The following is a 72,089-nucleotide window of genomic DNA, read 5'->3' on the forward strand; positions in this document are numbered from 1 at the left end:
GCCCTGATTGGGGGGCGGGGCTTCACTGACTAGGGGTCCTATAAAGGTAGCAGCCAGTCAGGCAGCGGCAGACAGCTGCAGCGGCACAGGAGCTAGCAAACAGAGCTGTGAACAGGGGAGTTTGAGTGGGAGTTCTGTTGGAGGAGAAGGTATTTGTGTGTGTTTGGTTTTGTATTGGTAGTATCTGTATGTGTAGAGGCTTGGAGGGGCTTTGTGCTGGGAGAGAAGCTGAGACCTGATTAGGGGGCGGGGCTTCACTGATTAGGGGTCCTAGAAAGGGAGCAGCCAGTCAGGCAGCGGCACAGGAGCTAGCAAACAGAGCTGTGAACAGGGGAGTTTGAGTGGGAGATCTGTTGGAGGAGAAGGTATTTGTGTGTGTGTGTTTTTGTATTGGTAGTATCTGTATGTGTAGAGGCTTTGAGGGGCTTTGTGCTGGGACAGAAGCTGAGCCCTGATTAGGGGGCGGGGCTTCACTGACTAGGGTTCCTATAAAGGTAGCAGCCAGTCAGGCAGCGGCACAGACAGCTGCAGCGGCACAGGAGCTAGCAAACAGAGCTGTAAACAGGGGAGTTTGAGTGGGAGTTCTGTTGGAGGAGAAGGTATTTGTGTATGTGTGTTTTTGTATTGTCAGTATCTGTATGTGCAGGGGCTTTGTCCTGGGAGAGAAGCTGAGCCCTGATTAGGGGGCGGGGTTTCACTGACTAGGGGTCCTATAAAGGTACCAGCCAGTCAGGCAGCGGCACAGGAGCTAGCAAACAGAGCTGTAAACAGGGGAGTTTGAGGGGAGTTCTGTTGGAGGAGAAGGTATTTGTGTGTGTTTTTGTATTGGTATTATGTGTATGTGTAGAGGCTTGGAGGGGCTTTGTGATGGGAGAGAAGCTGGGCCCTGATTAGGGGTCGGGGCTTCACTGATTAGGGGTCCTATAAAGGTAGCAGCCAGTCAGGCAGCGGCAGACAGCTGCAGCGGCACAGGAGCTAGCAAACAGAGCTGTGAACAGGGGAGTTTGAGTGGGAGTTCTGTTGGAGGAGAAGGTATTTGTGTGTGTTTGGTTTTGTATTGTCAGTATCTGTATGTGTAGGGGCTTTGTGCTGGGAGAGAAGCTGAGCCCTGATTAGGGGGCGGGGCTTCACTGACTAGCGGTCCTATAAAGGTAGCAGCCAATCAGGCAGCAGCACAGGAGCTAGCAAACAGAGCTGTAAACAGGGGAGTTTGAGTGGGAGTTCTGTTGGAGGAGAAGGTATTTGTGTGTGTTTGGTTTTGTATTGGTAGTATCTGTATGTGTGTTGGTTTGGCGGGGCTTTGTGCTTGGAGAGAAGCTGAGCCCTGATTAGGGAGCGGGGCTTCACTGACTAGGGGTCCTATAAAGGTAGCAGCCAGTCAGGCAGCGGCACAGGAGCTAGCAAACAGAGCTGTAAGCAGGGTAGTTTGAGTGGGAGTTCTGTTGGAGGAGAAGGTATTTGTGTGTGTTTTTGTATTGGTATTATGTGTATGTGTAGAGGCTTGGAGGGGCTTTGTGCTGGGAGAGAAGCTGGGCCCTGATTAGGGGGCGGGGCTTCACTGACTATGGGTCCTATAAAGGTAGAAGCCAGTCAGGCAGCGGCACAGACAGCTGCAGCAGCACAGGAGCTAGCAAACAGAGCTGTAAACAGGGGAGTTTGAGTGGGAGTTCTGTTGGAGGAGATGGTATTTGTGTGTGTTTGGTTTTGTATTGGTAGTATCTGTATGTGTAGGGGCTTTGTGCTGGGAGAGAAGCTGAGCCCTGATTAGGGGGCGGGGCTTCACTAACTAGGGGTCCGAAAAGGTAGCAGCGAGTCAGGCAGTGGAACAGACAGCTGCAGTGGCACAGGAGCTAGCAAACAGAGCTGTAAACAGGGGAGTTTGAGTGGGAGTTCTGTTGGAGGAGAAGGTATTTGTGTGTGTTTGGTTTTGTATTGGTAGTATCTGTATGTGCAGAGGCTTGGAGGGGCTTTGTGCTGCGAGAGAAGCTGAGCCCTGATTAGGGGGCGGGGTTTCACTGACTAGGGGTCCTATAAAGGTACCAGCCAGTCAGGCAGCGGCACAGGAGCTAGCAAACAGAGCTGTAAACCAGGGAGTTTGAGTGGGAGTTCTGTTGGAGGAGAAGGTATTTGTGTGTGTTTGGTTTTGTATTGGTTGTATCTGTATGTGTAGGGGCTTTGTGCTGGGAGAGAAGCTGAGCCCTGATTAGGGGGCGGGGCTTCACTGACTAGGGGTCCTATAAAGGTAGCAGCCAGTCAGACAGCGGCTCAGGAGCTAGCAGACACAGCTGTAAGCAGGGGAGTTTGAGTGGGAGTTCTGTTGGAGGAGAAGGTATTTGTGTGTGTTTGGTTTTGTATTGGTAGTATCTGTATGTGTAGAGGCTTGGAGGGGCTTTGTGCTGGGAGAGAAGCTGAGCCCTGATTAGGGGGCGGGGCTTCCCTGACTAGGGGTCCTATAAAGGTAGCAGCCAGTGAGGCAGCGGCACAGGAGCTAGCAAACAGACCTGTGAACAGGGGAGTTAGAGTCGGAGTTCTGTTGGAGGAGAAGGTATTTGTGTGTGATTTTGTATTGGTAGTATCTGTATGTGTAGAGGCTTGGAGGGGCTTTGTGCTGGGAGAGAAGCTGAGCCCCGATTAGGGGGCGGGGCTTCACTGACTAGGGGTCCTGTAAAGGTAGCAGCCAGTCAGGCAGCGGCACAGGAGCTAGCAAACAGAGTTGTAAACAGGGGAGTTTGAGTGGGAGTTCTGTTGGAGGAGAAGGTATTTGTGTGTGTTTCCTTTTGTATTGGTAGTATCTGTATGTGTAGAGGCTTGGAGGGGCTTTGTGCTGGGAGAGAAGCTGAGCCCTGATTAGGGGGCGGGGCTTCACTGACTAGGGGTCCTATAAAGGTAGCAGCCAGTCAGGCAGCGGCACAGGAGCTAGCAAACAGATGTGTGAACAGAGGAGTTTGAGTGGGAGTTCTGTTGGAGGAGAAGGTATTTGTCTGTGAGTTTGTATTGGTAGTATCTGTATGTGTAGAGGCGTGGAGGGGCTAGGTGCTGCGAGAGAAGCTGAGCCCTGATTAGGGGGCGGGGCTTCACTGACTAGGGGTCCTATAAAGGTAGCAGCCAGTCAGGCAGCGGCAGAGGAGCTAGCAAACAGAGCTGTAAACAGGGGAGTTTGAGTGGGAGTTCTGTTGGAGAAGAAGGTATTTGTGTGTTTTTTTGTATTGGTAGTATCTGTATGTGTAGAGGCTTGGAGGGGCTTTGTGCTGGGAGAGAAGCTGAGCCCTGATTAGGGGGCGGGGCTTCACTGACTAGGGGGTCCTATAAAGGTAGCAGCCAGTCAGGCAGCGGAACAGACAGCTGCAGTGGCACAGGAGCTAGCAAACAGACCTGTAAACAGGGGAGTTTGGGTGGGAGTTCTGTTGCAGGAGAAGGTATTTGTGTGTGTTTGGTTTTGTATTGGTAGTATCTGTATGTGTAGAGGCTTTGAGGGGCTTTGTGCTGGGAGAGAAGCTGAGCCCTGATTAGGGGGCGGGGCTTCACTGACTTGGGGTCCTGTAAAGGTAGCAGCCAGTCAGGCAGCGGCACAGGAGCTAGGAAACAGAGCTGTAAACAGGGGAGTTTGAGTGGGAGTTTGGTTGGAGGAGATGGTATTTGTGTGTGTTTGGTTTTGTATTGGTAGTATCTGTATGTGTATTGGTTTGCCGGGGCTTTGTGCTTGGAGACAAGCTGAGCCCTGATTAGGGGGCGGGGCTTCACTGACGAGGGTTCCTATAAAGGTAGCAGCCGGGCAGGCAGAGGAACAGACAGCTGCAGTGGCACAGGAGCTAGCAAACAGAGCTGTAAACAGGGGAGTTTGAGTGGGAGTTCTGTTGGAGGAGAAGGTATTTGTGTGTGTTTGGTTTTGTATTGTCAGTATCTGTATGTGCAGGGGCTTTGTGCTGGGAGAGAGGCTGAGCCCTGATTAGGGGGCGGGGCTTCCCTGACTAGGGGTCCTATAAAGGTAGCAGCCAGTCAGGCAGCGGCAGAAGGCTGCAGCGGCACAGGAGCTAGCAAACAGAGCTGTAAGCAGGGGAGTTTGAGTGGGAGTTCTGTTGGAGGAGAAGGTATTTGTGTGTGTTTCGTTTTGTATTGGTAGTATCTGTATGTGTAGAGGCTTGGAGGGGCTTTGTGCTGGGAGAGAAGCTGAGCCCTGATTAGGGGGGGGGCTTCACTGACTAGGGGTCCTATAAAGGTAGCAGCCGGTCAGGCAGCGGCACAGGAGCTAGCAAACAGACGTGTGAACAGGGGAGTTTGAGTGGGAGTTCTGTTGGAGGAGAAGGTATTTTTCTGTGATTTTGTATTGGTAGTATCTGTATGTGTAGAGGCGTGGACGGGCTAGGTGCTGCGAGAGAAGCTGAGCCCTGATTAGGGGGCGGGGCTTCACTGACTAGGGGTCCTATAAAGGTAGCAGCCAGTCAGGCAGCGGAACAGACAGCTGCAGTGGCACAGGAGCTAGCAAACAGAGCTGTAAACAGGGGAGTTTGTGTGGGAGTTCTGTTGGAGGAGAAGGTATTTGTGTGTGTTTGATTTTGCATTGGTAGTATCTGTATGTTTGAGGCTTGTAGGGGCTTTGTGCTGGGAGAGAAGCTGAGCCCTGATTAGGGGGCGGGGCTTCACTGACTAGGGGTCCTATAAAGGTAGCAGCCAGTCAGGCAGCAGCACAGACAGCTGCAGCAGCACAGGAGCTAGCAAACAGAGCTGTAAACAGGGGAGTTAGAGTGGGAGTTTTGATGGAGGAGAAGGTGTTTGTGTGTGTTCGGTTTTGTATTGGTAGTATCTGTATGTGTAGAGGCTTGGAGGGCTTTGTGCTGGGAGAGAAGCTGAGCCCTGATTAGGGGGCGGGCCTTCACTGACTAGGGGTCCTATAAAGGTAGCGGCACAGGAGCTAGCAAACAGAGCTGTAAACAGGGGAGTTTGAGTGGGAGTTCTGTTGGACGAGAAGGTATTTGTGTGTGTTTGGTTTTGTATTGGTAGTATCTACCAATACAAAACCAAACACACACAAATACCCTCTCCTCCAACAGAACTCCCACTCAAACTCCCCTGTTTACAGCTCTGTTTGCTAGCTCCTGTGCCGCTGCAGCTGCCTGACTGGCTGCTCCCTTTCTAGGACCCCTAGTCAGTGAAGCCCCGCCCTCTAATCAGGGCTCAGCTTCTCTCCCAGCACAAAGCCCTTCCAAGCCTCTACACATACAGATACTACCAATACAAAACCAAACACACACAAATACCTTCTCCTCCAACAGAACCCCCACTCAAACTCCCCTGTTTACAGCTCTCTTTGCTAGATCCTGTGCCGCTGCAGCTGTCTGTGCCGCTGCCTGACTGGCTGCTCCCTTTATATGACCCCTAGTCAGTGAAGCCCCGCCCCCTAATCAGGGCTCAGCTTCTCTCCCAGCACAAAGCCCATAGGCATACAGATACTGCCAATACAAAACCAAACACACACAAATACCTTCTACTCCAACAGAACTCCCACTCAAACTCCCCTGTTTACAGCTCTGTTTGATAGCTCCTGTGCCGATGCAGCTGTCTGTGCCGCTGTCTGACTGGCTGATACCTTTTTAGGACCCCTAGTCAGTGAAGCCCCGCCCCCTAATCAGGGCTCAGCTTCTCTCCCAGCACAAAGCCCCTACACATGCAGATACTACCAATACAAAACCAAACACACACAAATACCTTCTACTCCAACAGAACTCCCACTCAAACTCCCCTGTTTACAGCTCTGTTTGCTAGCTCCTGTGCCGCTGCCTGACTGGCTGCTACCTTTATAGGACCCCTAGTCAGGGAAGCCCCGCCCCCTAATCAGGGCTCATCTTCTCTCCCAGCACAAAGCCCCAAAACATACAGATACTACCAATACAAAACCAAACACACACACAAATACCTTCTCCACCAACAGAACTCCCACTCAAACTCCCCTGTTTACATATCTGTGTGCTAGCTCCTGTGCCGCTGCAGCTGTCTGTGCCGCTGCCTGACTGGCTGCGACCTTTATAGGACCCCTAGTCAGTCAAGCCCCGCCCCCTAATCAGGGCTCAGCTTCTCTCCCAGCACAAAGCCCCTACACATACAGATACTACCAATACAAAACCAAACACACAAATACCTTCTCCTCCAACAGAACTCCCACTCAAACTCCCCTGTTTACAGCTCTGTTTGCTAGCTCCTGTGCCGCTGCCTGACTGGCTGCTACCTTTATAGGACCCCTAGTCAGGGAAGCCCCGCCCCCTAATCAGGGCTCAGCTTCTCTCCCAGCACAAAGCCCCTACACATACAGATACTAACAATACAAAACCAAACACACACAAATACCTTCTCCTCCAAAAGAACTCCCACTCAAACTCCCCTGTTTACAGCTCTGTTTGCTAGCTCCTGTGCTGCTGCAGCTGTCTGTGCCGCTACCTGACTGGCTGCTACCTTCATAGGACCCCTAGTCAGTGAAGCCCCGCCCCCCAATCAGGGCTCAGCTTCTGTCTCAGCACAAAGCCCCTCCAAGCCTCTACACATACAGATACTAACAATACAAAACCAAACACACACAAATACCTTCTCCTCCAACAGAACTCCCACTCAAAATCCCCTGTTTACAGCTCTGTTTGCTAGCTCCTGTGCCGATGCAGCTGTCTGTGCCGCTGCGTGACTGGCTGATACCTTTTTAGGACCCCTTGTCAGTGAAGCCCCGCCCCCTAATCAGGGTTCAGCTTCTTTCCCAGCACAAAGCCCCTCCAAGCCTCTACACATACAGATACCACCAATACAAAACCAAACACACACACAAATACCTTCTCCTCCAACAGAACTCCCACTCCAACTTTCCTCTTTACAGCTCTGTTTGCTAGCTCCTGTGCCGCTGCAGCTGTCTGTGCCGCTGCCTGACTGGCTGCTACCTTTATAGGACCCCTAGTCAGTCAAGCCCCGCCCCCTAATCAGGGCTCAGTTTCTCTCCCAGCACAAAGCCCCTACACATACAGATACTAACAATACAAAACCAAACACACACAAATACCTTCTCCTCCAACAGAACTCCCACTCGAACTCCCCTGTTTACAGCTCTGTTTGTAGCTCCTGTGCCGCTGCCTGACTGGCTGCTACCTTTATAGGACCCCTAGTCAGGGAAGCCCCGCCCCCCAATCAGGGCTCAGCTTCTGTCTCAGCACAAAGCCCCTACACACACAGATACTACCAATACAAAACCAAACACACACAAATACCTTCTACTCCAACAGTACTCCCACTCAAACTCCCCTGTTTACAGCTCTGTTTGATAGCTCCTGTGCCGCTGCCTGACTGGCTGCAACCTTTATAGAACCCCTAGTCAGGGAAGCCCCGCCCCCTAATCAGGGCTCAGCTTCTCTCCCAGCACAAAGCCCCTACACATACAGATACCACCAATACAAAACCAAACACACACAAATACCTTCTCCTCCAACAGAACTCCCACTCAAACTCCCCTGTTTACAGCTCTGTTTGATAGCTCCTGTGCCGATGCAGCTGTCTGTGCCGCTGTCTGACTGGCTGATACCTTTTTAGGACCCCTAGTCAGTGAAGCCCCGCCCCCTAATCAGGGCTCAGCTTCTCTCCCAGCACAAAGCCCCTACACATGCAGATACTACCAATACAAAACCAAACACACACAAATACCTTCTACTCCAACAGAACTCCCACTCAAACTGCCCTGTTTACTGCTCTGTTTGATAGCTCCTGTGCCGCTGCCTGACTGGCTGCAACCTTATTGGACCTCTTGTCAGGGAAGCCCCGCCCACTAATCAGGGCTCAGCTTCTCACCCAGCACAAAGCCCCGACACATACAAATAATACCAATCCAAAACCAAACACACACAAATACCTTCTCCTCCAACAGAACTCCCACTCAAACTCCCCTGTTTACAGCTCTGTTTGCTAGCTCCTGTGCCGCTGCCTGACTGGCTGCTACCTTTATAGGACCCCTAGCCAGGGAAGCCCCGCCCCCTAATCAGGGCTCAGCTTCTCTCCCAGGACAAAGCCCCTACACATACAGATACCACCAATACAAAACCAAACACACACAAATACCTTCTCCTCCAAAAGAACTCCCACTCAAACTCCCCTGTTTACAGCTCTGTTTGCTAGCTCCTGTGCCGCTGCACCTGTCTGTGCCGCTGCCTGACTGGCTGCTACCTTTATAGGACCCCTAGTCATTGAAGCCCCGCCCCCTAATCAGGGCTCAGCTACTCTCCCAGCACAAAGCCCCTACACATACAGATACTAACAATACAAAACCAAACACACACAAATACCTTCTCCTCCCACTCAAACTCCCCGTTTACAGCTGTGTTTGCTAGCTCCTGTGCCGCTGCAGCTGTCTGTGCCGCTGTCTGACTGGCTGCTACCTTTATAGGACCCCTAGTCAGTGAAGCCCCGCCCCCTAATCAGGGTTCAGCTTCTATCCCAGCACAAAGCCCCTACACACACAGATACTACCAATACAAAACCAAACACACACAAATACCTTCTACTCCAACAGAACTCCCACTCAAACTCCCCTGTTTACAGCTCTGTTTGATAGCTCCTGTGCCGCTGCCTGACTGGCTGCTACCTTTATAGGACCCCTAGTCAGGGAAGCCCCGCCCCCTAATCAGGGCTCAGCTTCTTTCCCAGCACAAATCCCCTCCAAGCCTCTACACATACAGATACTACCAATACAAAACCAAACACACACACAAATACCTTCTCCTCCAACAGAACTCCCACTCAAACCCGCCTGTTTACAGCTCTGTTTGATAGCTCCTGTGCCGCTGCAGCTGTCTTTGCCGCTGCCTGACTGGCTGATACCTTTATAGGACCCCTAGTCAGTGAAGCCCCGCCCCTAATCACGGCTCAGCTTCTCTCCCAGCACAAAGCCCCTACACATACAGATACTACCAATACAAAAACACACACAAATACCTTCTCCTCCAAAAGAACTCCCACTCAAACTCCCCTGTTTACAGCTCTGTTTGCTAGCTCCTGTGCCGCTGCCTGACTGGCTGCTACCTTTATAGGACCCCTAGTCAGGGAAGCCCCGCCCCCAAATCAGGGCTCAGCTTCTCTCCCAGCACAAAGCCCCTACACATACAGATACTAACAATACAAAACCAAACACACACAAATACCTTCTCCTCCAAAAGAACTCCCACTCAAACTCCCCTGTTTACAGCTCTGTTTGATAGCTCCTGTGCCACTGCCTGACTGTCTGCAACCTTTATAGGACCCCTAGTGAGGGAAGCCCCGCCCCCTAATCAGGGCTCAGCTTCTCTCCCAGCACAAAGCCCCTACACATACAGATACCACCAATACAAAACCAAACACACACAAATACCTTCTCCTCCAACAGAACTCCCACTCAAACTCCCCTGTTTACAGCTCTGTTTGCTAGCTCCTCTGCCGCTGCAGCTGTCTGTGTCGCTGCCTGATTGCCTGCTACGTTTATAGGACCCCTAGTCAGGGAAGCCCCGCCCCCTAATCAGGGCTCAGCTTCTCACCCAGCACAAAGCCCCGACACATACAAATAATACCAATACAAAACCAAACACACACAAATACCTTCTCCTCCAACAGAACTCCCACTCAAACCCCCCTGTTTACAGCTCTGTTTGCTAGCTCCTGTGCCGCTGCAGCTGTCTGTGCCGCTGCCTGACTGGCTGATACCTTTATAGGACCCCTAGTCAGTGAAGCCCCGCCCCCTAATCAGGGCTCAGCTTCTCTCCCAGCACAAAGCCCCTACACATACAGATACCACCAATACAAAACCAAACACACACAAATACCCTCTACTCGAACAGAACTCCCACTCAAACTCCCCTGTTTACCGCTCTGTTTGATAGCTCCTGTGCCGCTGCCTGACTGGCTGCAACCTTATAGGACCCCTAGTCAGGGAAGCCCCGCCCACTAATCAGGGCTCAGCTTCTTTCCCAGCACAAAGCCCCTACACATACAGATACCACCAATACAAAACCAAACACACACAAATACCTTCTCCTTCAACAGAACTCCCACTCAAACTCCCCTGTTTACAGCTCTGTTTGCTAGCTCCTGTGCCGCTGCAGCTGTCTGTGCCGCTGCCTGATTGGCTGCTACCTTTATAGGACCCCTAGTCAGGGAAGTCCCGCCCCCTAATCACGGCTCAGCTTCTCTCCCAGCACAAAGCCCCAACACATACAGATACCACCAATACAAAACCAAACACACACACAAATACCTCTCCTCCAACAGAACTCCCACTCAAACTCCCCTGTTTACAGCTCTGTGTGCTAGCTCCTGTGCCGCTGCCTGACTGGCTGCTACCTTTATAGGACCCCTAGTCAGGGAAGCCCCGCCCCCTAATCAGGGCTCAGCTTCTCTCCCAGCACAAAGCCTCTACACATACAAATACTACCAATACAAATCCAAACACACACAAATACCTTCTCCTCCAACAGAACTCCCACTCAAACTCCCCTGTTTACAGCTCTGTTTGCTAGCTCCTGTGCCGCTGCAGCTGTCTGTGCCGCTGCCTGACTGGCTGCTACCTTTATAGGACCGCTAGTCAGTCAAGCCCCGCCCCCTAATCAGGGGTCAGCTTCTCTCCCAGCACAAAGCCCCTACACACAGATACTACCAATACAAAACCAAACACACACAAATACCTTCTCCTCCAACAGAACTCCCACTCAAACTCCCCTGTTTACAGCTCTGTTTGCTAGCTCCTGTGCCGCTGCAGCTGTCTGTGCCGATGCCTGACTGGCTGCTACCTTTATAGGACCCCTAGTCAGTGAAGCCCCGCCCCCTAATCAGGGCTCAGCTACTCTCCCAGCACAAAGCCCCTACACATACAGATACTAACAATACAAAACCAAACACACACAAATACCTTCTCCTCCCACTCAAACTCCCCGTTTACAGCTCTGTTTGATAGCTCCTGTGCCGCTGCCTGACTGGCTGCAACCTTATAAGACCCCTAGTCAGGGAAGCCCCGCCCACTAATCAGGGCTCAGCTTCTTTCCCAGCACAAAGCCCCTGCAAGCCTCTATACATACAGATACCACCAATACAAAACCAAACACACACACAAATTCCTTTTCCTCCAACAGAACTCCCACTCAAACTCCCCTGTTTACAGCTCTGTTTGCTAGCTCCTGTGCCGCTGCAGCTGTCTGTGCCGCTGCCTGACTGGCTGCTACCTTTATAGGACCCCTAGTCAGTCAAGCCCCGCCCCCTAATCAGGGCTCTGTTTCTTTCCCAGCACAAAGCCCCTACACATACAGATACTACCAATACAAAACCAAATATACACAAATACCTTCTCCTCCAACAGAACTCCCACTCAAACTCCACTGTTTACAGCTCTGCTTGCTAGCCCCTGTGCCGCTGCAGCTGTCTGTGCCGCTGCCTGATTGGCTGCTACGTTTATAGGACCCCTAGTCAGGGAAGCCCCGCCCCCTAATCAGGGCTCAGCTTCTCACCCAGCACAAAGCCCCGACACATACAAATACCAATACAAAACCAAACACACACAAATACCTTCTCCTCCAACAGAACTCCCACTCAAACTCCCCTGTTTACATCTCTGTGTGCTAGCTCCTGTGCCGCTGCCTGACTGGCTGCTACCTTTATAGGACCCCTAGTCAGTCAAGCCCCGCCCCCTAATCAGGGGTCAGCTTCTCTCCCAGCACAAAGCCCCTACACATACAGATACTACCAATACAAAACCAAACACACACAAATACCTTCTCCTCCAACAGAACTCCCACTCAAACCCCCTGTTTACGGCTCTGTTTGCTAGCTCCTGTGCCGCTGCAGCTGTCTGTGCCGCTGCCTGACTGGCTGCTACATTTATAGGACCCCTTGTCAGTGAAGCCCCGCCCCCTAATCAGGGCTCAGCTTCTCTCCCAGCACAAAGCCCCTACACATACAGATACTAAGAATACAAAACCAAACACACACAAATACCTTCTCCTCCCACTCAAACTCCCCTGTTTACAGGTCTGTTTGCTAGCTCCTGTGCCGCTGCAGCTGTCTGTGCCGCTGCCTGACTGGCTGCTACCTTTATAGGACCCCTAGTCAGTGAAGCCCCGCCCCCTAATCAGGGTTCAGCTTCTGTCCCAGCACAAAGCCCCTACACACACAGATACTACCAATACAAAACCAAACACACACAAATACCTTCTACTCCAACAGAACTCCCACTCAAACTCCCCTGTTTACAGCTCTGTTTGATAGCTCCTGTGCCGCTGCCTGACTGGCTGCAACCTTATAGGACCCCTAGTCAGGGAAGCCCCGCCCACTAATCAGGGCTCAGCTTCTTTCCCAGCACAAAGCCCCTCCAAGCCTCTACACATACAGATATTACCAATACAAAACCAAACACACACAAATACCTTCTCCTCCAACAGAACTCCCACTCAAACTCCACTGTTTACAGCTCTGCTTGCTAGCCCCTGTGCCGCTGCAGTTGTCTGTGCCGCTGCCTGACTGGCTGCTACCGTTATAGGACCCCTAGTCAGGGAAGCCCCGCCCCCTAATCAGGGCTCAGCTTCTGTCCGAGCACAAAGCCCCTACACACACAGATACTACCAATACAAAACCAAACACACACACAAACACCTTCTCCTCCAACAGTACTCCCACTCAAACTCCCCTGTTTACAGCTCTGTTTGCTAGCTCCTGTGCCGCTGCCTGACTGGCTGCTACCTTTATAGGACCCCTAGTCAGGGAAGCCCCGCCCCCTAATCAGGGCTCAGCTTCTCTCCCAGCACAAAGCCCCTACACATACAGATACTAACAATACAAAACCAAACACACACAAATACCTTCTCCTCCAAAAGAACTCCCACTCAAACTCCCCTGTTTACATCTCTGTTTGCTAGCTCCTGTGCCGCTGCAGCTGTCTGTGCCGCTGCCTGATTGGCTGCTACGTTTATAGGACCCCTAGTCAGGGAAGCCCCGCCCCCTAATCAGGGCTCAGCTTCTCACCCAGCACAAAGCCCCGACACATACAAATACCAATACAAAACCAAACACACACAAATACCTTCTCCTCCAACAGAACTCCCACTCAAACTCCCCTGTTTACATCTCTGTGTGCTAGCTCCTGTGCCGCTGCCTGACTGGCTGCTACCTTTATAGGACCCCTAGTCAGTCAAGCCCCGCCCCCTAATCAGGGGTCAGCTTCTCTCCCAGCACAAAGCCCCTACACATACAGATACTACCAATACAAAACCAAACACACACAAATACCTTCTCCTCCAACAGAACTCCCACTCAAACCCCCTGTTTACGGCTCTGTTTGCTAGCTCCTGTGCCGCTGCAGCTGTCTGTGCCGCTGCCTGACTGGCTGCTACCTTTATAGGACCCCTAGTCAGTGAAGCCCCGCCCCCTAATCAGGGTTCAGCTTCTGTCCCAGCACAAAGCCCCTACACACACAGATACTACCAATACAAAACCAAACACACACAAATACCTTCTACTCCAACAGAACTCCCACTCAAACTCCCCTGTTTACAGCTCTGTTTGATAGCTCCTGTGCCGCTGCCTGACTGGCTGCAACCTTATAGGACCCCTAGTCAGGGAAGCCCCGCCCACTAATCAGGGCTCAGCTTCTTTCCCAGCACAAAGCCCCTCCAAGCCTCTACACATACAGATACTACCAATACAAAACCAAACACACACAAATACCTTCTCCTCCAACAGTACTCCCACTCAAACTCCCCTGTTTACAGCTCTGTTTGATAGCTCCTGTGCCGCTGCCCGACTGGCTGCAACCTTTATAGGACCCCTAGTCAGGGAAGCCCCGCCCCCTAATCAGGGCTCATCTTCTCTCCCAGCACAAAGCCCCTACACATACAGATACTACCAATACAAAACCAAACACACACAAATACCTTCTCCTCCCACTCAAACTCCCCTGTTTACAGCTCTGTTTGCTAGCTCCTGTGCCGCTGCAGCTGTCTGTGCCGCTGCCTGACTGGCTGCTACCTTTATAGGAACCCTAGTCAGTGAAGCCCCGCCCCCTAATCAGGGTTCAGCTTCTGTCCCAGCACAAAGCCCCTACACACACAGATACTACCAATACAAAACCAAACACACACAAATACCTTCTACTCCAACAGAACTCCCACTGAAACTCCCCTGTTTACAGCTCTGTTTGATAGCTCCTGTGCCGCTGCCTGACTAGCTGCAACCTTATAGGACCCCTACTCAGGGAAGCCCCGCCCACTAATCAGGGCTCAGCTTCTTTCCCAGCACAAAGCCCCTCCAAGCCTCTACACATACAGATACCACCAATACAAAACCAAACACACACACAAATACCTTTTCCTCCAACAGAACTCCCACTCAAACTCCCCTGTTTACAGCTCTGTTTGCTAGCTCCTGTGCCGCTGCCTGACTGGCTGCTACCTTTATAGGACCCCTAGTCAGAGAAGCCCCGCCCCCAAATCAGGGCTCAGCTTCTCTCCCAGCACAAAGCCCCTACACATACAGATACTAACAATACAAAACCAAACACACACAAATACCTTCTCCTCCAACAGAACTCCCACTCAAACTCCCCTGTTTACAGCTCTGTTTGCTAGCTCCTGTGCCGCTGCAGCTGTCTGTGCGGCTGCCTGACTGGCTGCTACCTTTATAGGACCCCTAGTCAGGGAAGCCCCGCCCACTAATCAGGGCTCAGCTTCTCTCCCAGCACAAAGCCCCTCCAAGCCTCTACACATACAGGTACTACCAATACAAAACCAAACACACACAAATACCTTCTCCTCCAACAGAACTCCCACTCAAACTCCCCTGTTTACAGCTCTGTTTGCTAGCTCCTGTGCCGCTGCCTGACTGGCTGCTACCTTTATAGGACCCCTAGTCAGGGAAGCCCCGCCCCCTAATCAGGGCTCAGCTTCTCTCCCAGCACAAAGCCCCTACACATACAGATACTAACAATACAAAACCAAACACACACAAATACCTTCTCCTCCAACAGAACTCCCACTCAAACTCCCCTGTTTACAGCTCTGTTTGGTAGCTCCTGTGCCGCTGCAGCTGTCTGTGCGGCTGCCTGACTGGCTGCTACCTTTATAGGACCCCTAGTCAGGGAAGCCCCGCCCACTAATCAGGGCTCAGCTTCTCTCCCTGCGCAAAGCCCCTCCAAGCCTCTACACATACAGGTACTACCAATACAAAACCAAACACACACAAATACCTTCTCCTCCAACAGAACTCCCACTCAAACTCCCCTGTTTACAGCTCTGTTTGCTAGCTCCTGTGCCGCTGCCTGACTGGCTGCTACCTTTATAGGACCCCTAGTCAGGGAAGCCCCGCCCCCTAATCAGGGCTCAGCTTCTCTCCCAGCACAAAGATCCTACCCATACAGATACTAACAATACAAAACCAAACACACACAAATACCTCCTCCTCCAACAGAACTCCCACTCAAACTCCCCTGTTTACAGCTCTGTTTGCTAGCTCCTGTGCCGCTGCAGCTGTCTGTGCGGCTGCCTGACTGGCTGCTACCTTTATAGGACCCCTAGTCAGGGAAGCCCCGCCCACTAATCAGGGCTCAGCTTCTCTCCCAGCACAAAGCCCCTCCAAGCCTCTACACATACAGGTACTACCAATACAAAACCAAACACACACAAATACCTTCTCCTCCAACAGAACTCCCACTCAAACTCCCCTGTTTACAGCTCTGTTTGCTAGCTCCTGTGCCGCTGCCTGACTGGCTGCTACCTTTATAGGACCCCTAGCCAGGGAAGCCCCGCCCCCTAATCAGGGCTCACCTTCTCTCCCAGCACAAAGACCCTCCAAGCCTCTACCATACAGATACCACCAATACAAAACCAAACACACACAAATACCTTCTCCTCCAACAGAACTCCCACTCAAACTCCCCTGTTTACAGCTCTGTTTGCTAGCTCCTGTGCCGCTGCAGCTGTCTGTGCCGCTGCCTGACTGGCTGATACCTTTCTAGGACCCCTAGTAAGTGAAGCCCCGCCCCCTAATCACGGCTCAGCTTCTCTCCCAGCACAAAGCCCCTTCACATACAGATACTACCAATACAAAACCAAACACACACGAATACCTTCTCCTCCAACAGAACTCCCACTCAAACCCGCCTGTTTACAGCTCTGTTTGCTAGCTCCTGTGCCGCTGCAGCTGTCTGTGCCGCTGCCTGACTGGCTGCGACCTTTATAGGACCCCTAGTCAGTCAAGCCCCGCCCCCTAATCAGGGCTCAGCTTCTGTCCCAGCACAAAGCCCCTACACACACAGATACTACCAATACAAAACCAAAGACACACAAATACCTTCTACTCCAACAGTACTCCCACTCAAACTCCCCTGTTTACAGCTCTGTTTGATAGCTCCTGTGCCGCTGCAGCTGTCTTTGCCGCTGCCTGACTGGCTGATACCTTTATAGGACCCCTAGTCAGTGAAGCCCCGCCCCTAATCACGGCTCAGCTTCTCTCCCAGCACAAAGCCCCTACACATACAGATACTACCAATACAAAAACACACACAAATACCTTCTCCTCCAAAAGAACTCCCACTCAAACTCCCCTGTTTACAGCTCTGTTTGCTAGCTCCTGTGCCGCTGCCTGACTGGCTGCTACCTTTATAGGACCCCTAGTCAGGGAAGCCCCGCCCCCAAATCAGGGCTCAGCTTCTCTCCCAGCACAAAGCCCCTACACATACAGATACTAACAATACAAAACCAAACACACACAAATACCTTCTCCTCCAAAAGAACTCCCACTCAAACTCCCCTGTTTACAGCTCTGTTTGATAGCTCCTGTGCCACTGCCTGACTGTCTGCAACCTTTATAGGACCCCTAGTGAGGGAAGCCCCGCCCCCTAATCAGGGCTCAGCTTCTCTCCCAGCACAAAGCCCCTACACATACAGATACCACCAATACAAAACCAAACACACACAAATACCTTCTCCTCCAACAGAACTCCCACTCAAACTCCCCTGTTTACAGCTCTGTTTGCTAGCTCCTGTGCCGCTGCAGCTGTCTGTGCCGCTGCCTGACTGGCTGATACCTTTATAGGACCCCTAGTCAGTGAAGCCCCGCCCCCTAATCAGGGCTCAGCTTCTCTCCCAGCACAAAGCCCCTACACATACAGATACCACCAATACAAAACCAAACACACACAAATACCCTCTACTCGAACAGAACTCCCACTCAAACTCCCCTGTTTACAGCTCTGTTTGATAGCTCCTGTGCCGCTGCCTGACTGGCTGCAACCTTATAGGACCCCTAGTCAGGGAAGCCCCGCCCACTAATCAGGGCTCAGCTTCTTTCCCAGCACAAAGCCCCTACACATACAGATACCACCAATACAAAACCAAACACACACAAATACCTTCTCCTTCAACAGAACTCCCACTCAAACTCCCCTGTTTACAGCTCTGTTTGCTAGCTCCTGTGCCGCTGCAGCTGTCTGTGCCGCTGCCTGATTGGCTGCTACCTTTATAGGACCCCTAGTCAGGGAAGTCCCGCCCCCTAATCACGGCTCAGCTTCTCTCCCAGCACAAAGCCCCAACACATACAGATACCACCAATACAAAACCAAACACACACACAAATACCTCTCCTCCAACAGAACTCCCACTCAAACTCCCCTGTTTACAGCTCTGTTTGCTAGCTCCTGTGCCGCTGCCTGACTGGCTGCTACCTTTATAGGACCCCTAGTCAGGGAAGCCCCGCCCCCTAATCAGGGCTCAGCTTCTCTCCCAGCACAAAGCCTCTACACATACAAATACTACCAATACAAATCCAAACACACAAATACCTTCTCCTCCAACAGAACTCCCACTCAAACTCCCCTGTTTACATCTCTGTGTGCTAGCTCCTGTGCCGCTGCCTGACTGGCTGCTACCTTTATAGGACCCCTAGTCAGGGAAGCCCCGCCCCCTAATCAGGGCTCAGCTTCTCTCCCAGCACAAAGCCTCTACACATACAAATACTACCAATACAAATCCAAACACACACAAATACCTTCTCCTCCAACAGAACTCTCACTCCAACTCCCCTGTTTACAGCTCTGTTTGCTAGCTCCTGTGCCTCTGCAGCTGTCTGTGCCGCTGCCTGAGTGGCTGCTACCTTTATAGGACCCCTAGTCAGTCAAGCCCCGCCCCCTAATCAGGCCTCAGCTTCTCTCCCAGCACAAAGCCCCTACACATACAGATACTATCAATACAAAACCAAACACACACAAATACCTTCTTCTCCAACAGAACTCCCACTCAAACTCCCCTGTTTACAGCTCTGTTTGCTAGCTCCTGTGCCGCTGCCTGACTGGCTGCTACCTTTATAGGACCCCTAGTCAGGGAAGCCCCGCCCCCTAATCAGGGCTCAGCTTCTCTCCCAGCACAAAGCCCCTACACATACAGATACTAACAATACAAAACCAAACACACACAAATACCTTCTCCTCCAACAGAACTCCCACTCAAACTCCCCTGTTTACAACTCTGTGTGCTAGCTCCTGTGCCGCTGCCTGACTGGCTGCTACCTTTATAGGACCCCTAGTCAGGGAAGCCCCGCCCCCTAATCAGGGCTCAGCTTCTGTCCCAGCACAAAGCCCCTACACATACAGATACTAACAATACAAAACCAAACACACACAAATACCTTCTCCTCCAACAGAACTCTCACTCCAACTCCCCTGTTTAGAGCTCTGTTTGCTAGCTCCTGTGCCGCTGCAGCTGTCTGTGCCGCTGCCTGACTGGCTGCTACCTTTCTAGGACCCCTAGTAAGTGAAGCCCCGTCCCCTAATCACGGCTCAGCTTCTGTCTCAGCACAAAGCCCCTACACACACAGATACTACCAATACAAAACCAAACACACACAAATACCTTCTACTCCGACAGTACTCCCACTCAAACCCCCCTGTTTACAGCTCTGTTTGCTAGCTCCTGTGCCGCTGCAGCTGTCTGTGCCGCTGCCTGACTGGCTGCTACCTTTATAGGACCCCTAGTCAGTCAAGCCCCGCCCCCTAATCAGGGGTCAGCTTCTCTCCCAGCACAAAGCCCCTACACATACAGATACTAACAATACAGAACCAAACACACACAAATACCTTCTCCTCCCACTCAAACTCCCCGTTTACAGCTCTGTTTGCTAGCTCCTGTGCTGCTGCAGCTGTCTGTGCCGCTGTCTGACTGGCTGCTACCTTTATAGGACCCCTAGTCTGTGAAGCCCCGCCCCCTAATCAGGGCTCAGCTTCTGTCTCAGCACAAAGCCCCTACACACACACATACTACCAATACAAAACCAAACACACACAAAAACCTTCTACTCCAACAGTACTCCCACTCAAACTCCCCTGTTTACAGCTCTGTTTGCTAGCTCCTGTGCCGCTGCCTGACTGGCTGCTACCTTTATAGGACCCCTAGTCAGGGAAGCCCCGCCCCCTAATCAGGGCTCAGCTTCTCTCCCAGCACAAAGCCCCTACACATACAGATACTAACAATACAAAACCAAACACACACAAATACCTTCTCCTCCAACAGAACTCCCACTCAAACTCCCCTGTTTACAGCTCTGTTTGCTAGCTCCTGTGCCGCTGCAGCTGTCTGTGCGGCTGCCTGACTGGCTGCTACCTTTATAGGACCCCTAGTCAGGGAAGCCCCGCCCACTAATCAGGGCTCAGCTTCTCTCCCAGCACAAAGCCCCTCCAAGCCTCTACACATACAGATACTACCAATACAAAACCAAACACACACAAATACCTTCTCCTCCAACAGAACTCCCACTCAAACTCCCCTGTTTACAGCTCTGTTTGCTAGCTCCTGTGCCGCTGCAGCTGTCTGTGCCGCTGCCTGACTGGCTGCGACCTTTATAGGACCCCTAGTCAGTGAAGCCCCGCCCCCTAATCAGGGCTCAGCTTCTGTCCCAGCACAAAGCCCCTACACACACAGATACTACCAATACAAAACCAAACACACACAAATACCTTCTCCTCCAACAGAACTCCCACTCAAACTCCCCTGTTTACAGCTCTGTTTGATAGCTCCTGTGCCGCTGCCTGACTGGCTGCAACCTTTATAGGACCCCTAGTGAGGGAAGCCCCGCCCCCTAATCAGGGCTCAGCTTCTCTCCCAGCACAAAGCCCCTACACATACAGATACCACCAATACAAAACCAAACACACACAAATACCTTCTCCTCCAACAGAACTCCCACTCAAACTCCCCTGTTTACAGCTCTGTTTGCTAGCTCCTGTGCCGCTGCAGCTGTCTGTGTCGCTGCCTGATTGCCTGCTACGTTTATAGGACCCCTAGTCAGGGAAGCCCCGCCCCCTAATCAGGGCTCAGCTTCTCACCCAGCACAAAGCCCCGACACATACAAATAATACCAATACAAAACCAAACACACACAAATACCTTCTCCTCCAACAGAACTCCCACTCAAACCCCCCTGTTTACAGCTCTGTTTGCTAGCTCCTGTGCCGCTGCAGCTGTCTGTGCCGCTGCCTGACTGGCTGATACCTTTATAGGACCCCTAGTCAGTGAAGCCCCGCCCCCTAATCAGGGCTCAGCTTCTCTCCCAGCACAAAGCCCCTACACATACAGATACCACCAATACAAAACCAAACACACACAAATACCCTCTACTCGAACAGAACTCCCACTCAAACTCCCCTGTTTACAGCTCTGTTTGATAGCTCCTGTGCCGCTGCCTGACTGGCTGCAACCTTATAGGACCCCTAGTCAGGGAAGCCCCGCCCACTAATCAGGGCTCAGCTTCTTTCCCAGCACAAAGCCCCTACACATACAGATACCACCAATACAAAACCAAACACACACAAATACCTTCTCCTTCAACAGAACTCCCACTCAAACTCCCCTGTTTACAGCTCTGTTTGCTAGCTCCTGTGCCGCTGCAGCTGTCTGTGCCGCTGCCTGATTGGCTGCTACCTTTATAGGACCCCTAGTCAGGGAAGTCCCGCCCCCTAATCACGGCTCAGCTTCTCTCCCAGCACAAAGCCCCAACACATACAGATACCACCAATACAAAACCAAACACACACACAAATACCTCTCCTCCAACAGAACTCCCACTCAAACTCCTCTGTTTACAGCTCTGTTTGCTAGCTCCTGTGCCGCTGCCTGACTGGCTGCTACCTTTATAGGACCCCTAGTCAGGGAAGCCCCGCCCCCTAATCAGGGCTCAGCTTCTCTCCCAGCACAAAGCCCCTACACATACAGATACCACCAATACAAAACCAAACACACACAAATACCTTCTCCTTCAACAGAACTCCCACTCAAACTCCCCTGTTTACAGCTCTGTTTGCTAGCTCCTGTGCCTCTGCAGCTGTCTGTGCCGCTGCCTGAGTGGCTGCTACCTTTATAGGACCCCTAGTCAGTCAAGCCCCGCCCCCTAATCAGGCCTCAGCTTCTCTCCCAGCACAAAGCCCCTACACATACAGATACTATCAATACAAAACCAAACACACACAAATACCTTCTTCTCCAACAGAACTCCCACTCAAACTCCCCTGTTTACAGCTCTGTTTGCTAGCTCCTGTGCCGCTGCCTGACTGGCTGCTACCTTTATAGGACCCCTAGTCAGGGAAGCCCCGCCCCCTAATCAGGGCTCAGCTTCTCTCCCAGCACAAAGCCCCTACACATACAGATACTATCAATACAAAACCAAACACACACAAATACCTTCTTCTCCAACAGAACTCCCACTCGAACTCCCCTGTTTACAGCTCTGTTTGTAGCTCCTGTGCCGCTGCCTGACTGGCTGCTACCTTTATAGGACCCCTCGTCAGGGAAGCCCCGCCCCCTAATCAGGGCTCAGCTTCTTTCCCAGCACAAAGCCCCTCCAAGCCTCTACACATACAGATACTACCAATACAAAACCAAGCACACACACAAATACCTTCTCCTCCAACAGAACTCCCACTCAAACTCCCCTGTTTACAGCTCTGTTTGATAGCTCCTGTGCAGCTGCCTGACTGGTTGCAACCTTTATAGGATCCCTAGCCAGGGAAGCCCCGCCCCCTAATCAGGGCTCAGCTTCTCTCCCAGGACAAAGCCCCTACACATACAGATACTAACAATACAAAACCAAACACACACAAATACCTTCTCCTCCCACTCAAACTCCCCGTTTACAGCTCTGTTTGCTAGCTCCTGTGCCGCTGCAGCTCTCTGTGCCGCTGCCTGACTGACTGCTACCTTTATAGGACCCCTAGTCAGTGAAGCCCCGCCCCCTAATCAGGGCTCAGCTTCTGTCCCAGCACAAAGCCCCTACACACACAGATACTACCAATACAAATCCAAACACACACAAATACCTTCTACTCCAACAGAACTCCCACTCAAACTCCCCTGTTTACAGCTCTGTTTGATAGCTCCTGTGCAGCTGCCTGACTGGTTGCAACCTTTATAGGATCCCTAGCCAGGGAAGCCCCGCCCCCTAATCAGGGCTCAGCTTCTCTCCCAGGACAAAGCCCCTACACATACAGATACCACCAATACAAAACCAAACACACACAAATACCTTCTCCTCCAACAGAACTCCCACTCAAACTCCCCTGTTTACAGCTCTGTTTGCTAGCTCCTGTGCCGCTGCAGCTGTCTGTGCCGCTGCCTGACTGGCTGATACCTTTATAGGACCCCTAGTCAGGGAAGCCCCGCCCCCTAATCAGGGCTCAGCTTCTCTCCCAGCACAAAGCCCATACACATACAGATACTAACAATACAAAACCAAACACACACAAATACCTTCTCCTCCAACAGAACTCCCACTCTAACTCCCCTGTTTACAGCTCTGTTTGCTAGCTCCTGTGCCGCTGCAGCTGTCTGTGCCGCTGCCTGACTGGCTGATACCTTTCTAGGACCCCTAGTAAGTGAAGCCCCGCCCCCTAATCACGGCTCAGCTTCTCTCCCAGCACAAATCCCCTTCACATGCAGATACTACCAATACAAAACCAAACACACACGAATACCTTCTCCTCCAACAGAACTCCCACTCGAACTCCCCTGTTTACAGCTCTGTTTGTAGCTCCTGTGCCGCTGCCTGACTGGCTGCTACCTTTATAGGACCCCTAGTCAGGGAAGCCCCGCCCCCTAATCAGGGCTCAGCTTCTTTCCCAGCACAAAGCCCCTCCAAGCGTCTACATATACAGATACTACCAATACAAAACCAAACACACACAAATACCTTCTCCTCCAACAGAACTCCCACTCAAACCCGCCTGTTTACAGCTCTGTTTGCTAGCTCCTGTGCCGCTGCAGCTGTCTGTGCCGCTGCCTGACTGGTTGCGACCTTTATAGGAACCCTACACAGTCAAGCCCCGCCCCCTAATCAGGGCTCAGCTTCTCTCCCAGCGCAAAGCCCCTACACATACAGATACTAACAATACAAAACCAAACACACACAAATACCTTCTCCTCCAACAGAACTCCCACTCAAACTCCCCTGTTTACAGCTCTGTTTGCTAGCTCCTGTGCCGCTGCCTGACTGGCTGCTACCTTTATAGGACCCCTAGTCAGGGAAGCCCCGCCCCCTAATCAGGGCTCAGCTTCTCTCCCAGCACAAAGCCCCTACACATACAGATACTAACAATACAAAACCAAACACACACAAATACCTTCTCCTCCAACAGAACTCCCACTCAAACTCCCCTGTTTACAGCTCTGTTTGCTAGCTCCTGTGCCGCTGCAGCTGTCTGTGCGGCTGCCTGACTGGCTGCTACCTTTATAGGACCCCTAGTCAGGGAAGCCCCGCCCACTAATCAGGGCTCAGCTTCTCTCCCAGCACAAAGCCCCTCCAAGCCTCTACACATACAGATACTACCAATACAAAACCAAACACACACAAATACCTTCTCCTCCAACAGAACTCCCACTCAAACTCCCCTGTTTACAGCTCTGTTTGCTAGCTCCTGTGCCGCTGCAGCTGTCTGTGCCGCTGCCTGACTGGCTGCGACCTTTATAGGACCCCTAGTCAGTGAAGCCCCGCCCCCTAATCAGGGCTCAGCTTCTGTCCCAGCACAAAGCCCCTACACACACAGATACTACCAATACAAAACCAAACACACACAAATACCTTCTCCTCCAACAGAACTCCCACTCAAACTCCCCTGTTTACAGCTCTGTTTGATAGCTCCTGTGCCGCTGCCTGACTGGCTGCAACCTTTATAGGACCCCTAGTCAGGGAAGCCCCGCCCCCTAATCAGGGCTCAGCTTCTCTCCCAGCACAAAGCCCCTACACATACAGATACTAACAATACAAAACCAAACACACACAAATACCTTCTCCTCCAACAGAACTCCCACTCAAATCCCCCTGTTTACAGCTCTGTTTGCTAGCTCCTGTGCCGCTGCAGCTGTCTGTGCCGCTGCCTGACTGGCTGCTACCTTTATAGGACCCCTAGTCAGTGAAGCCCCGCCCCCTAATCAGGGCTCAGCTTCTGTCCTAGCACAAAGCCCCTACACACACAGATACTACCAATACAAAACCAAACACACACAAATACCTTCTACTCCAACAGAACTCCCACTCAAACTCCCCTGTTTACAGCTCTGTTTGATAGCTCCTGTGCCGCTGCCTGACTGGCTGCAATCTTATAGGACCCCTAGTCAGGGAAGCCCCGCCCACTAATCAGGGCTCAGCTTCTTTCCCAGCACAAAGCCCCTCCAAGCCTCTACACATACAGATACCACCAATACAAAACCAAACACACACACAAATACCTTTTCCTCCAACAGAACTCCCACTCAAACTCCCCTGTTTACAGCTCTGTTTGCTAGCTCCTGTGCCGCTGCCTGACTGGCTGCTACCTTTATAGGACCCTAGTCAGTCAAGCCCCGCCCCCTAATCAGGGCTCAGTTTCTCTCCCAGCACAAAGCCCCTACACATACAGATACTACCAATACAAAACCAAACACACACAAATACCTTCTCCTCCAACAGAACTCCCACTCAAACTCCACTGTTTACAGCTCTGTTTGCTAGCTCCTGTGCCGCTGCAGCTGTCTGTGCCGCTGCCTGACTGGCTGATACCTTTATAGGACCCCTAGCCAGTGAAGCCCCGCCCCCTAATCACGGTTCAGCTTCTGTCCTAGCACAAAGCCCCTACACACACAGATACTACCAATACAAAACCAAACAAACACAAATACCTTCTACTCCAACAGAACTCCCACTCAAACTCCCCTGTTTACAGCTCTGTTTGCTAGCTCCTGTGCCGCTGCAGCTGTCTGTGCGGCTGCCTGACTGGCTGCTACCTTTATAGGACCCCTAGTCAGGGAAGGCCCGCCCCCTAATCAGGGCTCATCTTCTCTCCCAGCACAAAGCCCCAAAACATACAGATACTACCAATACAAAACCAAACACACACACAAATACCTTCTCCACCAACAGAACTCCCACTCAAACTCCCCTGTTTACATCTCTGTGTGCTAGCTCCTGTGCCGCTGCCTCACTGGCTGCTACCTTTATAGGACCCCTAGTCAGGGAAGTCCCGCCCCCTAATCAGGGCTCAGCTTCTCTCCCAGCACAAAGCCCCTACACATACAGATACTAACAATACAAAACCAAACATACACAAATACCTTCTCCTCCCACTCAAACTCCCCTGTTTACAGCTCTGTTTGCTAGCTCCTGTGCCGCTGCAGCTGTCTGTGCGGCTGCCTGACTGGCTGCTACCTTTATAGGATCCCTAGTCAGGGAAGCCCCGCCCACTAATCAGGGCTCAGCTTCTCTCCCAGCACAAAGCCCCTCCAAGCCCCTACACACACAGATACTACCAATACAAAACCAAGCACACACACAAATACCTTCTCCTCCAACAGAACTCCCACTCAAACCCGCCTGTTTACAGCTCTGTTTGCTACCTCCTGTGCCGCTGCAGCTGTCTGTGCCGCTGCCTGACTGCCTGCGACCTTTATAGGACTCCTAGTCAGTCAAGCCCCGCCCCCTAATCAGGGCTCAGCTTCTGTCCCAGCACAAAGCCCCTACACACACAGATACTACCAATACAAAACCAAACACACACAAATACCTTCTCCTCCAACAGAACTCCCACTCAAACTCCCCTGTTTACAGCTCTGTTTGTAGCTCCTGTGCCGCTGCCTGACTGGCTGCTACCTTTATAGGACCCCTCGTCAGGGAAGCCCCGCCCCCTAATCAGGGCTCAGCTTCTTTCCCAGCACAAAGCCCCTCCAAGCCTCTACACATACAGATACTACCAATACAAAACCAAGCACACACACAAATACCTTCTCCTCCAACAGAACTCCCACTCAAACTCCCCTGTTTACAGCTCTGTTTGATAGCTCCTGTGCAGCTGCCTGACTGGTTGCAACCTTTATAGGATCCCTAGCCAGGGAAGCCCCGCCCCCTAATCAGGGCTCAGCTTCTCTCCCAGGACAAAGCCCCTACACATACAGATACTAACAATACAAAACCAAACACACACAAATACCTTCTCCTCCCACTCAAACTCCCCGTTTACAGCTCTGTTTGCTAGCTCCTGTGCCGCTGCAGCTCTCTGTGCCGCTGCCTGACTGACTGCTACCTTTATAGGACCCCTAGTCAGTGAAGCCCCGCCCCCTAATCAGGGCTCAGCTTCTGTCCCAGCACAAAGCCCCTACACACACAGATACTACCAATACAAATCCAAACACACACAAATACCTTCTACTCCAACAGAACTCCCACTCAAACTCCCCTGTTTACAGCTCTGTTTGATAGCTCCTGTGCAGCTGCCTGACTGGTTGCAACCTTTATAGGATCCCTAGCCAGGGAAGCCCCGCCCCCTAATCAGGGCTCAGCTTCTCTCCCAGGACAAAGCCCCTACACATACAGATACCACCAATACAAAACCAAACACACACAAATACCTTCTCCTCCAACAGAACTCCCACTCAAACTCCCCTGTTTACAGCTCTGTTTGCTAGCTCCTGTGCCGCTGCAGCTGTCTGTGCCGCTGCCTGACTGGCTGATACCTTTATAGGACCCCTAGTCAGGGAAGCCCCGCCCCCTAATCAGGGCTCAGCTTCTCTCCCAGCACAAAGCCCATACACATACAGATACTAACAATACAAAACCAAACACACACAAATACCTTCTCCTCCAACAGAACTCCCACTCTAACTCCCCTGTTTACAGCTCTGTTTGCTAGCTCCTGTGCCGCTGCAGCTGTCTGTGCCGCTGCCTGACTGGCTGATACCTTTCTAGGACCCCTAGTAAGTGAAGCCCCGCCCCCTAATCACGGCTCAGCTTCTCTCCCAGCACAAATCCCCTTCACATGCAGATACTACCAATACAAAACCAAACACACACGAATACCTTCTCCTCCAACAGAACTCCCACTCGAACTCCCCTGTTTACAGCTCTGTTTGTAGCTCCTGTGCCGCTGCCTGACTGGCTGCTACCTTTATAGGACCCCTAGTCAGGGAAGCCCCGCCCCCTAATCAGGGCTCAGCTTCTTTCCCAGCACAAAGCCCCTCCAAGCGTCTACATATACAGATACTACCAATACAAAACCAAACACACACAAATACCTTCTCCTCCAACAGAACTCCCACTCAAACCCGCCTGTTTACAGCTCTGTTTGCTAGCTCCTGTGCCGCTGCAGCTGTCTGTGCCGCTGCCTGACTGGTTGCGACCTTTATAGGAACCCTACACAGTCAAGCCCCGCCCCCTAATCAGGGCTCAGCTTCTCTCCCAGCGCAAAGCCCCTACACATACAGATACTAACAATACAAAACCAAACACACACAAATACCTTCTCCTCCAACAGAACTCCCACTCAAACTCCCCTGTTTACAGCTCTGTTTGCTAGCTCCTCTGCCGCTGCCTGACTGGCTGCTACCTTTATAGGACCCCTAGTCAGGGAAGCCCCGCCTCCTAATCAGGGCTCAGCTTCTCTCCCAGCACAAAGCCCCTACACATACAGAAACTAACAATACAAAACCAAACACACACACAAATACCTTCTCCTCCAACAGAACTCCCACTCAAACTCCCCGTTTACAGCTCTGTTTGCTAGCTCCTGTGCCGCTGCAGCTGTCTGTGCCGCTGTCTGACTGGCTGCTACCTTTATAGGACCCCTAGTCAGTGAAGCCCCGCCCCCTAATCAGGGTTCAGCTTCTATCCCAGCACAAAGCCCCGACACACACAGATACTACCAATACAAAACCAAACACACACAAATACCTTCTACTCCAACAGAACTCCCACTCAAACTCCCCTGTTCACAGATCTGTTTGATAGCTCCTGTGCCGCTGCCTGACTGGCTGCTACCTTTATAGGACCCCTAGTCAGTGAAGCCCCGCCCCCAATCAGCGCTCAGCTTCTCTCCCAGCACAAAGACCCTCCAAGCCTCTACCATACAGATACCACCAATACAAAACCAAACACACACAAATACCTTCTCCTCCAACAGAACTCCCACTCAAACTCCCCTGTTTACCGCTCTGTTTGCTAGCTCCTGTGCCGCTGCCTGACTGGCTGCTACCTTTATAGGACCCCTAGCCAGGGAGGCCCCGCCCCCTAATCAGGGCTCAGCTTCTCTCCCAGGACAAAGCCCCTACACATACAGATACCACCAATACAAAACCAAACACACACAAATACCTTCTCCTCCAACAGAACTCCCACTCGAACTCCCCTGTTTACAGCTCTGTTTGTAGCTCCTGTGCCGGTGCCTGCCTGGCTGCTACCTTTATAGGACCCCTAGTCAGGGAAGCCCCGCCCCCTAATCAGGGCTCAGCTTCTGTCCCAGCACAAAGCCCCTACACACACAGATACTACCAATACAAGACCAAACACACACACAAATACCTTCTACTCCAACAGAACTCCCACTCAAACTCCCCTGTTTACAGCTCTGTTTTCTAGCTCCTGTGCCGCTGCCTGACTGGCTGCTACCTTTATAGGACCCCTAGTCAGGAAAGCCCCACCCCTAATCAGGGCTCAGCTTCTCTCCCAGCACAAAGCCCCTACACATACAGATACTAACAATACAAAACCAAACACACACAAATACCTTCTCCTCCAAAAGAACTCCCACTCAAACTCCCCTGTTTACAGCTCTGTTTGCTAGCTCCTGTGCTGCTGCAGCTGTCTGTGCCACTACCTGACTGGCTGCTACCTTTATAGGACCCCTAGTCAGTGAAGCCCCGCCCCCTAATCAGGGCTCAGCTTCTGTCTCAGCACAAAGCCCCTACACACACACATACTACCAATACAAAACCAAACACACACAAAAACCTTCTACTCCAACAGTACTCCCACTCAAACTCCCCTGTTTACAGCTCTGTTTGATAGCTCCTGTGCCGCTGCCTGACTGGCTGCAACCTTTATAGGACCCCTAGTCAGGAAAGCCCCACCCCTAATCAGGGCTCAGCTTCTCTCCCAGCACAAAGCCCCTACACATACAGATACTAACAATACAAAACCAAACACACACAAATACCTTCTCCTCCAAAAGAACTCCCACTCAAACTCCCCTGTTTACAGCTCTGTTTGCTAGCTCCTGTGCTGCTGCAGCTGTCTGTGCCACTACCTGACTGGCTGCTACCTTTATAGGACCCCTAGTCAGTGAAGCCCCGCCCCCTAATCAGGGCTCAGCTTCTGTCTCAGCACAAAGCCCCTACACACACACATACTACCAATACAAAACCAAACACACACAAAAACCTTCTACTCCAACAGTACTCCCACTCAAACTCCCCTGTTTACAGCTCTGTTTGATAGCTCCTGTGCCGCTGCCTGACTGGCTGCAAGCTTTATAGGACCCGTAGTCAGGGAAGCCCCGCCCACTAATCAGGGCTCAGCTTCTCTCCCAGCACAAAGCCCCTCCAAGCGTCTACATATACAGATACTACCAATACAAAACCAAACACACACAAATACCTTCTCCTCCAACAGAACTCCCACTCAAACCCGCCTGTTTACAGCTCTGTTTGCTAGCTCCTGTGCCGCTGCAGCTGTCTGTGCCGCTGCCTGACTGGTTGCGACCTTTATAGGAACCCTACACAGTCAAGCCCCGCCCCCTAATCAGGGCTCAGCTTCTCTCCCAGCGCAAAGCCCCTACACATACAGATACTAACAATACAAAACCAAACACACACAAATACCTTCTCCTCCAACAGAACTCCCACTCAAACTCCCCTGTTTACAGCTCTGTTTGCTAGCTCCTCTGCCGCTGCCTGACTGGCTGCTACCTTTATAGGACCCCTAGTCAGGGAAGCCCCGCCTCCTAATCAGGGCTCAGCTTCTCTCCCAGCACAAAGCCCCTACACATACAGAAACTAACAATACAAAACCAAACACACACACAAATACCTTCTCCTCCAACAGAACTCCCACTCAAACTCCCCGTTTACAGCTCTGTTTGCTAGCTCCTGTGCCGCTGCAGCTGTCTGTGCCGCTGTCTGACTGGCTGCTACCTTTATAGGACCCCTAGTCAGTGAAGCCCCGCCCCCTAATCAGGGTTCAGCTTCTATCCCAGCACAAAGCCCCGACACACACAGATACTACCAATACAAAACCAAACACACACAAATACCTTCTACTCCAACAGAACTCCCACTCAAACTCCCCTGTTCACAGATCTGTTTGATAGCTCCTGTGCCGCTGCCTGACTGGCTGCTACCTTTATAGGACCCCTAGTCAGTGAAGCCCCGCCCCCAATCAGCGCTCAGCTTCTCTCCCAGCACAAAGACCCTCCAAGCCTCTACCATACAGATACCACCAATACAAAACCAAACACACACAAATACCTTCTCCTCCAACAGAACTCCCACTCAAACTCCCCTGTTTACCGCTCTGTTTGCTAGCTCCTGTGCCGCTGCCTGACTGGCTGCTACCTTTACAGGACCCCTAGCCAGGGAGGCCCCGCCCCCTAATCAGGGCTCAGCTTCTCTCCCAGGACAAAGCCCCTACACATACAGATACCACCAATACAAAACCAAACACACACAAATACCTTCTCCTCCAACAGAACTCCCACTCAAACTCCCCTGTTTACAGCTCTGTTTGCTAGCTCCTGTGCCGCTGCAGCTGTCTGTGCCGCTGCCTGACTGGCTGATACCTTTCTAGGACCCCTAGTAAGTGAAGCCCCGCCCCCTAATCACGGCTCAGCTTCTCTCCCAGCACAAAGCCCCTTCACATACAGATACTACCAATACAAAACCAAACACACACGAATACCTTCTCCTCCAACAGAACTCCCACTCGAACTCCCCTGTTTACAGCTCTGTTTGTAGCTCCTGTGCCGGTGCCTGCCTGGCTGCTACCTTTATAGGACCCCTAGTCAGGGAAGCCCCGCCCCCTAATCAGGGCTCAGCTTCTGTCCCAGCACAAAGCCCCTACACACACAGATACTACCAATACAAGACCAAACACACACACAAATACCTTCTACTCCAACAGAACTCCCACTCAAACTCCCCTGTTTACAGCTCTGTTTTCTAGCTCCTGTGCCGCTGCCTGACTGGCTGCTACCTTTATAGGACCCCTAGTCAGGAAAGCCCCACCCCTAATCAGGGCTCAGCTTCTCTCCCAGCACAAAGCCCCTACACATACAGATACTAACAATACAAAACCAAACACACACAAATACCTTCTCCTCCAAAAGAACTCCCACTCAAACTCCCCTGTTTACAGCTCTGTTTGCTAGCTCCTGTGCTGCTGCAGCTGTCTGTGCCACTACCTGACTGGCTGCTACCTTTATAGGACCCCTAGTCAGTGAAGCCCCGCCCCCTAATCAGGGCTCAGCTTCTGTCTCAGCACAAAGCCCCTACACACACACATACTACCAATACAAAACCAAACACACACAAAAACCTTCTACTCCAACAGTACTCCCACTCAAACTCCCCTGTTTACAGCTCTGTTTGATAGCTCCTGTGCCGCTGCCTGACTGGCTGCAACCTTTATAGGACCCCTAGTCAGGAAAGCCCCACCCCTAATCAGGGCTCAGCTTCTCTCCCAGCACAAAGCCCCTACACATACAGATACTAACAATACAAAACCAAACACACACAAATACCTTCTCCTCCAAAAGAACTCCCACTCAAACTCCCCTGTTTACAGCTCTGTTTGCTAGCTCCTGTGCTGCTGCAGCTGTCTGTGCCACTACCTGACTGGCTGCTACCTTTATAGGACCCCTAGTCAGTGAAGCCCCGCCCCCTAATCAGGGCTCAGCTTCTGTCTCAGCACAAAGCCCCTACACACACACATACTACCAATACAAAACCAAACACACACAAAAACCTTCTACTCCAACAGTACTCCCACTCAAACTCCCCTGTTTACAGCTCTGTTTGATAGCTCCTGTGCCGCTGCCTGACTGGCTGCAACCTTTATAGGACCCCTAGTCAGGGAAGCCCCGCCCCCTAATCAGGGCTCAGCTTCTGTCCCAGCACAAAGCCCCTACACACACAGATACTACCAATACAAAACCAAACACACACAAATACCTTCTACTCCAACAGTACTCCCACTCAAACTCCCCTGTTTACAGCTCTGTTTGATAGCTGCTGTGCCGCTGCAGCTGTCTGTGCCGCTGCCTGACTGGCTGATACCTTTATAGGACCCCTAGTCAGTGAAGCCCCGCCCCCAAATCAGGGCTCAGCTTCTCTCCCAGCACAAAGCCCCTACACATACAGATACTAACAATACAAAACCAAACACACACAAATACCTTCTCCTCCAAAAGAACTCCCACTCAAACTCCCCTGTTTACTGCTCTGTTTGCTAGCCCCTGTGCCGCTGCAGCTGTCTGTGCCGCTGCCTGACTGGCTGCTACCTTTATAGGACCCCTAGTCAGGGAAGCCCCGCCCCCTAATCAGGGCTCAGCTTCTGTCCCAGCACAAAGCCCCTACACACACAGATACTACCAATACAAGACCAAACACACACACAAATACCTTCTCCTCCAACAGTACTCCCACTCAAACTCCCCTGTTTACAGCTCTGTTTGCTAGCTCCTGTGCCGCTGCCTGACTGGCTGCTACCTTTATAGGACCCCTAGTCAGGAAAGCCCCGCCCCTAATCAGGGCTCAGCTTCTCTCCCAGCACAAAGCCCCTACACATACAGATACTAACAATACAAAACCAAACACACACAAATACCTTCTCCTCCAAAAGAACTCCCACTCAAACTCCCCTGTTTACAGCTCTGTTTGCTAGCTCCTGTGCTGCTGCAGCTGTCTGTGCCACTACCTGACTGGCTGCTACCTTTATAGGACCCCTAGTCAGTGAAGCCCCGCCCCCTAATCAGGGCTCAGCTTCTGTCTCAGCACAAAGCCCCTACACACACACATACTACCAATACAAAACCAAACACACACAAAAACCTTCTACTCCAACAGTACTCCCACTCAAACTCCCCTGTTTACAGCTCTGTTTGATAGCTCCTGTGCCGCTGCCTGACTGGCTGCAACCTTTATAGGACCCCTAGTCAGGGAAGCCCCGCCCCCTAATCAGGGCTCAGCTTCTCTCCCAGCACAAAGCCCCTACACATACAGATACTTCCAATACAAAACCAAACACACACAAATACCTTCTCCTCCAACAGAACTCCCACTCAAACCCCCTGTTTACAGCTCTGTTTGCTAGCTCCTGTGCCGCTGCAGCTGTCTGTGCCGCTGCCTGACTGGCTGCTACATTTATAGGACCCCTTGTCAGTGAAGCCCCGCCCCCTAATCAGGGCTCAGCTTCTCTCCCAGCACAAAGCCCCTACACATACAGATACTAAGAATACAAAACCAAACACACACAAATACCTTCTCCTCCCACTCAAACTCCCCTGTTTACAGCTCTGTTTGATAGCTCCTGTGCCGCTGCCTGACTGGCTGCTACCTTTAGAGGACCCCTAGTCAGTCAAGCCCCGCCCCCTAATCAGGGCTCAGCTTCTGTCCCAGCACAAAGCCTCTACAAACACAGATACTACCAATACAAACCAAACACACACAAATACCTTCTACTCCAACAGTACTCCCACTCAAACTCCCCTGTTTACAGCTCTGTTTGATAGCTCCTGTGCCGCTGCAGCTGTCTGTGCCGCTGCCTGACTGGCTGATACCTTTATAGGACCCCTAGTCAGTGAAGCCCCGCCCCTAATCACGGCTCAGCTTCTCTCCCAGCACAAAGCCCCTACACATACAGATACCACCAATACAAAAACACACACAAATACCTTCTCCTCCAACAGAACTCCCTCTCAAACTCCCCTGTTTACAGCTCTGTTTGCTAGCTCCTGTGCCGCTGCCTGACTGGCTGCTACCTTTATAGGACCCCTAGTCAGGGAAGCCCCGCCCCCAAATCAGGGCTCAGCTTCTCTCCCAGCACAAAGACCCTACACATACAGATATTAACAATACAAAACCAAACACACACAAATACCTTCTCCTCCAAAAGAACTCCCACTCAAACTCCCCTGTTTACAGCTCTGTTTGCTAGCTCCTGTGCTGCTGCAGATGTCTGTGCCGCTACCTGACTGGCTGCTACCTTTATAGGACCCCTAGTCAGGTAAGCCCCGCCCCCTAATCAGGGCTCAGCTTCTCTCCCAGCACAAAGCCCCTACACATACAGATACCAACAATACAAAACCAAACACACACAAATACCTTCTCCTCCAAAAGAACTCCCACTCAAACTCCCCTGTTTACAGCTCTGTTTGATAGCTCCTGTGCCGCTGCAGCTGTCTGTGCCGCTGTCTGACTGGCTGCTACCTTTATAGGACCCCTAGTCAGTGAAGCCCCGCCCCCTAATCAGGGTTCAGCTTCTGTCCCAGCACAAAGCCCCTACACACAGAGATACTACCAATACAAAACCAAACACACACAAATACCTTCTACTCCAACAGAACTCCCACTCAAACTCCCCTGTTTACAGCTCTGTTTGATAGCTCCTGTGCCGCTGCCTGACTGGCTGCTACCTTTATAGGACCCCTAGTCAGGGAAGCCCCGCCCACTAATCAGGGCTCAGCTTCTTTCCCAGCACAAAGCCCCTCCAAGCCTCTACACATACAGATACCACCAATACAAAACCAAACACACACACAAATACCTTTTCCTCCAACAGAACTCCCACTCAAACTCCCCTGTTTACAGCTCTGTTTGCTAGCTCCTGTGCCGCTGCAGTTGTCTGTGCCGCTGCCTGACTGGCTGCTACCTTTATAGGACCCCTAGTCAGTCAAGCCCCGCCCCCTAATCAGGGCTCAGTTTCTTTCCCAGCACAAAGCCCCTACACATACAGATACTACCAATACAAAACCAAACACACACAAATACCTTCTCCTCCCACTCAAACTCCCCTGTTTACAGCTCTGTTTGATAGCTCCTGTGCCGCTGCCTGACTGGCTGCTACCTTTATAGGACCCCTCGTCAGGGAAGCCCCGCCCCCTAATCAGGGCTCAGCTTCTCTCCCAGCACAAAGACCCTACACATTCAGATATTAACAATACAAAACCAAACACACACAAATACCTTGTCCTCCAACAGAACTGCCACTCAAACTCCCCTGTTTACAGCTCTGTTTGCTAGCTCCTGTGCCGCTGCCTGACTGGCTGCTACCTTTATAGGACCCCTAGCCAGGGAAGCCCCGCCCCCTAATCAGGGCTCAGCTTCTCTCCCAGGACAAAGCCCCTACACATACAGATACTACCAATACAAAACCAAACACACACACAAATACCTTCTCCTCCAACAGAACTCCCACTCAAACCCGCCTGTTTACAGCTCTGTTTGCTAGGTCCTGTGCCGCTGCAGCTGTCTGTGCCGCTGCCTGACTGGCTGCGACCTTTATAGGACCCCTAGTCAGTCAAGCCCCGCCCCCTAATCAGGGCTCAGCTTCTGTCCCAGCACAAAGCCTCTACAAACACAGATACTACCAATACAAACCAAACACACACAAATACCTTCTACTCCAACAGTACTCCCACTCAAACTCCCCTGTTTACAGCTCTGTTTGATAGCTCCTGTGCCGCTGCAGCTGTCTGTGCCGCTGCCTGACTGGCTGATACCTTTATAGGACCCCTAGTCAGTGAAGCCCCGCCCCTAATCACGGCTCAGCTTCTCTCCCAGCACAAAGCCCCTACACATACAGATACCACCAATACAAAAACACACACAAATACCTTCTCCTCCAACAGAACTCCCTCTCAAACTCCCCTGTTTACAGCTCTGTTTGCTAGCTCCTGTGCCGCTGCCTGACTGGCTGCTACCTTTATAGGACCCCTAGTCAGGGAAGCCCCGCCCCCAAATCAGGGCTCAGCTTCTCTCCCAGCACAAAGACCCTACACATACAGATATTAACAATACAAAACCAAACACACACAAATACCTTCTCCTCCAAAAGAACTCCCACTCAAACTCCCCTGTTTACAGCTCTGTTTGCTAGCTCCTGTGCTGCTGCAGATGTCTGTGCCGCTACCTGACTGGCTGCTACCTTTATAGGACCCCTAGTCAGGTAAGCCCCGCCCCCTAATCAGGGCTCAGCTTCTCTCCCAGCACAAAGCCCCTACACATACAGATACCAACAATACAAAACCAAACACACACAAATACCTTCTCCTCCAAAAGAACTCCCACTCAAACTCCCCTGTTTACAGCTCTGTTTGATAGCTCCTGTGCCGCTGCAGCTGTCTGTGCCGCTGTCTGACTGGCTGCTACCTTTATAGGACCCCTAGTCAGTGAAGCCCCGCCCCCTAATCAGGGTTCAGCTTCTGTCCCAGCACAAAGCCCCTACACACAGAGATACTACCAATACAAAACCAAACACACACAAATACCTTCTACTCCAACAGAACTCCCACTCAAACTCCCCTGTTTACAGCTCTGTTTGATAGCTCCTGTGCCGCTGCCTGACTGGCTGCTACCTTTATAGGACCCCTAGTCAGGGAAGCCCCGCCCACTAATCAGGGCTCAGCTTCTTTCCCAGCACAAAGCCCCTCCAAGCCTCTACACATACAGATACCACCAATACAAAACCAAACACACACACAAATACCTTTTCCTCCAACAGAACTCCCACTCAAACTCCCCTGTTTACAGCTCTGTTTGCTAGCTCCTGTGCCGCTGCAGTTGTCTGTGCCGCTGCCTGACTGGCTGCTACCTTTATAGGACCCCTAGTCAGTCAAGCCCCGCCCCCTAATCAGGGCTCAGTTTCTTTCCCAGCACAAAGCCCCTACACATACAGATACTACCAATACAAAACCAAACACACACAAATACCTTCTCCTCCAACAGAACTCCCACTCAAACTCCACTGTTTACAGCTCTGCTTGCTAGCCCCTGTGCCGCTGCAGCTGTCTGTGCCGCTGCCTGACTGGCTGCTACCTTTATAGGACCCCTAGTCAGGGAAGCCCCGCCCCCTAATCAGGGCTCAGCTTCTGTCCCAGCACAAAGCCCCTACACACACAGATACTACCAATACAAAACCAAACACACACACAAATACCTTCTCCTCCAACAGTACTCCCACTCAAACTCCCCTGTTTACAGCTCTGTTTGCTAGCTCCTGTGCCGCTGCCTGACTGGCTGCTACCTTTATAGGACCCCTAGTCAGGAAAGCCCCGCCCCTAATCAGGGCTCAGCTTCTCTCCCAGCACAAAGCCCCTACACATACAGATACTAACAATACAAAACCAAACACACACAAATACCTTCTCCTCCAAAAGAACTCCCACTCAAACTCCCCTGTTTACAGCTCTGTTTGCTAGCTCCTGTGCCGCTGCAGCTGTCTGTGCCACTACCTGACTGGCTGCTACCTTTATAGGACCCCTAGTCAGTGAAGCCCCGCCCCCTAATCAGGGCTCAGCTTCTGTCTCAGCACAAAGCCCCTGCACACAGACATACTACCAAAACAAAACCAAACACACACAAAAACCTTCTACTCCAACAGTACTCCCACTCAAACTCCCCTGTTTACAGCTCTGTTTGATAGCTCCTGTGCCGCTGCCTGACTGGCTGCAACCTTTATAGGACCCCTAGTCAGGGAAGCCCCGCCCCCTAATCAGGGCTCAGCTTCTCTCCCAGCACAAAGCCCCTACACATACAGATACTACCAATACAAAACCAAACACACACAAATACCTTCTCCTCCAACAGAACTCCCACTCAAACCCCCTGTTTACAGCTCTGTTTGCTAGCTCCTGTGCCGCTGCAGCTGTCTGTGCCGCTGCCTGACTGGCTGCTACCTTTATAGGACCCCTAGTCAGTGAAGCCCCGCCCCCTAATCAGGGGTCAGCTTCTCTCCCAGCACAATGCCCCTACACATACAGGTACTAACAATACAAAACCAAACACACACAAATACCTTCTCCTCCAACAGAACTCCCACTCAAACTCCCCTGTTTACAGCTCTGTTTGCTAGCTCCTGTGCCGCTGCAGCTGTCTGTGCTGCTGCCTGACTGGCTGCTACCTTTATAGGACCCCTAGTCAGTGAAGCCCCGCCCCCTAATCAGGGCTCAGCTACTCTCCCAGCACAAAGCCCCTACACATACAGCTACTAACAATACAAAACCAAACACACACAAATACCTTCTCCTCCCACTCAAACTCCCCGTTTACAGCTCTGTTTGCTAGCTCCTGTGCCGCTGCAGCTGTCTGTGCCGCTGTCTGACTGGCTGCTACCTTTATAGGACCCCTAGTCAGTGAAGCCCCGCCCCCTAATCAGGGCTCAGCTTCTGTCTCAGCACAAAGCCCCTGCACACACACATACTACCAAAACAAAACCAAACACACACAAAAACCTTCTACTCCAACAGTACTCCCACTCAAACTCCCCTGTTTACAGCTCTGTTTGATAGCTCCTGTGCCGCTGCCTGACTGGCTGCAACCTTTATAGGACCCCTAGTCAGGGAAGCCCCGCCCCCTAATCAGGGCTCAGCTTCTCTCCCAGCACAAAGCCCCTACACATACAGATACTACCAATACAAAACCAAACACACACAAATACCTTCTCCTCCAACAGAACTCCCACTCAAACCCCCTGTTTACAGCTCTGTTTGCTAGCTCCTGTGCCGCTGCAGCTGTCTGTGCCGCTGCCTGACTGGCTGCTACATTTATAGGACCCCTAGTCAGGGAAGCCCCGCGCCCTAATCAGGGCTCAGCTTCTTTCCCAGCACAAAGCCCTTCCAAGCCTCTACACATACAGATACCACCAATACAAAACCAAACACACACACAAATACGTTTTCCTCCAACAGAACTCCCACTCAAACTCCCCTGTTTACAGCTCTGTTTGATAGCTCCTGTGCCGCTGCCTGACTGGCTGCAACCTTATAGGACCCCTAGTCAGGGAAGCCCCGCCCCCCAATGAGGGTTCAGCTTCTGTCCCAGCAGAAAGCCCCTACACACACAGATACTACCAATACAAAACCAAACAAACAGAAATACCTTCTCCTCCAACAGAACTCCCACTCAAATCCCCCTGTTTACAGCTCTGTTTGCTAGCTCCTGTGCCGCTGCCTGACTGGCTGCTACCTTTATAGGACCCCTAGCCAGGGAAGCCCCGCCCCCTAATCAGGGCTCAGCTTCTCTCCCAGGACAAAGCCCCTACACATACAGATACTACCAATACAAAACCAAACACACACACAAATACCTTCTCCTCCAACAGAACTCCCACTCAAACCCGCCTGTTTACAGCTCTGTTTGCTAGGTCCTGTGCCGCTGCAGCTGTCTGTGCCGCTGCCTGACTGGCTGCGACCTTTATAGGACCCCTAGTCAGTCAAGCCCCGCCCCCTAATCAGGGCTCAGCTTCATTCCCAGCAGAAAGCCCCTACACACACAGATACTACCAATACAAAACCAAACACACACAAATACCTTCTCCTCCAACAGAACTCCCACTCAAACTCCCCTGTTTACAGCTCTGTTTGCTAGCTCCTGTGCCGCTGCAGCTGTCTGTGCCACTACCTGACTGGCTGCTACCTTTATAGGACCCCTAGTCAGTGAAGCCCCGCCCCCTAATCAGGGCTCAGCTTCTGTCTCAGCACAAAGCCCCTGCACACACACATACTACCAAAACAAAACCAAACACACACAAAAACCTTCTACTCCAACAGTACTCCCACTCAAACTCCCCTGTTTACAGCTCTGTTTGATAGCTCCTGTGCCGCTGCCTGACTGGCTGCAACCTTTATAGGACCCCTAGTCAGGGAAGCCCCGCCCCCTAATCAGGGCTCAGCTTCTCTCCCAGCACAAAGCCCCTACACATACAGATACTACCAATACAAAACCAAACACACACAAATACCTTCTCCTCCAACAGAACTCCCACTCAAACCCCCTGTTTACAGCTCTGTTTGCTAGCTCCTGTGCCGCTGCAGCTGTCTGTGCCGCTGCCTGACTGGCTGCTACATTTATAGGACCCCTAGTCAGGGAAGCCCCGCGCCCTAATCAGGGCTCAGCTTCTTTCCCAGCACAAAGCCCCTCCAAGCCTCTACACATACAGATACCACCAATACAAAACCAAACACACACACAAATACGTTTTCCTCCAACAGAACTCCCACTCAAACTCCCCTGTTTACAGCTCTGTTTGATAGCTCCTGTGCCGCTGCCTGACTGGCTGCAACCTTATAGGACCCCTAGTCAGGGAAGCCCCGCCCCCCAATGAGGGTTCAGCTTCTGTCCCAGCAGAAAGCCCCTACACACACAGATACTACCAATACAAAACCAAACAAACAGAAATACCTTCTCCTCCAACAGAACTCCCACTCAAATCCCCCTGTTTACAGCTCTGTTTGCTAGCTCCTGTGCCGCTGCCTGACTGGCTGCTACCTTTATAGGACCCCTAGCCAGGGAAGCCCCGCCCCCTAATCAGGGCTCAGCTTCTCTCCCAGGACAAAGCCCCTACACATACAGATACTACCAATACAAAACCAAACACACACACAAATACCTTCTCCTCCAACAGAACTCCCACTCAAACCCGCCTGTTTACAGCTCTGTTTGCTAGGTCCTGTGCCGCTGCAGCTGTCTGTGCCGCTGCCTGACTGGCTGCGACCTTTATAGGACCCCTAGTCAGTCAAGCCCCGCCCCCTAATCAGGGCTCAGCTTCTGTCCCAGCACAAAGCCTCTACAAACACAGATACTACCAATACAAACCAAACACACACAAATACCTTCTACTCCAACAGTACTCCCACTCAAACTCCCCTGTTTACAGCTCTGTTTGATAGCTCCTGTGCCGCTGCAGCTGTCTGTGCCGCTGCCTGACTGGCTGATACCTTTATAGGACCCCTAGTCAGTGAAGCCCCGCCCCTAATCACGGCTCAGCTTCTCTCCCAGCACAAAGCCCCTACACATACAGATACCACCAATACAAAAACACACACAAATACCTTCTCCTCCAACAGAACTCCCTCTCAAACTCCCCTGTTTACAGCTCTGTTTGCTAGCTCCTGTGCCGCTGCCTGACTGGCTGCTACCTTTATAGGACCCCTAGTCAGGGAAGCCCCGCCCCCAAATCAGGGCTCAGCTTCTCTCCCAGCACAAAGACCCTACACATACAGATATTAACAATACAAAACCAAACACACACAAATACCTTCTCCTCCAAAAGAACTCCCACTCAAACTCCCCTGTTTACAGCTCTGTTTGCTAGCTCCTGTGCTGCTGCAGATGTCTGTGCCGCTACCTGACTGGCTGCTACCTTTATAGGACCCCTAGTCAGGTAAGCCCCGCCCCCTAATCAGGGCTCAGCTTCTCTCCCAGCACAAAGCCCCTACACATACAGATACCAACAATACAAAACCAAACACACACAAATACCTTCTCCTCCAAAAGAACTCCCACTCAAACTCCCCTGTTTACAGCTCTGTTTGATAGCTCCTGTGCCGCTGCAGCTGTCTGTGCCGCTGTCTGACTGGCTGCTACCTTTATAGGACCCCTAGTCAGTGAAGCCCCGCCCCCTAATCAGGGTTCAGCTTCTGTCCCAGCACAAAGCCCCTACACACAGAGATACTACCAATACAAAACCAAACACACACAAATACCTTCTACTCCAACAGAACTCCCACTCAAACTCCCCTGTTTACAGCTCTGTTTGATAGCTCCTGTGCCGCTGCCTGACTGGCTGCTACCTTTATAGGACCCCTAGTCAGGGAAGCCCCGCCCACTAATCAGGGCTCAGCTTCTTTCCCAGCACAAAGCCCCTCCAAGCCTCTACACATACAGATACCACCAATACAAAACCAAACACACACACAAATACCTTTTCCTCCAACAGAACTCCCACTCAAACTCCCCTGTTTACAGCTCTGTTTGCTAGCTCCTGTGCCGCTGCAGTTGTCTGTGCCGCTGCCTGACTGGCTGCTACCTTTATAGGACCCCTAGTCAGTCAAGCCCCGCCCCCTAATCAGGGCTCAGTTTCTTTCCCAGCACAAAGCCCCTACACATACAGATACTACCAATACAAAACCAAACACACACAAATACCTTCTCCTCCAACAGAACTCCCACTCAAACTCCACTGTTTACAGCTCTGCTTGCTAGCCCCTGTGCCGCTGCAGCTGTCTGTGCCGCTGCCTGACTGGCTGCTACCTTTATAGGACCCCTAGTCAGGGAAGCCCCGCCCCCTAATCAGGGCTCAGCTTCTGTCCCAGCACAAAGCCCCTGCACACACACATACTACCAAAACAAAACCAAACACACACAAAAACCTTCTCCTCCAACAGTACTCCCACTCAAACTCCCCTGTTTACAGCTCTGTTTGCTAGCTCCTGTGCCGCTGCCTGACTGGCTGCAACCTTTATAGGACCCCTAGTCAGTGAAGCCCCGCCCCCTAATCAGGGCTCAGCTTCTGTCTCAGCACAAAGCCCCTGCACACACACATACTACCAAAACAAAACCAAACACACACAAAAACCTTCTACTCCAACAGTACTCCCACTCAAACTCCCCTGTTTACAGCTCTGTTTGATAGCTCCTGTGCCGCTGCCTGACTGGCTGCAACCTTTATAGGACCCCTAGTCAGGGAAGCCCCGCCCCCTAATCAGGGCTCAGCTTCTCTCCCAGCACAAAGCCCCTACACATACAGATACTACCAATACAAAACCAAACACACACAAATACCTTCTCCTCCAACAGAACTCCCACTCAAACCCCCTGTTTACAGCTCTGTTTGCTAGCTCCTGTGCCGCTGCAGCTGTCTGTGCCGCTGCCTGACTGGCTGCTACCTTTATAGGACCCCTAGTCAGTGAAGCCCCGCCCCCTAATCAGGGGTCAGCTTCTCTCCCAGCACAAAGCCCCTACACATACAGGTACTAACAATACAAAACCAAACACACACAAATACCTTCTCCTCCAACAGAACTCCCACTCAAACTCCCCTGTTTACAGCTCTGTTTGCTAGCTCCTGTGCCGCTGCAGCTGTCTGTGCCGCTGCCTGACTGGCTGCTACCTTTATAGGACCCCTAGTCAGTGAAGCCCCGCCCCCTAATCAGGGCTCAGCTACTCTCCCAGCACAAAGCCCCTACACATACAGCTACTAACAATACAAAACCAAACACACACAAATACCTTCTCCTCCCACTCAAACTCCCCGTTTACAGCTCTGTTTGCTAGCTCCTGTGCCGCTGCAGCTGTCTGTGCCGCTGTCTGACTGGCTGCTACCTTTATAGAACCCCTAGTCAGTGAAGCCCCGCCCCCTAATCAGGGTTCAGCTTCTGTCCCAGCACAAAGCCCCTACACACAGAGATACTACCAATACAAAACCAAACACACACAAATACCTTCTACTCCAACAGAACTCCCACTCAAACTCCCCTGTTTACAGCTCTGTTTGCTAGCTCCTGTGCCGCTGCAGCTGTCTGTGCCGCTGCCTGACTGGCTGCTACCTTTATAGGACCCCTAGTCAGTGAAGCCCCGCCCCCTAATCAGGGTTCAGCTTCTGTCCCAGCAGAAAGCCCCTACACACACAGATACTACCAATACAAAACCAAACACACACAAATACCTTCTCCTCCAACAGAACTCCCACTCAAACTCCCCTGTTTACAGCTCTGTTTGCTAGCTCCTGTGCCGCTGCAGCTGTCTGTGCCGCTGCCTGACTCGCTGCTACATTTATAGGACCCCTAGTCAGGGAAGCCCCGCGCCCTAATCAGGGCTCAGCTTCTTTCCCAGCACAAAGCCCCTCCAAGCCTCTACACATACAGATACCACCAATACAAAACCAAACACACACACAAATACCTTTTCCTCCAACAGAACTCCCACTCAAACTCCCCTGTTTACAGCTCTGTTTGATAGCTCCTGTGCCGCTGCCTGACTGGCTGCAACCTTATAGGACCCCTAGTCAGGGAAGCCCCGCCCCCCAATCAGGGTTCAGCTTCTGTCCCAGCAGAAAGCCCCTACACACACAGATACTACCAATACAAAACCAAACACACACAAATACCTTCTCCTCCAACAGAACTCCCACTCAAATCCCCCTGTTTACAGCTCTGTTTGCTAGCTCCTGTGCCACTGCAGCTGTCTGTGCCGCTGCCTGATTGGCTGCTACCTTAATAGGACCCCTAGTCAGTGAAGCCCCGCCCCCTAATCAGGGCTCAGCTTCTCTCCCAGCACAAAGCCCCTCCAAGGCTCTACACATACAGATACCACCAATACAAAACCAAACACACACACAAATACCTTTTCCTCCAACAGAACTCCCACTCAAACTCCGCTGTTTACAGCTCTGTTTGCTAGCTCCTGTGCTGCTGCCTGACTGGCTGCTTCCTTTATAGGACCCCTAGTCAGTGAAGCCCCGCCCCCTAATCAGGGCTCAGCTTCTCTCCCAGCAAAAGCCCCTGCACATACAGATACCACCAATACAAAACGAAACACTCACAAGTACCTTCTCCTCCAACAGAACCCCCACTCATACTCCCCTGTTTACAGCTCTGTTTGCTACCTCCTGTGACGCTGCCTGACTGGCTGCTACCTTTATAGGACCCCTAGTCAGGGAAGCCCCGCCCCCTAATCAGGGCTCAGCTTCTCTCCCAACACAAAGCCCCTACACATACAGATACTAACAATACAAAACCAAACACACACAAATACCTTCTCCTCCAACAGAACTCCCACTCAAACTCCCCTGTTTACAGCTCTGTTTGCTAGCTCCTGTGCCGCTGCAGCTGTCTGTGCCGCTGCCTGACTGGCTGATACCTTTATAGGACCCCTAGTCAGTGAAGCCCCGCCCCCTAATCAGGGCTCAGCTTCTGTCCCAGCACAAAGCCCCTACACACACAGATACTACCAATACAAAACCAAACACACACCAATAGCTTCTACTCCAACAGAACTCCCACTCAAACTCCCCTGTTTACAGCTCTGTTTGATAGCTCCTGTGCCGCTGCCTGACTGGCTGCAACCTTTATAGGACCCCTAGTCAGTGAAGCCCCGCCCCCTAATCAGGGCTCAGCTTCTCTCCCGGCACAAAGCCCATACACATACAGATACTAAGAATACAAAACCAAACACACACAAATACCTTCTCCTCCCACTCTAACTCCCCTGTTTACAGGTCTGTTTGCTAGCTCCTGTGCCGCTGCAGCTGTCTGTGCCGCTGCCTGACTGGCTGCTACCTTTATAGGACCCCTAGTCAGTGAAGCCCCGCCCCCTAATCAGGGTTCAGCTTCTGTCCCAGCAGAAAGCCCCTACACACACAGATACTACCAATACAAAACCAAACACACACAAATACCTTCTACTCCAACAGAACTCCCACTCAAACTCCCCTGTTTACAGCTCTGTTTGATAGCTCCTGTGCCGCTGCCTGACTGGCTGCAACCTCATAGGACCCCTAGTCAGGGAAGCCCCGCGCCCTAATCAGGGTTCAGCTTCTTTCCCAGCACAAAGCCCCTCCAAGCCTCTACACATACAGATACCACCAATACAAAACCAAACACACACACAAATACGTTTTCCTCCAACAGAACTCCCACTCAAACTCCCCTGTTTACAGCTCTGTTTGATAGCTCCTGTGCCGCTGCCTGACTGGCTGCAACCTTATAGGACCCCTAGTCAGGGAAGCCCCGCCCACTAATCAGGGCTCAGCTTCTCTCCCAGCACAAAGCCCCTGCACATACAGATACCACCAATACAAAACGAAACACACACAAGTACCTTCTCCTCCAACAGAACCCCCACTCATACTCCCCTGTTTACAGCTCTGTTGGCTAGCTCCTGTGCCACTGCAGCATCTGTGCCGCTGCCTGATTGGCTGCTACCTTTATAGGACCCCTAGTCAGTGAAGACCCGCCCCCTAATCAGGGCTCAGCTTCTCTCCCAGCACAAAGCCCCTCCAAGCCTCTACACATACAGATACCACCAATACAAAACCAAACACACACACAAATACCTTTTCCTCCAACAGAACTCCCACTCAAACTCCGCTGTTTACAGCTCTGTTTGCTAGCTCCTGTGCCGCTGCCTGACTGGCTGCTTCCTTTATAGGACCCCTACTTAGTCAAGCCCCGCCCCCTAATCAGGGCTCAGCTTCTCTCCCAACACAAAGCCCCTACACATACAGATACTAACAATACAAAACCAAACACACACAAATACCTTCTCCTCCAACAGAACTCCCACTCAAACTCCCCTGTTTACAGCTCTGTTTGCTAGCTCCTGTGCCGCTGCAGCTGTCTGTGCCGCTGCCTGACTGGCTGATACCTTTATAGAACCCCTAGTCAGTGAAGCCCCGCCCCCTAATCAGGGCTCAGCTTCTGTCCCAGCACAAAGCCCCTACACACACAGATACTACCAATACAAAACCAAACACACACCAATACCTTCTACTCCAACAGAACTCCCACTCAAACTCCCCTGTTTACAGCTCTGTTTGATAGCTCCTGTGCCGCTGCCTTACTGGCTGCAACCTTTATAGGACCCCTAGTCAGTGAAGCCCCGCCCCCTAATCAGGGCTCAGCTTCTCTCCCGGCACAAAGCCCATACACATACAGATACTAAGAATACAAAACCAAACACACACAGATACCTTCTACTCCAACAGAACTCCCACTCAAACTCCCCTGTTTACAGCTCTGTTTGCTAGCTCCTGTGCCGCTGCAGCTGTCTGTGCCGCTGCCTGACTGGTTGCTACCTTTATAGGACCCCTAGTCAGTGAAGCCCCGCCCCCTAATCAGGGCTCAGCTTCTGTCCCAGCACAAAGCCCCTACACATACAGATACTACCAATACAAAGCAAAACACACACACAAATACCTTTTCCTCCAACAGAACTCCCACTCAAACTCCGCTGTTTACAGCTCTGTTTGCTAGCTCCTGTGCCGCTGCCTGACTGGCTGCTTCCTTTATAGGACCCCTACTTAGTCAAGCCCCGCCCCCTAATCAGGGCTCAGCTTCTCTCCCAGCACAAAGCCCCTACACATACAGATACTAACAGTACAAAACCAAACACAAACAAATACCTTCTCCTCCACCAGAACTCCCACTCAAACTCCCCTGTTTACAGCTCTGTTTGCTAGCTCCTGTGCCGCTGCAGCTGTCTGTGCCGCTGCCTGACTGGTTGCTACCTTTATAGGACCCCTAGTCAGTGAAGCCCCGCCCCCTAATCAGGGCTCAGGTTCTGTCCCAGCACAAAGCCCCTGCACATACAGATACTACCAATACAAAACCAAACACACACAAATACCTTCTACTCCAACAGAACTCCCACTCAAACTCCCCTGTTTACAGCTCTGTTTGATAGCTCCTGTGCCGCTGCCTGACTGGCTGCGACCTTTATAGGACCCCTAGTCAGGGAAGCCCCGCCCACTAATCAGGGCTCAGCTTCTCTCCCAACACAAAGCCCCTGCACATACAGATACTACCAATACAAAACCAAACACACACAAATACCTTCGCCTCCAACATAACTCTCACTCAAACTCCCCTGTTTACAGCTCTGTTTGCTAGCTCCTGTGCCGCTGCCTGACTGGCTGCTACCTTTATAGGACCCCTAGTCAGTGAAGCCCCGCCCCCTAATCAGAGCTCAGCTTCTCTCCCAGCACAAAGCCCCTGCACATACAGATACCACCAATACAAAACGAAACACACACAAGTACCTTCTCTTCCAACAGAACCCCCACTCATACTCCCCTGTTTACAGCTCTGTTGGCTAGCTCCTGTGCCACTGCAGCATCTGTGCCGCTGCCTGATTGGCTGCTACCTTAATAGGACCCCTAGTCAGTGAAGCCCCGCCCCCTAATCAGGGCTCAGCTTCTCTCCCAGCACAAAGCCCCTGCACATACAGATACCACCAATACAAAACGAAACACACACAAATACCTTCTCCTCCAACAGAACTCCCACTCAAACTCCCCTGTTTACAGCTCTGTTTGCTCGCTCCTGTGCCGCTGCAGCTGTCTTTGCCGCTGCCTGACTGGCTGATACCTTTATAGGACCCCTCGTCAGTGAAGCCCCGCCCCCTAATCACGGCTCAGCTTCTCTCCCAGCACAAAGCCCCTACACATACAGATACTACCAATACAAAACAAAACACACTCAAATACCTTCTCCTCCAACAGAACTCCCACTCAAACTCCCCTGTTTACAGCTCTGTTTGCTAGCTCCTGTGCCGCTGCCTGACTGGCTGCTACCTTTATAGGACCCCTAGTCAGGGAAGCCCCGCCCCCTAATCACTTCTCAGCTTCTCTCCCAGCACAAAGCCCCTACACATACAGATACTACCAATACAAAACCAAACACACACACAAATACCTTCTCCACCAAGAGAACTCCCACTCAAACTCCCCTGTTTAGAGCTCTGTTTGCTCACTCCTGTGCCGCTGCCTGACTGGCTGCTACCTTTATAGGACCCCTAGTCAGGCAAGCCACGCCCCCTAATCAGGGCTCATCTTCTGTCCCAGCACAAAGCCCCTACACGTACAGATACCACCAATACAAAACCAAACACACACAAATACCTTCTCCTCCAACAGAACTCCAACTCAAACTCCACTGTTTACAGCTCTGTTTGCTAGCTCCTGTGCCGCTGCAGCTGTCTGTGCCGCTGCCTGACTGGCTGATACCTTTTTTGGACCCCTAGTCAGTGAAGCCCCGCCCCCAATCACGGCTCATCTTCTCTCCCAGCACAAAGCCCCTGCACATACAGATACTACCAATACAAAACCAAACACACACAAATACCTTCTCCTCCAACAGAACTCCCACTCAAACTCCCCTGTTTACATCTCTGTTTGCTAGCTCCTGTGCCGCTGCCTGACTGGCTGCTACCTTTATAGAACCCCTAGTGAGGGAAGCCCCGACCACTAATCAGGGCTCAGCTTCTCTCCCAGGACAAAGCCCCTACACATACAGATACCACCAATACAAAACCAAACACACACACAAATACCTTTTCCTCCAACAGAACTCCCACTCAAACTCCCCTGTTTACAGCTCTGTTTGATAGCTCCTGTGCCGCTGCCTGACTGGCTGCAACCTTTATAGGACCCCTAGTCAGGGAAGCCCCGCCCCCTAATCAGGGCTCAGCTTCTCTCCCAGCACAAAGCCCCTGCACATACAGATACCACCAATACAAAACCAAACACACACAAGTACCTTCTCCTCCAACAGAACTCCCACTCAAACTCCCCTGTTTACAGCTCTGTTTGCTAGCTCCTGTGCCGCTGCCTGACTGGCTGCTACCTTTACAGGACCCCTACCCAGGGAAGCCCCGCCCCCTAATCAGGGCTCAGCTTCATTCCCAGGACAAGCCCCTACACATACAGATACCACCAATACAAAACCAAACACACACAAATACCTTCTCCTCCAAAAGAACTCCCACTCAAACTCCCCTGTTTACAGCTCTGTTTGCTAGCTCCTGTGCCGCTGCAGCTGTCTGTGCCGCTGTCTGACTGGCTGATATCTTTTTTGGACCCCTAGTCAGTGAAGCCCCGCCCCCTAATCAGGGCTCAGCTTCTCTCCCAGCACAAAGCCCCTACACATACAAATACTGCCAATACAAATCCAAACACACACAAATACCTTCTCCTCCAACAGAACTCCCACTCAAACTCCCCTGTTTACAGCTCTGTTTGATAGCTCCTGTGCCGCTGCCTGACTGGCTGCAAGCTTTATAGGACCCCTAGTCAGGGAAGCCCCGCCCACTAATCAGGGCTCAGCTTCTCTCCCAGCACAAAGCCCCTCCAAGCCTCCACACATACAGATACCACCAATACAAAACCAAACACACACACAAATACCTTCTCCTCCAACAGAACTCCCACTCAAACTCCCCTGTTTACAGCTCTGTTTGCTAGCTCCTGTGCCGCTGCCTCACTGGCTGCAACCTTTATAGGACCCCTAGTCAGGGAAGCCCCGCCCGCTAATCAGGGCTCAGCTTCTCTCCCAGCACAAAGCCCCTGCACATACAGATACTACCAATACAAAACCAAACACACACAAATACCTTCTCCTCCAACAGAACTCCCACTCAAACTCCCCTGTTTACAGCTCTGTTTGCTAGCTCCTGTGCCGCTGCAGCTGTCTGTGCCGCTGCCTGACCGGCTGATACCTTTCTAGGACCCCTAGTAAGTGAAGCCCCGCCCCCTAATCACGGCTCAGCTTCTCTCCCAGCACAAAGCCCCTTCACATACAGATACTACCAATACAAAACCAAACACACACGAATACCTTCTCCTCCAACAGAACTCCCACTCGAACTCCCCTGTTTACAGCTCTGTTTGTAGCTCCTGTGCCGCTGCCTGACTGGCTGCTACCTTTATAGGACCCCTAGTCAGGGAAGCCCCGCCCCCTAATCAGGGCTCAGCTTCTTTCCCAGCACAAAGCCCCTCCAAGCCTCTACACATACAGATACTACCAATACAAAACCAAACACACACACAAATACCTTCTCCTCCAACAGAACTCCCACTCAAACCCGCCTGTTTACAGCTCTGTTTGCTAGCTCCTGTGCCGCTGCAGCTGTCTGTGCCGCTGCCTGACTGGCTGCGACCTTTATAGGACCCCTAGTCAGTCAAGCCCCGCCCCCTAATCAGGGCTCAGCTTCTGTCCCAGCACAAAGCCCCTACACACACAGATACTACCAATACAAAACCAAACACACACGAATACCTTCTACTCCAACAGTACTCCCACTCAAACTCCCCTGTTTACAGCTCTGTTTGATAGCTCCTGTGCCGCTGCAGCTGTCTGTGCCGCTGCCTGACTGGCTGATACCTTTATAGGACCCCTAGTCAGTGAAGCCCCGCCCCTAATCACGGCTCAGCTTCTCTCCGAGCACAAAGCCCCTACACATACAGATACTACCAATACAAAAACACACACAAACACCTTCTCCTCCAACAGAACTCCCACTCAAACTCCCCTTTTACAGCTCTGTTTGCTAGCTCCTGTGCCGCTGCCTGACTGGCTGCTACCTTTATAGGACCCCTAGTCAGGCAAGCCCCGCCCCCAAATCAGGGCTCAGCTTCTCTCCCAGCACAAAGCCCCTACACATTCAGATACTAACAATACAAAACCAAACACACACAAATACCTTCTCCTCCAAAAGAACTCCCACTCAAACTCCCCTGTTTACTGCTCTGTTTGCTAGCTCCTGTGCTGCTGCAGCTGTCTGTGCCGCTACCTGACTGGCTGCTACCTTTATAGGACCCCTAGTCAGTGAAGCCCCGCCCCCCAATCAGGGCTCAGCTTCTGTCTCAGCACAAAGCCCCTACACACACAGATACTACCAATGCAAAACCAAACACACACAAATACCTTCTACTCCGACAGTACTCCCACTCAAACTCCCCTGTTTACAGCTCTGTTTGATAGCTCCTGTGCCGCTGCCTGACTGTCTGCAACCTTTATAGGACCCCTAGTCAGGGAAGCCCCGCCCCCTAATCAGGGCTCAGCTTCTCTCCCAGCACAAAGCCCCTACACATACAGATACCACCAATACAAAACCAAACACACACAAATACCTTCTCCTCCAACAGAACTCCCACTCAAACTCCCCTGTTTACAGCTGTTTGCTAGCTCCTGTGCCGCTGCAGCTGTCTGTGCCGCTGCCTGATTGCCTGCTACGTTTATAGGACCCCTAGTCAGGGAAGCCCCGCCCCCTAATCAGGGCTCAGCTTCTCACCCAGCACAAAGCCCCGACACATACAAATAATACCAATACAAAACCAAACACACACAAATACCTTCTCCTCCAACAGAACTCCCACTCAAACCCCCCTGTTTACAGCTCTGTTTGCTAGCTCCTGTGCCGCTGCAGCTGTCTGTGCCGCTGCCTGACTGGCTGATACCTTTATAGGACCCCTAGTCAGTGAAGCCCCGCCCCCTAATCAGGGCTCAGCTTCTCTCCCAGCACAAAGCCCCTACACATACAGATACTACCAATACAAAACCAAACACACACACACAAATACCTTCTCCTCCAACAGAACTCCCACTCAAACTCCCCTGTTTACAGCTCTGCTTGCTAGCTCCTGTGCCGCTGCCTGACTGGCTGCTACCTTTATAGGACCCCTAGTCAGGGAAGACCCGCCCCCTAATCAGGGCTCAGCTTCTCTCCCAGCACAAAGCCTCTACACATACAAATACTACCAATACAAATCCAAACACACAAATACCTTCTCCTCCAACAGAACTCAAACTCAAACTCCCCTGTTTACATCTCTGTGTGCTAGCTCCTGTGCCGCTGCCTGACTGGCTGCTACCTTTATAGGACCCCTAGTCAGGGAAGCCCCGCCCCCTAATCAGGGCTCAGCTTCTCTCCCAGCACAAAGCCTCTACACATACAAATACTACCAATACAAATCCAAACACACACATATACCTTCTCCTCCAACAGAACTCTCACTCCAACTCCCCTGTTTACAGCTCTGTTTGCTAGCTCCTGTGCCGCTGCAGCTGTCTGTGCCGCTGCCTGACTGGCTGCTACCTTTATAGGACCCCTAGTCAGTCAAGCCCCGCCCCCTAATCAGGCCTCAGCTTCTCTCCCAGCACAAAGCCCCTACACATACAGATACTATCAATACAAAACCAAACACACACAAATACCTTCTTCTCCAACAGAACTCCCACTCAAACTCCCCTGTTTACAGCTCTGTTTGCTAGCTCCTGTGCCGCTGCCTGACTGGCTGCTACCTTTCTAGGACCCCTAGTAAGTGAAGCCCCGCCCCCTAATCACGGCTCAGCTTCTCTCCCAGCACAAAGCCCCTTCACATACAGATACTAACAATACAAAACCAAACACACACAAATACCTTCTCCTCCAAAAGAACTCCCACTCAAACTCCCCTGTTTACAGCTCTGTTTGCTAGCTCCTGTGCTGCTGCAGCTGTCTGTGCCGCTACCTGACTGGCTGCTACCTTTATAGGACCCCTAGTCAGTGAAGCCCCGCCCCCTAATCAGGGCTCAGCTTCTCTCCCAGCACAAAGCCCCTGCACATACAGATACCACCAATACAAAACGAAACACACACAAATACCTTCTCCTCCAACAGAACTCCCACTCAAACTCCCCTGTTTACAGCTCTGTTTGCTCGCTCCTGTGCCGCTGCAGCTGTCTTTGCCGCTGCCTGACTGGCTGATACCTTTATAGGACCCCTCGTCAGTGAAGCCCCGCCCCCTAATCACGGCTCAGCTTCTCTCCCAGCACAAAGCCCCTACACATACAGATACTACCAATACAAAACAAAACACACTCAAATACCTTCTCCTCCAACAGAACTCCCACTCAAACTCCCCTGTTTACAGCTCTGTTTGCTAGCTCCTGTGCCGCTGCCTGACTGGCTGCTACCTTTATAGGACCCCTAGTCAGGGAAGCCCCGCCCCCTAATCACTTCTCAGCTTCTCTCCCAGCACAAAGCCCCTACACATACAGATACTACCAATACAAAACCAAACACACACACAAATACCTTCTCCACCAAGAGAACTCCCACTCAAACTCCCCTGTTTAGAGCTCTGTTTGCTCACTCCTGTGCCGCTCCCTGACTGGCTGCTACCTTTATAGGACCCCTAGTCAGGGAAGCCACGCCCCCTAATCAGGGCTCATCTTCTGTCCCAGCACAAAGCCCCTACACGTACAGATACCACCAATACAAAACCAAACACACACAAATACCTTCTCCTCCAACAGAACTCCAACTCAAACTCCACTGTTTACAGCTCTGTTTGCTAGCTCCTGTGCCGCTGCAGCTGTCTGTGCCGCTGCCTGACTGGCTGATACCTTTTTTGGACCCCTAGTCAGTGAAGCCCCGCCCCCAATCACGGCTCATCTTCTCTCCCAGCACAAAGCCCCTGCACATACAGATACTACCAATACAAAACCAAACACACACAAATACCTTCTCCTCCAACAGAACTCCCACTCAAACTCCCCTGTTTACAGCTCTGTTTGATAGCTCCTGTGCCGCTGCCTGACTGGCTGCAACCTTTATAGGACCCCTAGTCAGGGAAGCCCCGCCCCCTAATCAGGGCTCAGCTTCTCTCGCAGCACAAAGCCCCTGCACATACAGATACCACCAATACAAAACCAAACACACACAAGTACCTTCTCCTCCAACAGAACTCCCACTCAAACTCCCCTGTTTACAGCTCTGTTTCCTAGCTCCTGTGCCGCTGCCTGACTGGCTGCTACCTTTACAGGACCCCTACCCAGGGAAGCCCCGCCCCCTAATCAGGGCTCAGCTTCATTCCCAGGACAAGCCCCTACACATACAGATACCACCAATACAAAACCAAACACACACAAATACCTTCTCCTCCAAAAGAACTCCCACTCAAACTCCCCTGTTTACAGCTCTGTTTGCTAGCTCCTGTGCCGCTGCAGCTGTCTGTGCCGCTGTCTGACTGGCTGATATCTTTTTTGGACCCCTAGTCAGTGAAGCCCCGCCCCCTAATCAGGGCTCATCTTCTGTCCCAGCACAAAGCCCCTACACATACAGATACTACCAATACAAAACCAAACACACACAAATACCTTCTACTCCAACAGAACTCCCACTCAAACTCCCCTGTTTACAGCTCTGTTTGATAGCTCCTGTGCCACTGCCTGACTGGCTGCAAGCTTTATAGGACCCCTAGTCAGGGAAGCCCCGACCACTAATCAGGGCTCAGCTTCTCTCCCAGCACAAAGCCCCTCCAAGCCTCTACACATACAGATACCACCAATACAAAACCAAACACACACACAAATACCTTCTCCTCCAACAGAACTCCCACTCAAACTCCCCTGTTTACAGCTCTGTTTGCTAGCTCCTGTGCCGCTGCCTGACTGGCTGCTACCTTTATAGGACCCCTAGTCAGGGAAGCCCCGCCCGCTAATCAGGGCTCAGCTTCTCTCCCAGCACAAAGCCCCTGCACATACAGATACTACCAATACAAAACCAAACACACACAAATACCTTCTCCTCCAACAGAACTCCCACTCAAACTCCTCTGTTTACAGCTCTGTTTGCTAGCTCCTGTGCCGCTGCAGCTGTCTGTGCCGCTGCCTGATTGGCTGCTACCTTTATAGGACCCCTAGTCAGTGAAGCCCCGCCCCGTAATCAGGGCTCAGCTTCTCTCCCAGCACAAAGCCTCTACACATACAAATACTGCCAATACAAATCCAAACACACACAAATACCTTCTCCTCCAACAGAACTCCCACTCAAACTCCCCTGTTTACAGCTCTGTTTGATAGCTCCTGTGCCGCTGCCTGACTGGCTGCAAGCTTTATAGGACCCCTAGTCAGGGAAGCCCCGCCCACTAATCAGGGCTCAGCTTCTCTCCCAGCACAAAGCCCCTCCAAGCCTCCACACATACAGATACCACCAATACAAAACCAAACACACACACAAATACCTTCTCCTCCAACAGAACTCCCACTCAAACTCCCCTGTTTACAGCTCTGTTTGCTAGCTCCTGTGCCGCTGCCTGACTGGCTGCTACCTTTATAGGACCCCTAGTCAGGGAAGACCCGCCCCCTAATCAGGGCTCAGCTTCTCTCCCAGCAAAAAGCCCCTACATATACAGATACTAACAATGCAAAACCAAACACACACAAATACCTTCTCCTCCAACAGAACTCCCACTCAAACTCCCCTGTTTACAGCTCTGTTTGATAGCTCCTGTGCCGCTGCCTGACTGGCTGCAACCTTATAGGACCCCTAGTCAGGGAAGCCCCGCCCCCCAATGAGGGCTCAGCTTCTGTCTCAGCACAAAGCCCCTACACACACAGATACTACCAATACAAAACCAAACACACACAAATACCTTCTCCTCCAACAGAACTCCCACTCAAACTCCCCTGTTTACAGCTCTGTTTGCTAGCTCCTGTGCCGCTGCAGCTGTCTGTGCCGCTGCCTGACTGGCTGATACCTTTATAGGACCCCTAGTCAGTGAAGCCCCGCCCCCTAATCAGGGCACAGCTTCTGTCCCAGCACAAAGCCCCTACACACACAGATACTACCAATACAAAACCAAACACACACCAATACCTTCTACTCCAACAGAACTCCCACTCAAACTCCCCTGTTTACAGCTCTGTTTGATAGCTCCTGTGCCGCTGCCTGACTGGCTGCAACCTTTATAGGACCCCTAGTCAGTGAAGCCCCGCCCCCTAATCAGGGCTCAGCTTCTCTCCCAGCACAAAGCCCATACACATACAGATACTAAGAATACAAAACCAAACACACACAGATACCTTCTACTCCAACAGAACTCCCACTCAAACTCCCCTGTTTACAGCTCTGTTTGATAGCTCCTGTGCCGCTGCCTGACTGGCTGCAACCTTTATAGGACCCCTAGTCAGGGAAGCCCCGCCCACTAATCAGGGCTCAGCTTCTCTCCCAGCACAAAGCCCCTGCACATACAGATACCACCAATACAAAACGAAACACACACAAGTACCTTCTCCTCCAACAGAACCCCCACTCATACTCCCCTGTTTACAGCTCTCTTGGCTAGCTCCTGTGCCACTGCAGCATCTGTGCCGCTGCCTGATTGGCTGCTACCTTTATAGGACCCCTAGTCAGTGAAGACCCGCCCCCTAATCAGGGCTCAGCTTCTCTCCCAGCACAAAGCCCCGACACACACAGATACTACCAATACAAAACCAAACACACACAAATACCTTCTACTCCAACAGAACTCCCAGTCAAACTCCCCTGTTTACAGCTCTGTTTGCTAGCTCCTGTGCCGCTGCAGCTGTCTGTGCCGCTCCCTGATTGGCTGCTACCTTTATAGGACCCCTAGTCAGTGAAGCCCCGCCCCCAAATCAGGGCTCAGCTTCTCTCCCAGCACAAAGCCCCTCCAAGCCTCTACACATACAGATGCCACCAATACAAAACCAAACACACACACAAATAACTTTTCCTCCAACAGAACTCCCACTCAAACTCCGCTGTTTACAGCTCTGTTTGCTAGCTCCTGTGCCGCTGCCTGACTGGCTGCTTCCTTTATAGGACCCCTACTTAGTCAAGCCCCGCCCCCTAATCAGGGCTCAGCTTCTCTCCCAGCACAAAGCCCCTACACATACAGATACTACCAATACAAAACAAAACACTCAAATACCTTCTCCTCCAACAGAACTCCCACTCAAACTCCCCTGTTTACAGCTCTGTTTGCGAGCTCCTGTGCCGCTGCCTGACTGGCTGCTACCTTTATAGGACCCCTAGTCAGGGAAGCCCCGCCCCCTAATCACTTCTCAGCTTCTCTCCCAGCACAAAGCCCCTACACAAACAGATACCACCAATACAAAGCCAAACACCCACAAATACCTTCTCCTCCAACAGAACTCCCACTCAAACTCCCCTGTTTACAGCTCTGTTTGCTAGCTCCTGTGCCGCTGCAGCTGTCTGTGCCGCTGCCTGATTGGCTGCTACCTTTATAGGACCCCTAGTCAGTGAAGCCCCGCCCCGTAATCAGGGCTCAGCTTCTCTCCCAGCACAAAGCCTCTACACATACACATACCACCAATACAAAACCAAACACACACAAATACCTTCTCCTCCAACAGAACTCCCACTCAAACTCCCCTGTTTACAGCTCTGTTTGCTAGCTCCTGTGCCGCTGCAGCTGTCTGTGCCGCTGCCTGATTGGCTGCTACCTTTATAGGACCCCTAGTCAGTGAAGCCCCGCCCCGTAATCAGGTCTCAGCTTCTCTCCCAGCACAAAGCCTCTACACATACACATACCACCAATACAAAACCAAACACACACACAAATACCTTCTCCTCCAACAGAACTCCCTCTCAAACTCCCCTGTTTACAGCTCTGTTTGCTAGCTCCTGTGCCGCTGCCTGACTAGCTGTTACCTTTATAGGACCCCTAGTCAGGGAAGCCCCGCCCCCTAATCAGGGCTCAGCTTCTCTCCCAGCACAAAGCCCCTACACATACAGATACGAACAATACAAAACCAAACACACACAAATACCTTCTCCTCCAACAGAACTCCCACTCAAACTCCCCTGTTTACAGCTCTGTTTGCTAGCTCCTGTGCCGCTTCCTGACTGGCTGCTACCTTTATAGGACCCCTAGTCAGGGAAGCCCCGCCCCCTAATCAGGGCTCAGCTTCTCTCCCAGCACAAAGCCCCTGCACATACAGATACTACAAATACAAAACCAAACACCCACAAATACCTTCTCCTCCAAAAGAACTCCCACTCAAACTCCCCTGTTTACAGCTCTGTTTGCTAGCTCCTGTGCCGCTGCCTGACTGGCTGCAACCTTTATAGGACCCCTAGTCAGGGAAGCCCCGCCCCCTAATCAGGGCTCAGCTTCTCTCCCAGCACAAAGCCCCGACACATACAGATACCACCAATACAAAACCAAACACACACAAATACCTTCTCCTCCAAAAGAACTCCCACTCAAACTCCCCTGTTTACAGCTCTGTTTGCTAGCTCCTGTGCCGCTGCAGCTGTCTGTGCCGCTGCCTGACTGGCTGATATCTTTTTTGGACCCCTAGTCAGTGAAGCCCCGCCCCCTAATCAGGGCTCATCTTCTGTCCCAGCACAAAGCCCCTACACATACAGATACTACCAATACAAAACCAAACACACACAAATACCTTCTCCTCCAACAGAACTCCCACTCAAACTCCCCTGTTTACAGCTCTGTTTGCTAGCTCCTGTGCCGCTGCCTGACTGGCTGCTACCTTTATAGGACCCCTAGCCAGGGAAGCCCCGCCCCCTAATCAGGGCTCATCTTCTGTCCCAGCACAAAGCCCCTACACAAACAGATACCACCAATACAAAAACAAACACACACAAATACCTTCTCCTCCAACAGAACTCCCACTCAAACTCCCCTGTGTACAGCTCTGTTTGCTAGATCCTGTGTCGCTGCAGCTGTCTTTGCCACTGCCTGACTGGCTGATACCTTTATAGGACCCCTCGTCAGTGAAGCCCCGCCCCCTAATCACGGCTCAGCTTCTCTCCCAGCACAAAGCCCCTACACATACAGATACTACCAATACAAAACAAAACACACTCAAATACCTTCTCCTCCAACAGAACTCCCACTCAAACTCCCCTGTTTACAGCTCTCTTTGCGAGCTCCTGTGCCGCTGCCTGACTGGCTGGTACCTTTATAGGACCCCTAGTCAGGGAAGCCCCGCCCCCTAATCACTTCTCAGCTTCTCTCCCAGCACAAAGCCCCTACACAAACAGATACCACCAATACAAAACCAAACACCCACAAATACCTTCTCCTCCAACAGAACTCCAACTCAAACTCCACTGTTTACAGCTCTGTTTGCTAGCTCCTGTGCCGCTGCAGCTGTCTGTGCCGCTGCCTGACTGGCTGATACCTTTTTTGGACCCCTAGTCAGTGAAGCCCCGCCCCCAATCACGGCTCAGCTTCTCTCCCAGCACAAAGCCCCTGCACATACAGATACTACCAATACAAAACCAAACACACACACAAATACCTTTTCCTCCAACAGAACTCCCACTCAAACTCCCCTGTTTACAGCTCTGTTTGCTAGCTCCTGTGCCGCTGCAGCTGTCTGTGCCACTGCCTGACTGACTGCTACCTTTATAGGACCCCTAGTCAGGGAAGCCCCGCCCCCTAATCAGGGCTCAGCTTCTCTCCCAGCACAAAGCCCCTACACACACAGATACTACCAATACAAAACCAAACACACACAAATACCTTCTACTCCAACAGAACTCCCACTCAAACTCCCCTGTTTACATCTCTGTTTGATAGCTCCTGTGCCGCTGCCTGACTGGCTGCAACCTGTATAGGACCCCTAGTCAGGGAAGCCCCGCCCCCTAATCAGGGCTCATCTTCTGTCCCAGCACAAAGCCCCTACACAAACAGATACCACCAATACAAAACCAAACACACACAAATACCTTCTCCTCCAACAGAACTCCCACTCAAACTCCCCTGTTTACATCTCTGTTTGCTAGCTCCTGTGCCGCTGCCTGACTGGCTGCAACCTGTATAGGACCCCTAGTCAGGGAAGCCCCGCCCCCTAATCAGGGCTCATCTTCTGTCCCAGCACAAAGCCCCTACACAAACAGATACCACCAATACAAAACCAAACACACACAAATACCTTCTCCTCCAACAGAACTCCCACTCAAACTCCCCTGTTTACAGCTCTGTTTGCTAGCTCCTGTGCCGCTGCCTGACTGGCTGCTACCTTTATAGAACCCCTAGTGAGTGAAGCCCCGACCACTAATCAGGGCTCAGCTTCTCTCCCAGGACAAAGCCCCTACACATACAGATACCACCAATACAAAACCAAACACACACACAAATACCTTTTCCTCCAACAGAACTCCCACTCAAACTCCCCTGTTTACAGCTCTGTTTGCTAGCTCCTGTGCCGCTGCAGCTGTCTGTGCCACTGCCTGACTGACTGCTACCTTTATAGGACCCCTAGTCAGGGAAGCCCCGCCCCCTAATCAGGGCTCAGCTTCTCTCCCAGCACAAAGCCCCTACACACACAGATACTACCAATACAAAACCAAACACACACAAATACCTTCTACTCCAACGGAACTCCCACTCAAACTCCCCTGTTTATAGCTCTGTTTGCTAGCTCCTGTGCCGCTGCCTGACTGGCTGCTACCTTTATAGGACCCCTAGTCAGGGAAGCCCCGCCCCCTAATCAGGGCTCAGCTTCTCTCCCAGGACAAAGCCCCTACACATACTGATACCACCAATACAAAACCAAACACACACAAATACCTTCTCCTCCAAAAGAACTCCCACTCAAACTCCCCTGTTTACAGCTCTGTTTGATAGCTCCTGTGCCACTGCCTGACTGGCTGCAAGCTTTATAGGACCCCTAGTCAGGGAAGCCCCGACCACTAATCAGGGCTCAGCTTCTCTCCCAGCACAAAGCCCCTCCAAGCCTCTACACATACAGATACCACCAATACAAAACCAAACACACACACAAATACCTTTTCCTCCAACAGAACTCCCACTCAAACTCCCCTGTTTACAGCTCTGTTTCCTAGCTCCTGTGCCGCTGCAGCTGTCTGTGCCGCTGCCTGACTGGCTGATACCTTTTTTGGACCCCTAGTCAGTGAAGCCCCGCCCCCTAATCACGGCTCAGATTCTCTCCCAGCACAAAGCCCCTACACATACAGATACTACCAATACAAAACCAAACACACACAAATACCTTCTCCTCCAACAGAACTCCCACTCAAACTCCCCTGTTTACAGCTCTGTTTGATAGCTCTTGTGCCGCTGCCTGACTGGCTGCAAGCTTTATAGGACCCCTAGTCAGGGAAGCCCCGCCCCCTAGTCAGGGCTCAGCTTCTCTCCCAGCACAAAGCCCCTACACATACAGATACTAACAATACAAATCCAAACACACACAAATACCTTCTCCTTCAACAGAACTCCCACTCAAACTCCCCTGTTTACAGCTCTGTTTGCTAGCTCCGGTGCCGCTGCAGCTGTCTGTGCCGCTGCCTGATTGGCTGCTACCTTTATAGAACCCCTACCCAGGGAAGCCCCGCCCCCTAATCAGGGCTCAGCTTCTCTCCCAGCACAAAGCCCCTACACATACAGATACCACCAATACAAAACCAAACACACACAAATACCTTCTACTCCAACAGAACTCCAACTCAAACTCCCCTGTTTACAGCTCTGTTTGATAGCTCCTGTGCCACTGCCTGACTGGCTGCAAGCTTTATAGGACCCCTAGTCAGGGAAGCCCCGACCACTAATCAGGGCTCAGCTTCTCTCCCAGCACAAAGCCCCTACACATACAGATACTACCAATACAAAACCAAACACAAACAAATACCTTCTCCTCCACCAGAACTCCCACTCAAACTCCCCTGTTTACAGCTCTGTTTGCTAGATCCTGTGTCGCTGCAGCTGTCTTTGCCGCTGCCTGACTGCCTGATACCTTTATAGGACCCCTCGTCAGTGAAGCCCCGCCCCCTAATCACGGCTCAGCTTCTCTCCCAGCACAAAGCCCCTACACATACAGATACTACCAATACAAAACAAAACACACTCAAATACCTTCTCCTCCAACAGAACTCCCACTCAAACTCCCCTGTTTACAGCTCTGTTTGCCAGCTCCTGTGCCGCTGCCTGACTGGCTGCTACCTTTATAGGACCCCTAGTCAGGGAAGCCCCGCCCCCTAATCACTTCTCAGCTTCTCTCCCAGCACAAAGCCCCTACACAAACAGATACCACCAATACAAAACCAAACACCCACAAATACCTTCTCCTCCAACAGAACTCCCACTCAAACTCCCCTGTTTACAGCTCTGTTTGCTAGCTCCTGTGCCGCTGCCTGACTGGCTGCTACCTTTACAGGACCCCTACCCAGGGAAGCCCCGCCCCCTAATCAGGGCTCAGCTTCATTCCCAGGACAAGCCCCTACACATACAGATACCACCAATACAAAACCAAACACACACACAAATACCTTCTCCTCCAACAGAACTCCCACTCAAACTCCCCTGTTTACAGCTCTGTTTGATAGCTCCTGTGCCGCTGCCTGACTGGCTGCAAGCTTTATAGGACCCCTAGTCAGGGAAGCCCCGCCCCCTAATCAGGGCTCAGCTTCTCTCCCAGCACAAAGCCCCTACACATACAAATACTACCAATACAAAACCAAACACACACAAATACCTTCTACTCCAACGGAACTCCCACTCAAACTCCCCTGTTTACAGCTCTGTTTGCTAGCTCCTGTGCCGCTGCAGCTGTCTGTGCCCCTGCCTGACTGGCTGATATCTTTTTTGGACCCCTAGTCAGTGAAGCCCCGCCCCCTAATCACGGCTCAGCTTCTCTCCCAGCACAAAGCCCCTACACATACAGATACCACCAATACAAAACCAAACACACACAAATACCTTCTCCTCCAACAGAACTCCCACTCAAACTCCCCTGTTTACAGCTCTGTTTGCTAGCTCCTGTGCCGCTGCCTGACTGGCTGCTACCTTTATAGGACCCCTAGTCAGGGAAGCCCCGCCCCCTAATCAGGGCTCATCTTCTGTCCCAGCACAAAGCCCCTACACAAACAGATACCACCAATACAAAACCAAACACCCACAAATACCTTCTCCTCCAACAGAACTCCCACTCAAACTCCACTGTTTACAGCTCTGTTTGCTAGCTCCTGTGCCGCTGCAGCTGTCTGTGCCGCTGCCTGACTGGCTGATACCTTTTTTGGACCCCTAGTCAGTGAAGCCCCGCCCCCAATCACGGCTCAGCTTCTCTCCCAGCACAAAGCCCCTGCACATACAGATACTACCAATACAAAACCAAACACACACACAAATACCTTTTCCTCCAACAGAACTCCCACTCAAACTCCCCTGTTTACAGCTCTGTTTGCTAGCTCCTGTGCCGCTGCAGCTGTCTGTGCCAATGCCTGACTGACTGCTACCTTTATAGGACCCCTAGTCAGGGAAGCCCCGTCCCCTAATCAGGGCTCAGCTTCTCTCCCAGCACAAAGCCCCTACACACACAGATACTACCAATACAAAACCAAACACACACAAATACCTTCTACTCCAACAGAACTCCCACTCAAACTCCCCTGTTTACATCTCTGTTTGATAGCTCCTGTGCCGCTGCCTGACTGGCTGCAACCTGTATAGGACCCCTAGTCAGGGAAGCCCCGCCCCCTAATCAGGGCTCATCTTCTGTCCCAGCACAAAGCCCCTACACAAACAGATACCACCAATACAAAACCAAACACACACAAATACCTTCTCCTCCAACAGAACTCCCACTCAAACTCCCCTGTTTACAGCTCTGTGTGCTAGCTCCTGTGCCGCTGCCTGACTGGCTGCTACCTTTATAGGACCCCTAGTCAGGGAAGCCCCGCCCCCTAGTCAGGGCTCAGCTTCTCTCCCAGCACAAAGCCCCTACACATACAGATACTAACAATACAAATCCAAACACACACAAATACCTTCTCCTTCAACAGAACTCCCACTCAAACTCCCCTGTTTACAGCTCTGTTTGCTAGCTCCGGTGCCGCTGCAGCTGTCTGTGCCGCTGCCTGATTGGCTGCTACCTTTATAGAACCCCTACCCAGGGAAGCCCCGCCCCCTAATCACGGCTCAGATTCTCTCCCAGCACAAAGCCCCTACACATACAGATACCACCAATACAAAACCAAACACACACAAATACCTTCTACTCCAACAGAACTCCAACTCAAACTCCCCTGTTTACAGCTCTGTTTGATAGCTCCTGTGCCACTGCCTGACTGGCTGCAAGCTTTATAGGACCCCTAGTCAGGGAAGCCCCGACCACTAATCAGGGCTCAGCTTCTCTCCCAGCACAAAGGCCCTCAAAGCCTCTACACATACAGATACCACGAATACAAAACCAAACACACACAAATACCTTCTCCTTCAACAGAACTCCCACTCAAACTCCCCTGTTTACAGCTCTGTTTGCTAGCTCCTGTGCCGCTGCCTCACTGGCTGCAAACTTTATAGGACCCCTAGTCAGGGAAGCCCCGCCCCCTAATCAGGGCTCAGCTTCTCTCCCAGCACAAAGCCCCTACACATACAGATACTACCAATACAAAACCAAACACCCACAAATACCTTCTCCTCCAACAGAACTCCCACTCAAACTCCCCTGTTTACAGCTCTGTTTCCTAGCTCCTGTGCCGCTGCAGCTGTCTGTGCCGCTGCCTGACTGGCTGATACCTTTTTTGGACCCCTAGTCAGTGAAGCCCCGCCCCCTAATCACGGCTCAGCTTCTCTCCCAGCACAAAGCCCCTACACATACAGATACTACCAATACAAAACCAAACACACACACAAATACCTTCTCCTCCAACAGAACTCCCTCTCAAACTCCCCTGTTTACAGCTCTGTTTGCTAGCTCCTGTGCCGCTGCCTGACTAGCTGTTACCTTTATAGGATCCCTAGTCAGGGAAGCCCCGCCCCCTAATCAGGGCTCAGCTTCTCTCCCAGCACAAAGCCCCTACACATACAGATACGAACAATACAAAACCAAACACACACAAATACCTTCTCCTCCAACAGAACTCCCACTCAAACTCCCCTGTTTACAGCTCTGTTTGCTAGCTCCTGTGCCGCTTCCTGACTGGCTGCTACCTTTATAGGACCCCTAGTCAGGGAAGCCCCGCCCCCTAATCAGGGCTCAGCTTCTCTCCCAGCACAAAGCCCCTGCACATACAGATACTACCAATACAAAACCAAACACCCACAAATACCTTCTCCTCCAAAAGAACGCCCACTCAAACTCCCCTGTGTACAGCTCTGTTTGCTAGATCCCGTGTCGCTGCAGCTGTCTGTGCCGCTGCCTGACTGGCTGATATCTTTTTTGGACCGCTAGTCAGTGAAGCCCCGCCCCCTAATCAGGGCTCATCTTCTGTCCCAGCACAAAGCCCCTACACAAACAGATACCACCAATACAAAAACAAACACACACAAATACCTTCTCCTCCAACAGAACTCCCACTCAAACTCCCCTGTGTACAGCTCTGTTTGCTAGATCCCGTGTCGCTGCAGCTGTCTTTGCCACTGCCTGACTGGCTGATACCTTTATAGGACCCCTCGTCAGTGAAGCCCCGCCCCCTAATCACGGCTCAGCTTCTCTCCCAGCACAAAGCCCCTACACATACAGATACTACCAATACAAAACAAAACACACTCAAATACCTTCTCCTCCAACAGAACTCCCACTCAAACTCCCCTGTTTACAGCTCTCTTTGCGAGCTCCTGTGCCGCTGCCTGACTGGCTGGTACCTTTATAGGACCCCTAGTCAGGGAAGCCCCGCCCCCTAATCACTTCTCAGCTTCTCTCCCAGCACAAAGCCCCTACACAAACAGATACCACCAATACAAAACCAAACACACACAAATACCTTCTCCTCCAACAGAACTCCCACTCAAACTCCCCTGTTTACAGCTCTGTTTGCTAGCTCCTGTGCCGCTGCCTGATTGGCTGCTAACTTTATAGGACCCCTAGTCAGTGAGGCTCCGCCCCCTAATCAGGGCTCATCTTCTCTCCCAGCACAAAGCCCCTCCAAGCCTCTACACATACAGATACCACCAATACAAAACCAAACACACACAAGTACCTTCTCCTCCAACAGAACTCCCACTCAAACTCCCCTGTTTACAGCTCTGTTTGCTAGCTACTGTGCCGCTGCAGCTGTCTGTGCCGCTACCTGACTGGCTGCTACCTTTATAGGACCCCTAGTCAGTGAGGCTCCGCCCCCTAATCAGGGCTCATCTTCTGTCCCAGCACAAAGCCCCGACACATACAGATACTACCAATACAAAACCAAACACCCACAAATACCTTCTCCTCCAACAGAACTCCCACTCAAACTCCCCTGTTTACAGCTTTGTTTGCTAGCTCCTGTGCCGCTGCCTGACTGGCTGCTACCTTTATAGAACCCCTAGTCAGGGAAGCCCCGCCCCCTAATTTGGGCTCAGCTTCTCTCCCAGCACAAAGCCCCTACACATACAGATACTAACAATACAAATCCAAACACACACAAATACCTTCTCCTCCAACAGAACTCCCACTCAAACTCCCCTGTTTACAGCTCTGTTTGATAGCTCCTGTGCCGCTGCCTGACTGGCTGCAAGCTTTATAGGACCCCTAGTCAGGGAAGCCCCGCCCACTAATCAGGGCTCAGCTTCTCTCCCAGCACAAAACCCCTCCAAGCCTCCACACATACAGATACCACCAATACAAAACCAAACACACAAACAAATACCTTTTCCTCCAACAGAACTCCCACTCAAACTCCCCTGTTTACAGCTCTGTTTGCTAACTCCTGTGCCGCTGCAGCTGTCTGTGCCGCTACTTGACTGGCTGCTACCTTTATAGGACCCCTAGTCAGTGAGGCCCCGCCCCCTAATAAGGGCTCATCTTCTGTCCCAGCACAAAGCCCCGACACATACAGATACTACCAATACAAAACCAAACACACACAAATACCTTCTCCTCCAACAGAACTCCCACTCAAACTCCCCTGTTTACAGCTCTGTTTGCTAGCTCCTGTGCCGCTGCCTGACTGGCTGCTACCTTTATAGGACCCCTAGTCAGGGAAGCCCCGCCCCCTAATCAGGGCTCAGCTTCTCTCCCAGCACAAAGCCTCTACACATACAGATACTACCGATACAAAACCAAACACACACAAATACCTTCTCCTCCAACAGAACTCCCACTCAAACTCCCCTGTTTACAGCTCTGTTTGCTAGCTCCTGTGCCGCTGCAGCTGTCAGTGCCGCTGCCTGATTGGCTGCTACCTTTATAGGACCCCTAGTCAGGGAAGCCCCGCCCCCTAATCAGGGCTCAGCTTCTCTCCCAGCACAAAGCCTCTACACATACAAATACTACCAATACAAATCCAAACACACACAAATACCTTCTCCTCCAACAGAACTCCCACTCAAACTCCCCTGTTTACATCTCTGTTTGCTAGCTCCTGTGCCGCTGCCTGACTGGCTGCTACCTTTATAGGACCCCTAGTCAGGGAAGCCCTGCCCCCTAATCAGGGCTCAGCTTCTCTCCCAGCACAAAGCCCCTACACACACAGATACTACCAATACAAAACCAAACACACACAAATACCTTCTACTCCAACAGAACTCCCACTCAAACTCCCCTGTTTACAGCTCTGTTTCATAGCTCCTGTGCCGCTGCCTGACTGGCTGCAACCTTTATAGGACCCCTAGTCAGGGAAGCCCCGCCCCCTAATCAGGGCTCAGCTTCTCTCCCAGGACAAAGCCCCTACACATACAGATACCACCAATACAAAAACAAACACACAAATACCTTCTCCTCCAAAAGAACTGCCACTCAAACTCCCCTGTTTACAGCTCTGTTTGCTAGCTCCTCTGCCACTGCAGCTGTCTGTGCCGCTACTTGACTGGCTGCTACCTTTATAGGACCCCTAGTCAGTGAGGCCCCGCCCCCTAATCAGGGCTCATCTTCTGTCCCAGCACAAAGCCCCTACACATACAGATACTACCAATACAAAACCAAACACACACACAAATACCTTCTACTCCAACAGAACTCCCACTCAAACTCCCCTGTTTACAGCTCTGTTTGCTAGCTCCTGTGCCGCTGCCTGACTGGCTGCTACCTTTATAGGACCTCTAGTCAGGGAAGCCCCGCCCCCTAATCAGGGCTCAGCTTCTGTCTCAGCACAAAGCCCCTACACACACAGATACTACCAATACAAAACCAAACACACACAAATACCTTCTCCTCCAACAGAACTCCCACTCAAACTCCCCTGTTTACAGCTCTGTTTGCTAGCTCCTGTGCCGCTGCCTGACTGGCTGCTACCTTTATAGGACCCCTAGTCAGGGAAGGCCCGCCCTCTAATCAGGGCTCAGCTTCGCTCCAAGCACAAAGCCCCTACACACACAGATACTAACAATACAAAACCAAACACACACAAATACCTTCTCCTCCAACAGAACTCCCACTCAAACTCCCCTGTTTACAGCTCTGTTTGATAGCTCCTGTGCCGCTGCCTGACTGGCTGCAAGCTTTATAGGACCCCTAGTCAGGGAAGCCCCGCCCACTAATCAGGGCTCAGCTTCTCTCCCAGCACAAAACCCCTCCAAGCCTCCACACATACAGATACCACCAATACAAAACCAAACACACAAACAAATACCTTTTCCTCCAACAAAACTCCCACTCAAACTTCCCTGTTTACAGCTCTGTTTGCTAACTCCTGTGCCGCTGCAGCTGTCTGTGCCGCTACTTGACTGGCTGCTACCTTTATAGGACCCCTAGTCAGTGAGGCCCCGCCCCCTAATCAGGGCTCATCTTCTCTCCCACCACAAAGCCCCGACACATACAGATACCACCAATACAAAACCAAACACACACAAATACCTTCTCCTCCAACAGAACTCCCACTCAAACTCCCCTGTTTACAGCTCTGTTTGCTAGCTCCTGTGCCGCTGCCTGACTGGCTGCTACCTTTATAGGACCCCTAGTCAGGGAAGCCCCACCCCTAATCAGGGCTCAGCTTCTCTCCCAGCACAAAGCCCCTACACATACAGATACTAACAATACAAAACCAAACACACACAAATACCTTCTCCTCCAAAAGAACTCCCACTCAAACTCCCCTGTTTACAGCTCTGTTTGCTAGCTCCTGTGCTGCTGCAGCTGTCTGTGCCACTACCTGACTGGCTGCTACCTTTATAGGACCCCTAGTCAGTGAAGCCCCACCCCCTAATCAGGACTCAGCTTCTCTCCCAGCACAAAGCCCCTACACATACAGATACTAACAATACAAAATCAAACACACACAAATACCTTCTCCTCCCACTCAAACTCCCCTGTTTACAGCTCTGTTTGCTAGCTCCTGTGCCGCTGCAGCTGTCTGTGCCGCTGCCTGACTGGCTGCTACCTTTATAGGACCCCTAGTCAGTGAAGCCCCGCCCCCTAATCAGGGTTCAGCTTCTGTCCGAGCACAAAGCCCCTACACACACAGATACTACCAATACAAAACCAAACACACACAAATACCTTCTACTCCCACAGAACTCCCACTCAAACTCCCCTGTTTACAGCTCTGTTTGATAGCTCCTGTGCCGCTGCCTGACTGGCTGCTACCTTTATAGGACCCCTAGTCAGGGAAGCCCCGCCCCCTAATCAGGGCTCAGCTTCTCTCCCAGCACAAAGCCCCTACACACACAGATACTACCAATACAAAACCAAACACACACAAATACCTTCTACTCCAACAGAACTCCCACTCAAACTCCCCTGTTTACAGCTCTGTTTCATAGCTCCTGTGCCGCTGCCTGACTGGCTGCAACCTTTATAGGACCCCTAGTCAGGGAAGCCCCGCCCCCTAATCAGGGCTCAGCTTCTCTCCCAGGACAAAGCCCCTACACATACAGATACCACCAATACAAAAACAAACACACAAATACCTTCTCCTCCAAAAGAACTGCCACTCAAACTCCCCTGTTTACAGCTCTGTTTGCTAGCTCCTCTGCCACTGCAGCTGTCTGTGCCGCTACTTGACTGGCTGCTACCTTTATAGGACCCCTAGTCAGTGAGGCCCCGCCCCCTAATCAGGGCTCATCTTCTGTCCCAGCACAAAGCCCCTACACATACAGATACTACCAATACAAAACCAAACACACACACAAATACCTTCTACTCCAACAGAACTCCCACACAAACTCCCCTGTTTACAGCTCTGTTTGCTAGCTCCTGTGCCGCTGCCTGACTGGCTGCTACCTTTATAGGACCTCTAGTCAGGGAAGCCCCGCCCCCTAATCAGGGCTCAGCTTCTGTCTCAGCACAAAGCCCCTACACACACAGATACTACCAATACAAAACCAAACACACACAAATACCTTCTCCTCCAACAGAACTCCCACTCAAACTCCCCTGTTTACAGCTCTGTTTGCTAGCTCCTGTGCCGCTGCCTGACTGGCTGCTACCTTTATAGGACCCCTAGTCAGGGAAGGCCCGCCCTCTAATCAGGGCTCAGCTTCGCTCCAAGCACAAAGCCCCTACACACACAGATACTAACAATACAAAACCAAACACACACAAATACCTTCTCCTCCAACAGAACTCCCACTCAAACTCCCCTGTTTACAGCTCTGTTTGATAGCTCCTGTGCCGCTGCCTGACTGGCTGCAAGCTTTATAGGACCCCTAGTCAGGGAAGCCCCGCCCACTAATCAGGGCTCAGCTTCTCTCCCAGCACAAAACCCCTCCAAGCCTCCACACATACAGATACCACCAATACAAAACCAAACACACAAACAAATACCTTTTCCTCCAACAAAACTCCCACTCAAACTTCCCTGTTTACAGCTCTGTTTGCTAACTCCTGTGCCGCTGCAGCTGTCTGTGCCGCTACTTGACTGGCTGCTACCTTTATAGGACCCCTAGTCAGTGAGGCCCCGCCCCCTAATAAGGGCTCATCTTCTGTCCCAGCACAAAGCCCCGACACATACAGATACTACCAATACAAAACCAAACACACACAAATACCTTCTCCTCCAACAGAACTCCCACTCAAACTCCCCTGTTTACAGCTCTGTTTGCTAGCTCCTGTCCCGCTGCAGCTGTCTGTGCCGCTGCCTGATTGGCTGCTACCTTTATAGGACCTCTAGTCAGGGAAGCCCCGCCCCCTAATCAGGGCTCAGCTTCTCTCCCAGCACAAAGCCTCTACACATACAAATACTACCAATACAAATCCAAACACACACACAAATACCTTCTACTCCAACAGAACTCCCACTCAAACTCCCCTGTTTACAGCTCTGTTTCATAGCTCCTGTGCCGCTGCCTGACTGGCTGCAACCTTTATAGGACCCCTAGTCAGGGAAGCCCCGCCCCCTAATCAGGGCTCAGCTTCTCTCCCAGGACAAAGCCCCTACACATACAGATACCACCAATACAAAAACAAACACACACACAAATACCTTCTACTCCAACAGAACTCCCACTCAAACTCCCCTGTTTACATCTCTGTTTGCTAGCTCCTGTGCCGCTGCCTGACTGGCTGCTACCTTTATAGGACCCCTAGTCAGGGAAGCCCCGCCCCCTAATCAGGGCTCAGCTTCTGTCTCAGCACAAAGCCCCTACACACACAGATACTACCAATACAAAACCAAACACACACAAATACCTTCTACTCCAACAGT

The sequence above is a fragment of the Lepidochelys olivacea genome (assembly GCF_965140295.1).
Source record: "Lepidochelys olivacea isolate rLepOli2 genome assembly, chromosome: 18".
Lineage (NCBI taxonomy): Eukaryota > Metazoa > Chordata > Testudines > Cheloniidae > Lepidochelys > Lepidochelys olivacea.